At 39.0% G+C, this 72089-nt stretch overlaps 4 protein-coding genes across 5 annotated transcripts in view; 2 read left to right on the top strand and 2 right to left on the bottom strand.

Annotated features, from left to right (window-relative positions):
- LOC117305754 (sialin-like) overlaps nt 1–10377 on the bottom strand; it is a 22563-nt gene extending 12186 nt beyond the window's left edge. Inside the window, exons 1-6 of the mRNA XM_033790628.1 lie at nt 10257–10377; nt 8759–8963; nt 5581–5756; nt 4071–4304; nt 3307–3394; nt 1917–2012 (exon numbers count right to left, since the gene is read on the bottom strand). Of these exons, the coding sequence (XP_033646519.1) occupies nt 1917–2012; nt 3307–3394; nt 4071–4304; nt 5581–5756; nt 8759–8870 (706 nt within the window). The 5' untranslated portion in view covers nt 8871–8963; nt 10257–10377. The remainder of the gene's footprint in view (nt 1–1916; nt 2013–3306; nt 3395–4070; nt 4305–5580; nt 5757–8758; nt 8964–10256) is intronic.
- Nucleotides 10378–11996: 1619 nt separating this feature from the next.
- Nucleotides 11997–31592, top strand: LOC117305732. The gene is made up of 4 exons (XM_033790610.1): nt 11997–12057; nt 14677–14799; nt 19855–23418; nt 27871–31592. The coding sequence occupies exons 2-4, from the start codon at nt 14685–14687 to the stop codon at nt 31404–31406; spliced, it is 7215 nt and encodes a 2404-aa protein (XP_033646501.1). The 5' UTR covers nt 11997–12057; nt 14677–14684; the 3' UTR covers nt 31407–31592.
- A 2023-nt stretch (nt 31593–33615) lies between these two features.
- LOC117305731 lies at nt 33616–45278 on the bottom strand. The gene is made up of 8 exons (XM_033790609.1): nt 44628–45278; nt 43333–43961; nt 41757–42084; nt 40149–40321; nt 37738–38302; nt 36612–37237; nt 35519–35846; nt 33616–35253 (listed from the first exon to the last, which is right to left on the bottom strand). The coding sequence occupies exons 1-8, from the start codon at nt 44974–44976 to the stop codon at nt 35051–35053; spliced, it is 3201 nt and encodes a 1066-aa protein (XP_033646500.1). The 5' UTR covers nt 44977–45278; the 3' UTR covers nt 33616–35050.
- Nucleotides 45279–52956: 7678 nt separating this feature from the next.
- On the top strand, nt 52957–70628 carry LOC117305730 (protein FAM167A-like). Of its 2 annotated transcripts, none has more exons than XM_033790608.1 (3): nt 52957–52975; nt 61017–62364; nt 70254–70628. In XM_033790608.1, exons 2-3 carry the CDS (start codon nt 62026–62028, stop codon nt 70521–70523), a joined length of 609 nt encoding a protein of 202 aa, XP_033646499.1. In that variant the 5' UTR covers nt 52957–52975; nt 61017–62025; the 3' UTR covers nt 70524–70628. The 2 variants fall into 2 exon arrangements, with proteins under 2 accessions (XP_033646499.1, XP_033646498.1); XM_033790607.1 differs by lacking the exon at nt 52957–52975 and adding an exon at nt 55101–55186.
- Nucleotides 70629–72089: the final 1461 nt, after the last annotated feature.

Here is a 72089-nt window from a genome sequence, read left to right as displayed (position 1 = left end):
TGAGTCACAAATGCTTGAGTCACCGAGTACTTCACTTATGAGTATTAAACAGGTTTTGCAAGCCGCTCAAAAACGTGTTTGGTCTAATTGGTTTGACACTGCTCTAGAATTGCAAAGGTCATGGGTTCCAATCCCACCCGAGTAATATGCATGTGATTTTTTTCACAGAACTCAGGTATTGTACTGAGTTTACAGTGCTAACAGACATCCGAGTATTTGGGTAAAAACCAAAATTAATATTCTTTATCCCTGATGCAAATTTAACATCTTTTACAATTTTGTTTTTCATCATAGAGGAACTCGCGCCACTTTCATCTCGAGATGAGTTTTGAATAACATTGGGATGTAGCTGCTTGCGTGCGGATTGTCAAACAAGAAGGAAAAGTTGACTAAAGATTTGTAAGCGATACATTTTTTTAAAGGTAATGTGACACTCAGTATAACAGATAAACATGCAATCACGTCAAAGTGGCAAATCCTTATTTTCCTACACCGAGAGTTGCCTGCCTTTATGAGATATGGTTCAGCAAGCCAGAGTAACATGTCATTGCTGTGCAGATAAATAAGACCACCAGACTCAAGCTCTGGTGTTTTTGTTCAGTAGAGTCGGGGGTTCCAGAGTCGTGACACTTGTGTCCTTTAGCAAGTATTATTAGAGGAGTATTTTATCCGACTCTAGTAACGGTTGTGACTCAGAAATTGTCATTCGCTTGTCATTCATGTCACTGTTACAAATTGGCGGAACAACCTATACGTGGTCAAGTAACAAACACCCTCTTTTGTAAAAATTGGTTTCCAACTGTGTCAGTGAAGCAGCCCCCTCTCCCCCCCCCTTTCAGAAAGTGGATTGTTCTGATTCTTAGGGTGTTAAAAAGCGGTTAAAATAATAGAATGTTGCTGCTGACACTTAAATGGGACTAATACATGTACATTGTATCCAACTGAAACCCGCAGGGAGTTTGGGCTCACTGAACTGAATCAGCTGGTGACAAGTACACAGAAGGAGAGGTTTCAATAATAATTGTATTAATAATTATTAACCGCATTTGTATAGTGCATAACACTACTAAGCCCCCATGCGCTGGATACGTATAACGAAAACAACAGGAAAAGAAATACCAACATTTACAACTAATGATAAAAGGTGAATACATGTACAGTGGGTGAGTTTTAAGGCGATATTTGAATTGCCCAACCATGACTGCTTCCTTAACAGACTATGGCAGGCCATTCCAAAGTTCAGCTGCAGCTACTATTGCCCAACCGTGACTGCTTCCTTAACAGACTATGGCAGGCCATTCCAAAGTTCAGCTGCAGCTACTATTGCCCAACCGTGACTGCTTCCTTAACAGACTATGGCAGGCCATTCCAAAGTTCAGCTGCAGCTACTATTGCCCAACCGTGACTGCTTCCTTAACAGACTATGGCAGGCCATTCCAAAGTTCAGCTGCAGCTACTATTGCCCAACCGTGACTGCTTCCTTAACAGACTATGGCAGGCCATTCCAAAGTTCAGCTGCAGCTACTATTGCCCAACCGTGACTGCTTCCTTAACAGACTATGGCGGGTCATTACGAAGTTCAGCTGCAGCTACTTGAAATGGCCGAGCCCTGTAAGATTTTATGACTGGGGTGGAAGACACGAGAAGGGACGTCGATTTGGAACGTAATTTTCAAGAAGGAATATCTTTGTGAACTAGTTCCTGAAGATAAACTGGGGATGTGCCTTGTAAACAATGAAAAGTAAGAAGGAGAATTGTAAACCTAAATCTAGCTTGAACAGAGAGCAAGTGAAGATTCTGTAGGATGGGAGTTACATTTGTATGTATATGTGCAGTTTCTTGAAACTCTAACCCCAGTGACCCTCCCTAGACCCTCCGTTGACCCCGACGGCAACCTATAGATAAATGAGGCTTACCAAATACATAGAAGACTGAGGGCCATCCACCTAGGAAGTCAGAGTCCGATAGTAGTCCAGATACTGGCAGGGATATGACTGTTCCTATATGCATTCCTGAGGAATTACAAAATAATAAATAATAAATATAATAACTAGCTATTATTATAGAACGCACTTTATAATAACCGTAACAAAGCCTGTATACTTCTGTTTGTGCAAAAATGTTGAATTCAGAAAGAAAATCTTTGTTTGGGACGGATTTACTCGCTCCAAATGTGCAAAACTTGTGTAAGAAACCGGTTATAAAACATACTGTGCATGTGCACAACTTTGACTTCAATCACATCCCCTTGAGGACAGCATGCGTCCGCACCAAAAACTAGTTCTCTCATTCGTGTATTTTATTAATCGGTTATAATCATGTGATTCTCACAGTGTAATTTTATGTGATGAAAATGTTTATTTGTTATTGTTTTGTATTATTGATAAGAGATAGCGGGAATCAAAATCACCCACTTTACTTGGAAGAATATTATTTACTAACAGCGGGTAGTTCGGTGCCTCATTGCTCTCTCTCTCTCTCTCTCTCTCTCTCTCTCTCTCTCTCTCTCTCTCTCTCTCTCTCTCTCTCTCTCTCTCTCTCTCTCTCCCGATGAAGAAGGACAAAGCTCATTAAACTTGACAATTTATGTTGAATTGGTGATTCTTGGAGCCTGGTGTGAGCCTCGTCAAGACTATTAAACAATTCATATAGTATCCGGGATTGGGGTGTTTGTTTCTACTTGTACACTTATGAGAATGGATAAATAAAAGAGATCTACCCATTGATAATTGAGAATCCACTGGTGTCAAGGCAGCATCGTGTTGTTTGGTCTGACAATCCCTTACCCCTGAACCACTTCAGAATCCCACAGGGGCTTATCCCCCCCCCCCCCTGTACTGACGGTCGTCAGCGCCCGTTTCACTACACTTGCACTATCTATAACATATGTAGTATGGTTTCCTGTAACACCATGTAATGATGATCTCTACATGCGTTAGGGTAGTTCTAAAAAGAACCGTTGGTTTCCACTCAACGTTTCGATCAGTATGCTCTGATCCGTGATCGCCTTCAGGAGAAAGCTGGACTCTGATGCTGCCTCTGCTTCAAAGTAGTGTTGTTGATGTGGATTAGTTTAGTGATCAAGGTGATGCATGAAGGTGCGAAATAGAGCTCGGTGAGGCATGGGGAAAATAAACAATTAAATACTGATTGAAACGTCAAGTTGAAACAACAGCTTTTTTTTCTGAACCGCCCCAATTAGAGATTATCATTACAAGGTGTTACCCCAAACCAAACTATATCATATCTCCACCATTCAAAGTTTAAGATCCTACTTATACAGTCTGTAGTAGGTACGAATCTTACCTGAGTATGATATGGTAACTAGCTTGCTTCTTTCCAATGGTGGAGCCCAGTGACCCCACATAGAATGCATGGCTGGAAAGGTCACCCCCTAGAGAAAAAAACAACAACATTCATTTAAACATAACAATGTAATATCAAAGTCTTACACACCAAGGCAATAAACCCCTTCTCTTAGTGATAAGAGTCACCCAACTCCACAATCCATTGATTCAGATAAGTGTTACTGCAGGCCTGATACAGCAATCATCAAATGATTGTGATAGTGCAGTTAAAGTTAATAACTTTCCTTTAAGCTAATGACAGATTTTCTACCTTCCGCCTAGGTAGTAGTTAAAAAGGCAGGACAGTTCTTTTCCTAACTGAGAAGTCTCCCGAAAAGAAAATCTGCAGTAGTAGAATATAGAGCAAGACAGTTCTCCAAAAAACAAACTCTACCTGGCAAGTAAACACACACATGTTGTAACCAAAAAAACAAATATACAAGATTGAGATAATAATGGGTGCGTTTGATTAGCCCCATGTCGACCCCGCGGTGCTTACTCGGGTGAGCCCCTGACAAGAGCTAATTGACAGTCACTCACCCTCTCGTGGTGATGTCATGCACCTCGGCTAGCTCCAAGTGACCCGTTCCACAAGCAGGGCACTTGGGGCTGACCCGGGTGAGCACAATGACCTCAAAGCTATTCGAACATACTGGGTGCAGACCGGGGCTGACCCGGGGAAGCTAATCGAACGTACCCACTATCTTTTGACACACTACCTACCTCTCCGAGTCCTTCAAGTATCCGCACAGCAATCAGCCATGGGTACCCAGCTCTAGCAGCTAGTGGCGTAGCTAGAGTCAACACTGACGTACATAGAACACCCAGACCAAAGATTCTTTTGGCTCCGAACCGATCAGCGAGCCAACCACCGGGTAACTGAGTCAAGATATAACCATAGAAGAAAGAGCCCAGAATCTGTCCCTGGGTCGTCTCATCCCAGTTGAACTCCCCATCCTATTAGAGGAAGAAGAAACAACAATAGTTTGAGAAAAATGCTTTCAAAAGAATGTATCAATTTATCAAGAAAGGCCTATTTGACCAATTTCAAAATTGTGTTCTTTTCATTGAGCAGAAGTAGAATTTTGTACTCTTTATAAAAATAATACTAGGTTTTTATATAGCGCTTTATCACATCCCGGAAGGAATTAGGTTTTGAAGTGTAAGGCCTATTCCTTTAAAGCACCATGTAATGGTTTACAAGGTGCTGTGGCGCAATATGCAGCCAATCAAACCAGGAACACTGGTGGCGAACCCTTTCTTTTTGATAAGTGCACCTATTGAGAAGTACATAGGTTCAAGTTGCAAAGTTGGTAGCCCACATGGCAAGTTGAGAAGTGGTACTTAAAGGTACTAGCCAAATCTTGTTTTAATCAAACAACGTCCTTTATATTAATGTCATTTGTATGTGGAGCTAGTGCTTAAGCAGTGTGTTGAGGGTGAGCCAAACATCGATAGAAACTACATTTATTGAACCCTTTCACCATTGTCACTACCGATTCGCTGCACCTAACCATTTTGGGAGTTCAATTTAAATGTAAAAACTATGGTGTTTGTAATTGTCAAACAAGAGTGTTCTCACTTGGTGTTTCAAAAATCGCATAAAATAACATACATTAACATAAATTTGGGATTAATTGGTCATCAAAGTTGCAAGAAAATAATTAAAGAAAAAACAAAAAACAAATTTGTGTGCTTTCAAATGCCTGAGATAGGCTTCAGGCCAGAAGTCTTTCGCAGATTCAATATTTTAGTTACAAACCACCTCTTTCTCAAACTTTAGAGGAGTCCTTTCTTACAAAGTTTATAGGCCCCTACTATCAACAGCTCTCTGTTGCTCATTGCCAAGTACATGTTTTTATACTATGTGGTGACATGTCTTTTTCTTCAGCTGCGCCACGCATCTGGAACTGTCTATCACTAATCTTAGATCTTGTTTTTGTACCACAACATTCAAATCTCTTCACAAAACTAATCTTATGTCACAGGTTTTCAAGGACTAATTGTTGTGTCTGTTTTTCTTTGTTTTGTTTTGTTTTTGGTTTTTACTGCGCCCTAAACACCCAGCAGGGTAGATACGTGCACATTACACATGTTACAAGTCTAAATTGTTATTAATACTGAGGGATAATACAAAACTACGGCAATACATGTAGTAATACTGTAATACATGTTTATATTTTGAGTAATTACCAAAACGTGTTCAGTGCCTTTTAAAGGATCAAGAACTTACCTTCCTAGTCTGGTTTATGTTTTCAGATGAAGGACAAACTGAGCTGTGATTGGACAATGTAGTATTCACCATGGCAACCAGGGCGACACTCAAATTCACTCTCATTGCGTAGACATTTAGGAAACCAAGGAAGCTGAAGCAAGCAAGGGCGTAGCGGGCCGATATCAAACCGGGCACTGTGGGATAACACAAACAATTTCAAATATTAACATGACTACAATTAAAATTTACACAACATCAATATTTAAATGGTATTTTATGCACAATTGTACAAAATGTAGTTTGTCAATGACATCCTCATTTCGATGCAGGGAAGGCGAAAAGCTAGATGGTGACAATCACAGATCAAAGCTAGACGATGACTACGCGAGCAAGCTAGTTCGAAACGTTGAGACCAACTCAAGAACTGACTCCGCGGTAGTACAGTAATCTACAGTCGTTCTCCAAGCCTATTTCTACGCCATCCGCCTAGGTACATTTAATAGTTAATAAGCAGGACAGTTCTTTTCAGAACTGAGAAGTCTCCCGAACACCCGAACAATCTACTCTGCGGTAGTAGAATAAAGCAAGACAGTTCTCTAAGAACAAACTCTACCTGGCAAGTAGATACACATTTGTGTTACCGCAAACCGAATATATAATCACAGATCTATTGTTCGCTAGGATTTACTGAAATGCAAAATCAATTAACTGATGCCTCTATAGACCTTTCCATTGTTGATTAACATACAGAGCTGTTTGGCATGAAAAGCTGAATGTTAATTCATAAATACCTAAGACAGTTTCGCTATTCCTATTGGTGGAGAGCGAGTCACGTGGGTGTGTATAAACCTTTGTTTGTGACCAGTAAAAAGAGTTGAAACATGGGCGTGACACGCCAGTTTGCACCTGTGCTTATAACCCAGTTTCTTCATTCCTATTGGTCGAGAGCAACGGCCGGGACAGTTGTGCCACATCACGCGATACGCCTGTCGTGCACAGCATTCCCTTATAAGAAGTTGTTTACCCGAGGGCCTTACCATTTCATAGCTGGAGGGGTGTTGTGTTGAAAGAAATCATTTAAGAATTATAATTTTTGCATTTATTTTACCTTTTGACCAAGAAGTGTTGATGTTTTTTGACCAAAAAGATATTTATGAATGGGAATCAAAGTGTGTTGAATCAATCGGTTTTCAACTAGTGGTTTAAACCTGCCGAGGCCTGGTTCCTGATAATTTACCTCGACTTCGTATCGGTAAAATTATCAAGAACCAGGCCACGTTGGGATTAAACCACTAGTTGAAAAGCTCTTCACCACACATCGATTCCCTTAGTAAAACACTCAACATGTACAGATATTTGAAAAAAATTCAAACATATTCTGCAAACTTTCAGTTAAATAAAACATCCCTAATTTGTAGATCTTCAGCTGATTTTAATAAAGCTTTTTTGATCAACGGCAAATCTAAAATCCGTAGCAATATCGACTTCACTAAATCTTTGGGGCAAACTTACTCATCTGAAAAACTGAATTAGCGATGACAATCTTGCAATGACTCGGCCAAGAAGTTCGTCATAAACTCATGACAATTTTATCAATTTGTATTTAGATGTTATTGACGCTGTACAAGGTACATCTTGACAAAGTTTCTCGTGAATTAAAGAGTAAAACGGTTTGTTATTCTTTACAATCTTTTACTGCGATACTAAGTATATATTCTCACAGAGGCAGATGGCTAAGAACCCTTTTTAGAAACTGCTACTGACAAAGCTTACAAATTGCAAAAAAAAGGACTACATTGGGGTCAGTTATTTTAACCAGCATTTGGCCTAAAAGTAATGTATTGGTAGTGCATATTACATGTATGCACACATCGTTGTTTCAATAAAATATTATGTTCCATGGCTCAACCGCTTTGATGAATAGTTCAGGCACAATAAAAATTAATACATTTTGCAGGTTAGGCCTAATAATAGGCCTTTGAAAATTTTTTTTTTAATGAAACGCTGTTTCCGTTTGAAATCATTACAGATGGAAATTAATTATGTACATAATTTGTTTGCTGGCAGGTAAGCTAATAGTAAAGTAATGTGTAGGCCCTAATTTTTTTTTCTTTTAAATCATAAAATCATAACTCTTTAGGATTATTTCAGACAATTCATCATTTCTAATGAAAAGGCGTTGATGAATGGGAATAGTAGAGTAGTGACTCTTACTTAGCCGTTTAAACCTTGCAGGGTCTGGGCCGTGCAATTAAGGACCTAGCCATATCAATTGGCCATGACAAATCCATTCCTCTTGATTGTACTTAATAGTTATAATAAAAGTGGCTTCTTATATGTAAAGCGTGCGAATCCATCACTCAGTGACCCTAAAGTAATGGTTTACAAGGTGCTCCATTGCAATAATGCTGCCAATCAAACAAGAACACCAGAAAGAACCCTATCCTGGTTCTTTTAGATGTGTTACACACCACATAGGCCCAAAGGCTTTAACCCAGGTTCGTGCTTCCTGCGAATGCGAAGCGAATGTTGACGTCACAAATTCGCAACGAATAATTCACAGCAGTTCAACTCTGCTCAACTCACTTAAGAATATTTCACTGCGAAAGGAGAGTTGTTTCTGTGACGTCAAATTCACGCTGCATTTGCATTCGCAGGTAGTTCAATGTATGAATCGGGCATTCTCTCAACCGAGGGACAAAGCATCACGGGGTGTCGTGGCCAAGCGGATAAGAGCACCGAATTCAAGCTCTGGTGATTCTGTGTAGCAGAGTGTGCTTTCGAATCCCGGTTGTGACACTTTTGTGTCCCTGAGCAAGACATTTAACTATAATTGCTTCTCTCCATTAAGGGATGAATGGGACCTGTGAGGGCAGAGATGGTTCTTGTGATTGATTTAGCCGAGTGGAGTAGCGCATTTGTTGCACAAGGCTGTGTACTCCCCTGGGAGCTGAGATGGTTTAAAGAATGATTTTAGGCCCAGTGACCAGGGGTAATAATGTTGGAGCGCCATGAGCGTCACTGTGTGACGGACCTGAGCGCTAAAATTAATAAGAAGCCAATATTATTATTATTATTAAGTATTGCCTACGGACACAGGTGTCATGACTGGGACTCGAACCCACACTCTGCTGTTCATAAGCACCAGAGTTTGAATCCGGTGCTTTTAACTGCTACATCCTGACATGTCACATACCTTTAGGGGGAGTGCTGACTATGCAGTCTGACTTTAGAAGATGACTCGACTCTTTGTTATCCAACTCTTTATCACTTTCTTCTTCATCCATGATAGAAGCTTGGTTGATCATTTCTGGATCCGGCAAGGGCTTTGTTAATTAACTTAATGTAGTTCCTGATTGACTTCAAATGAGGTTTGTATTTTTGCAAGGACAACTTCTGATCTGAAACAATTAATACATGAAGAGAACTAAATTAACTCAGCATTCATTAATACCACAGACAGTTACTGTTATTGCTGGAGAGCGCGTCACATGTTTTTTTTTTAAACAGTTCATTATGACCAGCTGGAGCTGTTTATAATGATAAGATTATCACGTGGAACGCAATTCATAGCTATTAGTAACAGCGCGTATTCTACACACAACCCACGGCATCAAACAGATTCTTCACAAATCTTTTTGAAAAAACATATTTCAAATCTCGAATTTTCAATTGTTAAATGTCTATACTAGTATTTCATAAATACCTCAGACAGTTTCGCTATTCATATTGGTGGAGAGTGTGTCACGTGGGTGTGTATAAATCTTCATGTTTATGACCAGTAAAATGTGCTGAAAAATGGGCATGACACGCGAGCTTGCACCTGTGCTTATAAGACATTTTCTTCATTCCTATTGGTCGAGAGCAAAGGCTGGAACAGTTGTGCCACATCACGCGATACGCGCGACGTGCACAGCATCCCCCTAGAAGGAGTTGTTTACCCAGAGGACGGAGGGCCTAACCATTTCATAGCTAGAGGGGTGTTGTGTTGAAAGAAATCATTGATTATAGTTTTTGCATTTATTTTACTTTTTGACCAAAAGTGTTGACCGAAATGGTATTTATGAATGGGAATCAAAGTGTGTTGAATCGGTTTTCAACCAGTGGTTTAAACCCGCGGAGGCCTGGTTCTTGATAATTTACCTCAACTTCGTCTCTGTAAAATTATTAAGAACCAGACCTCATTGGGATTAAACGACTAGTTGAAAACCTCTTCAACACACATTGATTCCCTTATTTTTTTAAACGTTTTTTTAACAAAAGGGCATTTATGAATGGAAAAAAAAAGTAGGCCCTAGTGACTAGTTCTTAACTGTCCATTTAAAACTCTTGCAGGGTCGTGAGCCTTGGGGGGTCTTATATTTTGGGCCAGGGGAGCCTTATACTAGTTTCAAGAAATTTAATGACGTTTGTACCTTGTAATGTAATGTTAAATTGCCTAAAATAGCAAACTTTTTGCATTTACAAGTGCAGCTAACCTGTCAAGCCCTAGTCTAGTCTTCGCTTGGCAAGTCAAACCACAAACATTTCATCTAGGGACTGTTTACAATTACATATGTACAAAATGATCATGTTCATCGCGCACAGAGGAGGTAAAAGATTTGCCACGATATTATGAGGGACCTTGATTGATTTATAACATAGATATAGAAAACTTCGTACGCATAAAACTAGTAGTAGTACATGTACATTACCACTTGTTGTGTCAGTGTAACTCTGTCACTTTGTTGAATGTCAGTCTCTCTCAACAAGTCTCGAACTCAGCGTCAAAACCATAAAACTCATAAAAAGTGGTGTGTGGGTGTGCGCGGTGGTGTGCAGACCCCAAAAGATATGTTTTTACGTACATTGAGTGTGTACACAAGCAATACAAGAGGGGCTGGGTACCACTGTCTGACAGTAGACTGGACTGGTCCCGTTTCTAAACCGTGACCAAACGAGGGCGGTATACCGGTTGCCCGGATCCTCCATCCAGGGCCGAATTTCATAGAGCTGCTAAGCACAACAAATTTGCTTAGCATAACATTTCTGCCTTGATAAGTAGCACAACATTTCTGCCTTGATAAAAACAGGCTTATCACCCAAATGTCCACTTGTTGCATATTGCTTGTTACTGGTTTTCAGCTTTGTTTCGCTTTCCCGAAAATCACGTAAAATTTTTGTTGGTAATCCTTTTTTATCAATGAAGAAATTTCATGCTTAGCACATGTTGTGCTTACAGACATGGACATTATTGGTAAGTCTTTTCACTTGGTGTATCACAACATTTGCATAAAATAACAAACCTGTAAAAATTTGAGCTCAATTGGTCATCGAAGTTGCGAGATAATAATGAAAGAAAAAACACCCCTGTAACATGAAGTTGTGTGCTTTTAGATGCTTGATTTCGAGACCTCAAATTCTAAACTTGAGGCATCGCAATCCAAATCGTGGAAAATTACTCCTTTCTCAAAAACTACGTCACTCACTTCTCACAATGTTTTATACCATCAACCTCTCCCCATTACTCATTACCGAGTAAGGTTTTGCTAGTAACTATTTTGAGTAACTACCAATCACTGCCTTTAACAGCCGGCCCTAAGAAATTGGGCACAGGGCACACCGTACCAAATTAAACCATACAAGAATTTCATTTGAATACTAACGTTTTAGATCGCGCTAATAACATAACAATATCAGAGCCTGAAAAGTCTGTGATCAACTTTTGAGGAGACTGGGTAAATTGAGGCTTGAAAGTTTTTCCTCCTTAGCTTGTGTTGGGAAGTGGTGCGCAAAATTTGCTTTGACAAACAAAATCTGCTCTGACAGCTGCAGTCTTTGTGCCCCTTGATGGTGGTAGCACCTTTCCATACTCTGGGGTGTCTAATGAAGTAGTCGGCTTGAGACATTATTACACCTCACCGCTTGTTTTCTGTTCGAGATGTAGCTCTTGAACTGTTTTAGTTCATGAGATGCATAATAAAAATTGGTTAATAATTTGAGTATATAAATTGATACTAATTTTTCAAAAACTACATTACTTTAGAGGAATCAGTTTCTCACAATGTTTTATACCATCAACAGCTGGCTCTCCATTGCTCGTTACCAAGTTAGTTGCTATGCAAACAATTATTTTGAGTAGTTACCAATAGTGTCCAGGCCTTTAAAGAAAATACCACCATTTTGCACTGTCTGCAAGAATCGGCCTTTCACATTGTGAAACAGGCGATGACCCGTTTCAACTTTACAATAAAAAAAGGGACTTGACGTCGAGCAATGGGTGAAATTGTGGGTATATCCATGATAGGCTATCAATCAACTTGGTACATGCCAAAACACCTTTTCATTAGATTCCTTTGTCATATTATTCTTCATTACTATACAAAACCAGATTAAAAAGGTCTGTCCTACATAAGGGGCCATGTTTGGAAGGTGTCGTCATAACAGACTTCAGACTTCACTTGGAAACGCGGCATGTTCAAGCTCTAACTGTACGGTGCAAAGTCGTCATATCAGGTAACATTGCATGAACGTATTCCACTGTTCACCTACTTGATAAATACATTAAAGAAACCTCGTGGATTTCACAAATAGTTAAAGACAATGGACACTTAATTGGTAATTGCCAAATACCAGTCTTCTTACTTGGTGTATCTCAACATAAAGTAACAAACCTGTGAACATTTTAGCGCAATTTATCGTCAAAGTTGCGAGATAATAGTGAAAGAAAAAACACCTTGTCACACGTAGTTGTGAGCTTTCAGATGCTTGATTTTGAGACCTCAATTCCAAATCTGAGGTCTCGAAATCAAATTCGCGGAAAATTACTTCTTTCTCGAAAACTACGTCACTTCAGAGGGAGCCGTTTCCCACAATGTTTCATTATACTATCAACCTCTCCCCATTACTCGTTACCAAGTAAGGTTTTATGCTAATAATTATTTTGAGTAATTACCAATAGTGTCACTGCCTTTAAAGCCATTATACACTTTCGGTACAAATGTTTTTTTTTAAGTTCACAGATTTACAAATAATTTAAAGAGTTTACAGAAGGTAATGGTGAAAGACTTCTCTTGAAAATGACATGAAATGCTTTACTTTTTGAGAAAACATTAAAACAGTATCAATTCTCGATAGCGAGAATAACGGATTTATTTTAAACACATGTCATGACACGGCGAAACGTGGGGAAACAAGGGTGGGTCATCCCTTTATTTTCTCCCGACTCCGACGACTGATTGAGCCTTAATTTTCACAGGTTTGTTATTTCATATAAAAGTTGTGGTACACGAAGTGTGGGCCTTAGACAATACTGTTTACCGAAAGTGTCCATTGGCTTTAATACTAGTCTTATCTCGAACTATATATAGGACGAGTGACTCGTCCCAACTACTCGTCCTAACTTACGACTAGCCTTAAGTTTGTAATATCTCATAGAGCGTCCTAGAATTAGTCCTAACAGTTTATGAGATCGACCCCTGGACCCGTTTGGTATTTTGTCAAAGACCAGTATTCTCACTCGGTGTATATCCAAGCATATGCATACAATTTCTTTTTTTAATCTGTGAAAATTTGGGCTTATAGTTTGTCATCGAAGTTGCAAGAAAATAGTGACAGGAAAGCACCCTTGCTGCGCATACTTTTACGACTTCAAGACTGGTTTATTAAGATCTATTGAATTTGCTGCCAGCAATTCCTACCACACACTAAGTATAAAGCATAATTTGGATGATTCATGCAATCACGTGGGTTAGGTAAAAAAGTATTCCACATGAGAAAATCAATTGCAACGAATAACAATTACCACTAAACAAAGGGATGTGCATATGCCTATATTTAAAAAAATAAACCAAAACATGTCGCAGAAAAGACCGTTAGCCGTATGCGTCTTTAGTCGTAAAATAGTATGAAATAAAACATGTTTGTTGACTCATTACGTGGATTATGTGAAATGAGTTCAGAGGAGTTTGTATTGTAGTATAAGTTGAATGATGAGATGTTGGGTTCACCGACATGATGTACACTCTAAAACACCAGGGGTGGACTTCAAAAAGAATTAGTCTTCCTCGAGTTTGGACGAGTTAACCGTCCTAACTTAGGACTAGCCTTATATTATACACATAATGAATGTTTATGAGTGCAATGGTGCGAATATGTTCATGAGTTGAAAGATGGAATGTTCTATTTAACGAGGCGGAGCCGAGTTGAATGGAACATTCCAGCTTTCAACGAATGAACATTTCGCACCATTGCACGAATGAAAAACATTCATTATTTGTTTTATATAACATCCAAGTAGATCTTTGTAATTTTGATTAAAAGATACAACTTTCAAAACAAACAAGACGTAGGCCTACAATTTTTAATTGTAGAAGCCGAATGTTAAGTAATTATACTACCTTGCAGTAACACTGCTGCGTTACCAAAGACACGCGCACGGAGTGATATGTGTTTACTCAGCCTTTTCGTTCCATCCGAAAAGTACTATTGCATCCGAAAAGTACTATTGCACGCTGGCAGCGTGCAATGGTACTTTTCGGATGGAACGAAAAAGCACGGTGAGTGACTCAGCGTGCAATGGCACTTTTATTTGCTATCACGTGACGGACAATCCTCCAATCAAATGGCAAGGATCTGCTCGGGTGTTATATAAAAGTTGTTAATATCTCCTATAGGACTAGTCCTAAGTTAAGACGAGTTCTAAGTCAAATCGACCCCGGGGTCAGCATTGATGCGGATCATGGGTCCCGGGGCTTGACCCAGTTCTGGTTTAGGCTGATCCGGTAATTGTTTTCGGATTTGATCTGTGGATAATGCGCCAGTTTTGACCCATGTAATATCTTAGCCATTATGACACAGATTCAGGATCACGTTAACCCATAAATGGGTCAAACCCATGTGGAATCCGGAGCCGGGTCAATATTCTGACTCTGGAGTTTTGAGAGTATGATACGTTTGTCCACTTAGTAACACAAGCAGTAAGCTGCCCTTTCATATCACACAAAGTGCATGGAACATTTTCAGTACACACTTAAGACTTGCCAAAATGCTTAGAGTTATTGGTTGTGGTAAAATGAAGTTATTTTTTCTTGTAGGCCCTATACTGATGTTTTGTATGTTTATATTTCTGTTCAGTTAACAAAATGGAGAGTGTTGTGAGTCGTTGTGTCTGGTTGGTCACCATACTTGCACTCTTACACGGCCAAGCTCAAGGTCAACTCACACCTATTGCGCCAGGTTGCAGTGGGATATCTAGAGGTACACACTTCATCGTTGGCTTTACTGATAACTTCCAAGACACGGACTTATCAAGCAGAGAGCTATTCTGTATGATTGTTGAGTCTAGACTACACCTGGTAGGCCTACCTGTTTAAGTAGTGTAGGCCTACATAATATGGTGGATTGAGCGGTAATAGTGAATAAAGAGACATTTGTTTCTGTCCTTGTTCTTTACACCCAGCTGAAAAGAGAGGGGTGGATTGTTTTATCAATGGAGGGGACACATATTTTGTTGTCCTTTGTTTCTGAATCTTACTATCGTCTTCTTGTGTGAAATTTGTCCATGTGTACAAACACGAACAATGCGTTAAACTGCCAACAAACAAACAAACTGGATTGTTTTCAATTGTTAGCCTACATCAGTTAGATTGGTTCGTAAACTGTGGAGAATACTTTCTAAAACGAGGGAGATTTGTAATCGAAAAATTAGTTACTTTAAAATCCTTTAAAATAATTTTTTTGTTTTGGACTGGTAAGATAATTTCAAGCCATGAAGTATCATTGTTGAGTCTAGACTACACCTGGTAGGCCTACCTGTTTAAGTAGTGTATATAGGTCTACATTATAAGAGAAAATAATCAACGGTTTGTGCTTTTAACAACAGAGAAATTATGTTCAAATAATAAATAACTCTTTATTATAAAAAAACACTAACTCAAATACTTTCAAAATGACATTGAAAGCACCTGTTGGTCCCTCTGAAAGTGCAATTTGATTGCAGATCTATCCAGTACACCCAAAAGCTTGTTACGGATACCTGACCTGCACCCGGGTATCGCCCTGTATGGTATCCTGACAACATCAATATGGAACCACAGCAGAACCTGACTATTTTTCACGTGAGAAGTCCGTCGTCTGCTAGGTTTTCTGTATTGTTTTAAATTTGATTTTTCAGGGTGAAGGACTAACAATTAGCCTTGGTATCCATAATTTTCGGATTCAGCACCCCCAAATTAGTTAAATCAGGTATGTTACCAACTTTTACTAAAAAATGCCGCTCGAAGTTTTTTTTTTTTTAAATCTGGTCTAGACTACATTGTGAAATCGCGTGCGATGAGCCGTTAACTTTACAATAGAAAGGGACTTCACCTTGACGTTGAGCAATGGGTGAAAATGTGGGTATTTCCATGAAGAGTTATCAAAGAACTCGGTATACGTGCCAAAACACCTTTTCATGAGATTCCTTTGTCATATACGTCATACTTCTATTAAAAACCTTAATATATCACCATACTGATAAGACCTGAAATACATGTTTGCAAGGTGTCGTCATAACTCCCTTTAGACTTCACTTGGAAACATTGCATGTTCAAGCTCCAACGATACGGTGCAAAGTCGTCATAATATCAGGTGACACAACTTAGTTGATCTGCACCCGATTTCACGAAACTTTACGCAACTGCGTAAAGGCCGGTTTATAGTCGGTCGCGCGATGGTCGTGCGATGGAAATCTTGACGCGCGATCCTAAGACTGAGGCCTAAAAACCGTGTCTTTTTATGATCGCGCGTCAAGATTTCTGACGCCCGACCGACTATAACTCGGCCTTAAGTCCACTTGCGCAGCGTTTATGGCGTGGGGTTGCGCAAGTGGACTTATGCAGCTCGTTGAGTAAAGTTTCGTGAAATCGGCTGCAGGTTATTTCACTGTTCACAACCTACTTGAAAAATACATTAGAGTAACTGGGCCGAATTTCACAAAGAATTAAGACTAGTCTTATCTCGAGCTAGGACGAGTGACTCATCCTAACTTAGGACATAACCTTAAGTTTTGTTTAAATATCTCCTAGGACTAGTCCTAAGTTAAGACTATTCCTAACTCTTTGTGAAATCGACCCCTGGACCCGTTTGGTATTTTGTCAAAGACCATTATTCTCACTTGGTGAATATCAAAACATATGCATGAAGTAACAAATCTGTGAACATTTGGGCTTATAGTTTGTCATCGAAGTTGCAAGAAAATGTGACAGAAAAGCACCCTTGTTGCACACACATTTATGACTTCAAGACTAGTTTATTAAGATATTAAGTTCCTACACCGTAGAAGTGCTACCCAATTTGGATCAGCGTCTGTAAAGCATTTTAAAATGAGAAGATTAAGCTCAAATTCCCTTGTGAATCCATGCAGTTTGTAATAAAATTTAAGTTCAAGTAAACAAATTACTCGGTCAAGTTTTAATGATTTGGGCTTGAACAAAGCAAAATGGAGGAGTGGGACTTGAACCTCCGTACCGGCTCTCTACCAACTGAGCTATCTAGGCTTAAGTTGGTGGTCTACATATAAGTCAATATCTTTGTTTGGGTGCCAGTCACAGTCAGAATTTTTGCCTGACAATTTTTCAATATATGTGCATGGTGTTTTTTTATATTCTAAAATTGCAACTTTAAATTTAAAGTTTAAAGTTTATTTGACTCAGAATTCACACATTAAAAATTATCACAACTGAATGAAAAATATTGTAACTGACTGTTGATATTGTAATAATTTAATAAGAAAATACTGTTTGTACATGAATGAATAATAATAAAACAATAAAAAGCGATTGGTAACCTTTAATTTTAGAGAGTGGGGGTGGGGGTGATCTGTTAACATGTGTACAGCAGCAGCTTTAAGCTTTCTCTAATTTGCCCTTTACAGTAAAAAAACAAACATGAAAAGTGTTTGAAAATTGAGCAAAAGTAATGTTTAAACCAAGTATCATAACCCTGCATTGATTATTACATGAGAAATCACGACCGCAATGTAGCGGTCGTTGTTGACTGCGTTTGCCTATACTGCTGTACAAATGGCTGTCATATTGAAACTTTTGATCGCAACTCGCGAGCGGGGCATGTTCGCGCATGCGTATTTCTCGAATCCCCCAGAACATTAAACATTTTATTCAAAGGTATGCAACAAGGTATGCGTTTTGGTTCACGACATTGCAAAACAAATCGTATACGTGTGCGCATATATTCGCGATTTGGTTCACGACATTGCATACGTGTGCGCACATATTCTCGATTTGTTTCACGACATTGCATACGTATGCGCACACATTTGCGATGTGCGATATCCCTTCAGGGCCACCATACCTGAGACTTTGATGGCTGCTTTGATGAATTCTTAAACTGATTGATCATATTGGTCAAACTAATCGAATTTGACGCATCATAAAACGAAATCGAATGACCCTTTTCAGTAGCATTCGATTTCGCGCAAAAATTAATAGCGTGATGAATTGGCTGCCCATTTGCCGAAATGTTCTCATAAAAAAAAAGCTAATTATATAACACCCAAGCCGATCCTTGCCATTTGATTGGAGGATTGTCCGTCACGTGATAGCAAATAAAAGTACCATTGCACGCTGAGTCACTCACCGTGCTTTTTCGTTCCATCCGAAAAGTACCATTGCACGCTGCCAGCGTGCAATGGTACTTTTCGGATGGAACGAAAAAGCTGAGTAAAAACATCACTGCGTGCGCGTCTTTGTATGCAGCAGTGTTACTGCAAGGAATAACATTAGTAAAATTACTAATACTAGCATTCGGATTATACAATAAAAAATTATAGGCCTACGCTTTGTTTGTTTTGAAAGTTGTGTCTTTCAATCAAAATGACAAAGATCTACTTGGATGTTATATAAAACAAATAATGAATGTTTTTCATTCGTGCAATGGTGCGAATATGTTCATTCGTTGAAAGCTGGAATGTTCCATTCAACTCGGCTCCGCCTCGTTGAATAGAACATTCCATCTTTCAACTCATGAACATATTCGCACCATTGCACTCATAAACATTCATTATGTGTATACTATTTTGCACAAAAGTCAATCAGAGGTATGAATCCTGTGAGAGGTTCCAATAAAAAGCAAGTTCCTACCACTGACAACGCATCTTTGGATGGTTCATGCAAAGGCAATCAGCCGTATGAGTCTTTTGACGGAAAATTATGAAAAATACCATAAACATGATGTATGGCAATAAAACATGTTGTTCATTCATGCACGTGGATTATGTGAAATGATTCCAGACGAGTTTGTATTGTAGTATAAGGATAGATTACTTAGGCTATAAATGAAGAGATATGTTGGACTTCAAAAAGAATTAGTCTTGTCTCGAGTAACTTGGGACTAGCCTTAAGTTGTTAATATCTCCTATAGGACCAGTCCTAAGTTATATTAGGACTAGTTCTAAGTAAAGTCATTGTAAAATCGCACCCGGGGTCAGCGTTGATCCGGATCATGGGTCCCGGGGCTCGACCCAGTTGTGGTTCAGGCTGATCCGATAACTGTGTTTGGATTTGAACTACAGATACTGCGCCAGTTTGATCCAGATGGGTCAAACCCACGTGAAACCACGAACCGGGTCAAAACTGGCACCGGGGTTTTGAGAGTGTGACACGTTTTCCACTTATCGTAACACAAGCAGTACGCTGCTATTTTATAATACACAAAAATAAGCATGGATATTTCAGAGCACACTTGGGAAAATGCTTAAAGACACTGGACACTTTGGGAAATAGTCAAAGACCAGACTTCTCACTTTGTGTATCTCAACATATGCATAAAAATAACAAACCTATGAAAACTTGAACTCATTTGGTCGTCAAAGTTGCTAGATAATAATGAAATACAAAAACACCCTTGTCACACGAAGTTTTGTGCTTTCAGATGCTTGATTTCGAGACCTCAAAAATCTAATTATGAGGTTTCGAAATCAAATTTGTGGAAAATTACTTCTCTCTCGAAAACTACGTTATACTTTCACAAAATAATTATTAGCATAAAATCTTACTTGGTAACGAGTAATGGTGAGCTGTTCATAGTTCTACAACATTGGGAGAAACTGCTCTCTATGACAGAGGGAGCAGTTTCTCCCAATGTTGTAGAGCTACCAACGTCTCCCCATTACTCGTTACCAAGTAAGATTTTATGCTAATAATTATTTTGAGTAATTACCAATAGTGTCCACTGCTTTAAAGAATCGGTTGTGGCAAAATGAAGTTATTTTTTTCCTGTATACTAATGCTTTATATCTTTATATTTTCTGTTCAGTTTACAAAATGGAGAGTGTGGTGAGTCGTTGTGTCTGGTTGGTCACCATACTTGCACTCTTACACGGCCAAGCTCAAGGTCAACTCACACCTATTGCGCCAGGTTGCAGTGGGATATCTAGAGGTACACACTTCATCGTTGGCTTTACTGATAACTTCCAAGACACGGACTTATCAAGCAGAGAGCTATTCATTTTAGTGGTTGCATTCAATAATCAGCAAACCACAAGTGTGACCATAAGCAGTAAACATCCAGTTGGTGGCAAGCCCTTCACAGAAACCTTTGATGTAGATCAAAGTGGATTTAAACAAGTGCGGGTGCCTGTAGAACTGACAATGGCTGACACTGAAAGAAGCTTCAAAACCATCGATATATCTGCGACAAACGAGGTCTCTGCATACGGTTTAATGTATCAGGACTTTACAACGGACGCCTTCCTCGGTATTCCAACGAACAATCTTGGTATGCAGTACGTAGTGGTAACGCCAACAGGTGACCGTCCTGGCCATTTTGCCATCATTGGAACTGACACAGACTCCACCAACGTTCAAGTGACAATGCAAGGAACTGCAACATTTGAAGGAAGGTCATACAGCCGAGGTGACATTCTGAGTTTTACGTTAAGTTACCAAGAAGCCGTGCAGATACAAAGTGCGGATGACTTAACCGGGAGCATCATTCAAGCTGACAAACCAGTTGCAGTGTTCAGTGGCAGCGAATGTGAAAACAACCCTGGCTCTTATTGCGATACGCTAACGGAGCAGCTGGTACCCGTTAAGAGTTGGGGGCAGGAGCACATTTACACCGCATCCCGATCTACAGACACCAACCAATACTACATTGTTTCCTACTTTCCAGGAACTAATGTTTCAATCCCGGGTCTTGGGACTCTAACATTAAATGCAGGAGACTCATGGGAAGGAATTCTACCTGGCTCTGGTTTAGTTACCTCAACCAGGCCGATTCTGATGATGCAGCAACTAGCGACAATTAACGGCGTTCCTGTCGATCCTTCCCTGATACAGGTACCGGCTGTAGAGCAGTTTGGGTCTAGGTTTGGGTTTACGACGCCTCCTTATTCTGGAGGTAATGAAGAGGGTTTCTTTAATTTCATCACCATTGTCGTGAAAAGAGATGCACGTCAAACTGTCTACCTGAACGACGCCCCAATCAGCGTTACTGACGGCATCCTACCCATAGATGAGCACGATGTTCCTGAATCTGACTACATCTCAATTACTATCCAAGTACCTAGAGGGGAAGGCGTTTATTACGTAGACAGTCAGTCGTCACCAGTGTCTGTTATTGTATATGGTTTCGAGTATGCTGAGACATACGGTTACGCTGCAGGTTTGTCCCTGAATAGTAACAAGCAGCATCTGAGTTTCACACCATACTTCCTGAGGGAGCTTGGTAGAGAAAGGTTCAGTATCACTGTACCTTGCGTCCAAGGAAGTAACGATGTTAGTAATGATCGAAAGTGCAAATTCTCTACAGGTGTTGGAGATGTTGTGGTTGATGGTGTTCGAACCGGCAGCTATACTCTTGAATGCATTACCCCTGCCTTCTACAAGAATGGTCTGACAGCAGTCTATGTATCCCTAGATGGTGGTAGCACCTTCCCATACTCTGGTGTCGTTTATATTCCATCAGAAGAAGACCTTCCACCACTCGTTACTGTCCAGCAGATGAACCAAGAAGCCAGTAGCCGTGTCGTTGATCTCAACTCAGCTGACCCAATCTTAATTTCCTGGGATCGCACATTAGTCGGGGATGACGTTTCCCAAGTAACGGTGATGGTTCGAGTTTCAAGTTACAACACTGATGGGTTTCCAGTTCTAATGGAAGGAGTTGCTGTGAAAAGTAATGTTGTCAACAATGGCACTCTTCATATTCCTGGCCTGGACTTGAAAACAGTAATCAATCCCACAAGTGACGAACCTTCTCTTGTAGCGTTTTATGTCACTCAATACAAACAGCGGCGTCGAAGGGACAACGTTTACGCTCTAAGAATCTATTCTGGGTTAATGCACGTAATCAAATCAGTTGCAAATATCCCATGTTCAGTTTTCAGTCGTCAGTTGGATGATGTTGCTTCTGGCTTAGATCCATGCCCCTGTACTTCAAATCAAGCAAATGTGAATTCGCTAAACTTTGTGGAAGCAAACTTCTTCAATTCCTTTTTCCACCCCGGGGCGAAGAACTGCTTTAGGTCGACCACATCCTCGTCAACAGGTTCAGGTCAGCAGTGTTGCTATGGTGATAATGGAGACATCCTGGTCGGCTCCCCTGGAGGAGGAACAGCCGATAGATTCGCACCTGGGGATCATTTCTGGCTCCATCAATGGTATGACGTCTTGCCATGGCTCGGATGCTGCAAACTGTCCGACAACTGTGAGGCGTATTACGACAAACGACCATCAGATGATTGCTCTGAGTACGTCCCTCCTCGACCTGCTGGAGGTACCGGAGACCCTCATATCACGAGTCTCGACGGGAAGAGGTTCACCTTCAACGGAGCTGGAGAGTTCCTGATGGCTTCATCGGTTCTTCATAACCTGACCTTCCAAGCCCGTATGGAAGTCTACCGAGATACCAAAGCATCAGTGTATACTGCAGTCGTCATTCAGACCAACGATTCCGCGAAGGTGCAGGTGCAGAGGTCCAACATGAACCAGACCATGATCCTTGTAGATGGTGAAACGATACTCAAGGATTCCAGCCCAATTCCAGTTCAATACCACACGGGCCTTCGAATCAGCTTCAATCGAGACTTATCAGAGATCAAAATCGCTTTGAAATCTGGTGTTGCTGTCATCGTTTACGTCAAACCAGAAGTGATGTCTTTTATTGCTCAACTGGACACAAAGTTCAAAGGTCAAGTTAATGGGCTGATGGGTAATATGAATGAAGACCCGGATGACGATTTACAATATCTGAATGGCTCTTCATTAAACACTAATGCATCGCTGTATGAGATTCATGAATTAGGGTTGGAGTGGTTAGTTGCCGAGGAAGACTCCATTTTCACCTACATTTCCCCTTACGACTACAAAACGTACCTATTCCCTAAATTCTCCCCAAATCTCGTCACTCCTGATCCAAATCTAATCAGTCAAGAAATCAAGGACCTCTGTGGGGAGTCATTTGAATGCATTTTCGACGCCATGACGACTGGTAGCCTGTCGTTTGCCAACGAAACCCTCCTGGTAACCGGTATCTTAGAGACTATACAGTTGATGTCCTCCATTAAAATTGTCACTTGTGGATTTCCGGGGAAAGTAGAGAATGGGAAAATAAATGGGTCAGTTTACTTGGAGAATTCCACCCTAAGGGTCAGCTGTGACGGAGGGTTTTACCAACAGGGGTCTGCCTCACTCTGGTGTCAGGGTGATGGTCAATGGTCTTCCGATCTGCCTGTGTGTGTTGCAGAACCAATCAAGGTCGCAGTTGTTTTACTCATTGCTCTCGCTAGTTGTACTGCTACCGTCATGGCTGTTTTGTTGATATGGGCCATTCTTCACGTAAAAAAAACATGTAAGCCTACCCAGGTCGAATGCGAACGTTGAATCAACGTTTACATTTGGTTAGCAGGGTTGATTTTTGGTTACTATTGCTTATTGGTAATATACTAACGTTGCTCAAACGTTAATTTAGTGTTAGAAAGGTTAATGTTATATTACGGTGAAATAAAAACGTTGAATCAACGTTTGTAATCAGTGTGTGTTCGTTTGTGGTTATAAAATAACATTCATAAATACATAAATAAATATAAAAAAAATTGAAAAAAACAAAAACAATTCAAACCTCGAATTTTCAATTGTTTAAGTGTCAATAACTTTATTTGTTTAACGTTTTTTAACAAAAGAGCATTTGTGAATGGGAATAAAAGAGTAGTGACTCGTTCAGGGTCGTTGCCTTGCAGGGTCGTTGCCGTGCGATAACCGTCTGTTATAAAATGCATATGGTTAGAAAGGTGTTTTTAAAGTAGAATACAATGATACACACAAATTTGCCTTGAAATTGTGTGGTTTTCTTTTTACTCTGCGAACTAACACGGTCGGCCATTTATGGGAGTAAAAACTTTGACTCCGATAAATGGCCGACCGTGTTAGTCAACGAGGTAAAAGGAAAACCGTACAATTTCGAGGCATCTTTGTGTGGATCATTGTATTCTACTTTTAAAACATCTTTCTAACCATATGCATTTTATAACGAACGGTTACAAATGCTTTTTATAGACCAACTCGTCCGATCCAAGGCAACGTGTTCCTTTAGGACGTGGTGATTCAGCCGTAACTGTTGCCGACATTCGGACACGGCTTGCTGTTCAGACACAGTCATTGTGCACATGACCTCACTGGAATAGTCGCCCTCTCATGGGGATAAAATACAAATCATTGGCTCAGCAATGTGTCGTTGTTTTATCTCTTATACATCAAGGCGTCGACATCTACAAACTAAGTCTGTTTTATTGGTCTACATGAGTAAACGCTGTCAAGTATGCGTTATATAAGGTTAAGATCACACGTGTTGAAGTTGGGGGAAGGCTAAATATCCAATTCAAGGGTTATGATCGAAAAATACAAAAAGCTACATGAACACACTAAAACATTATTCATCATTTTGAAACCTTTTAAATAGGCCTAATAATATGAAAAAAAGGTTAGCCTTGTTTTTTGTTGTTAATGGACAGGTGATAACTTCTTGGTTTTGTTATACTAATTCAAACCCGACCAGACCCTGTGACCGCAATGTGCCTTAAATTGTAATAATGTATGTTTATAATTTCAGAATGTGACTTATCACTATCAGTTAGCACTAAGAAAACCATGGCATGGTTGATTTTATTACATTTAAGGTTGTTATACATTTATGGTTGATTTTATTACAGTCATGTTTGTTATTGAGAACAGTCATCACTCAATCTATTGAAAAATTAAGCGTAACTCTAAATGGAAATATTATGACCATGGTATATTGTAGGCTTTGTATTTGAAATTGCTTGTATTTTTGTATGTGCTGTAAATAAGCAGTTTTAATGAAAATCATTACGATTAGACTTTTTGGCTGTTTTTAATGAGTAAGTTTTTAAGTACGTGAATACGATAAAATAACTCAAACGAATGCTATTCTCTATAATGAAGTTAAATTCATCTTTTTTTAAATTCTGTTTATACCAAACTAAAGAAAATTAGTATATTAGAAAAAATGTAAAATAATACATTGAATCAAAATTAACACGGAAAAGGATGTTTTTTTTTATATTGCCAATCACGTCCGAATGAACACGACCCATGTAGCGCTTTACCGTATAAGGGGTGAAGATTTTAAGCTTCTCTTGACTATAACAAAATGTATTCCTTTTCTTTCTTTGAAATAATTATCAAAACGATTTCCCGTTTGGAGTTTATCGGTCAATGAGCGTTTTAATTTGTTCATTATGTCATGCAAAATTTGTAATCATATTTGTGACCCACTCTGTGAAAATGAGTCAGATGTAGGCAATTTCAGGAATTGAGTTATATGCATGGCTGGAAAGAACCCATCAGCAGCAGTAATTTGGTATGTGTCTAAGCTTTGGGTGTATCGCGTTGCCGAGTTACTCCCGTTTGAAATTAGCCACTGCACCATTTTTTGTGAAAAACGATTTACAAGTAAAAAACTACCATTGTGTGCAAAAGGATACAAATTAGACATAAGTATGATCACAAAATTGTGTTCTCGAATAGTTTTATACCACCAACAGCTCTCCACGGCTCGTTACCAAGTTAGTTTTTATGCTACCAATTGTTTTGAGTAATTACCAATGTGTCCAGTGCCTTTAAGAAAAGATAAACACTATGCACCATTTTTTTCTTCAAAATTTGCCTAGCCTTGCACATTGTGAAATCGCGTGCGATGAGCCGTTAACTTTACAATAGAAAGGGACTTCACCTTGACGTTGAGCAATGGGTGAAAATGTGGGTGTTTACATGAAGAGTTATCAAAGAACTCGGTACGCGTCAAAACCCCTTTTCATGAGATTTGAATACTTCTATTAAAAACCTAAACATATCACCAGATTGAAAAGGCCTGAAATACAACGGGGGCATGTTTGGAAGGTGTCGTCATAACTCACTGTATACTTCACTTGGAAACATTGCATGTTTAAGCTCCAACGATGCGGTGCAAAGTCGTCATAATATCAGGTAACATTACTTAATAGATCTGCAGCCGATTTCACGAAACTTTACGCAACTGCGTAAGTCCACTTGCGCAGCGTTTATGGCGTGGGGTTGCGCAAGTGGACTTATGTAGGTAGTTGCGTAAAGTTTCGTGAAATCGGCTGCAGGTTATTTCACTGTTTACAACCTACTTGAAAAATACATTAAGAGTAACTGGGCCGGATTTCACAAAGAATTAAGACTAGTCTTATCTGGAGCTAGGACGAGTGACTCATCCTAACTTAGGACATAACCTTTAGGTTTTTTTGTATATCTCCTAGGACTAGTCCTAAGTTAAGACTAATCCTAACTCTTTGTGAAATCGACCCCTGGACCCGTTTGGTATTTTGTCAAAGACCATTATTCTCACTTGGCGATATTCAAACGTATGCATAAAATAACAAAATGTGAAAATTTGGGCTTACAGTTTGTCATCGAAGTTGCAAGAAAATGTGACAGAAATGCACCCTTGTTGCACACACATTTTATGACTTCAAGACTAGTTTATTAAGATATATTCAATTCGCCGCCAGCAGCAGAATTACCCGAACAGTACTGGGCAAGTACGGGTCAGATTTCTCTGCAAATAGATTTCTCTTCACTTTAGTTCAGACCAGGCTTATTTCCTTTGTTTACGTTTACAGTAGACTTTACATGGGGCCCTATGATGGTTTTTCCTCTGTATTTTTTTGGTATTGCTCTATATTGGGAAGTGGGGATGTGGGGGGGGGGGGGTCTTTATCAACTAACTGACCTTTTATTTGGGGGATCTATTGGTTAATTGACCAAGACCTAAACCTAATTTTTAATTGTGTTTGAAAAGGGGTGTTTCTTATAGTTTTTTATTTTATATGATTGTTTATGTTTATGATGTTTTTTTCTACACAACTCATCAGGCGGTTGTTTTTAAGGTTGCACATAAACTATTCAAAAAATGGCTGCCCCAAAATTAAATTGAATGACTAAAAACACACGCCTCAAGCAAGAAGCTCCTGAGACTTTGAATGCTGCTTTGATGAATTATTAAACTGGTCATTTTGTTAAAACTAATCGAATTTGACGCATCATATAACTAAATCGAATTACCATTTTCAGTAGCATTCGATTTCGCGCGAAAATGAATAGCGTGATGAATTGGCTGCCCATTTGCCGAAATGTTTTCATTAAAATAAAGCAAACTACTTTGCACACAAGTCAATCAGAGGTATGAATCCTGTGAGAGGTTCCAATAACAAGCAAGTTCCTACCACTGACAACGCATGTTTGGATGGTTCATGCAAAGGCAATCAGCCGTATGAGTCTTTTGACGGAAAATTATGAAAAATACCATATATTTTATAGCGTCTGAACTTAGGACTAGCCTTACGTTTTTAATATAGGGCTAGTCCTAAGTTAGTACTAGTTCTAAGTGAATTCGACCCCGGGTCAGCTTTGATCCGGATCATGGGTCCCGGGGCTCGACCCAGTTCTTGTTCAGGCTGATCCGGTAACTGGTTTAAGATTTGAACTATAGATACTGGGCCAGTTTGACCCACATCTGAGCCATTATGACACAGATTCAGGGTCACGTTGATCTATGTATGGGTCAAACCCACGTGAAACCAAGAACCGGGTCAAACCTAACACCGGAGTTTTGAGTGTCAACGTTTGTTTCACTTAGTAACACAAGCAGTACGCTGCTATGTCATAACACACAAAATGCATGGATCATTTTAGTACACACTTAAAACTTGAAAAAATGCAATTGTGGCAAAATGAAGTTATTTTTTCCTGTATACTGATGCTTTATATCTTTACACTTTCTATTCAGTTTACAAAATGAAGAGCGTGGTGAGTCGTTGTGTCTGGTTGGTCACCATACTTGCACTCTTACACGGCCAAGCTCAAGGTCAACTCACACCTATTGCGCCAGGTTGCAGTGGGATATCTACAGGTACACACTTCATCGTTGGCTTTACTGATAACGCCCAAGCAAAATACACAAGCAGAAAGCTGTTTATTTTTGTGGTTCCCTCCAACAATCAGCAAACCACACGTGTAACCATAAGCAGTAAACATCAAGTTGGTGGCAGGCCCTTCACAAAAACCTTTGATGTAGATAAAAAGGGATTTAAGCAAGTGAGAGTGCCAGTGGAACTGACAATGACTGGCACTGAAAGAAGCTTCAAATCCATCGATATATCTGCGACAAACGAGGTCTCTGCATACGGTTTAATGTATCACGATCATTCAACGGACGCCTTTCTAGGTATTCCAACGAACAGTCTTGGTATGCAGTACGTTGTGGTAACGCCAACAGGTACCCGTCCTGGCCATTTTGCCATCATTGGAACTGACACAGACTCCACCAACGTTCAAGTGACAATGCAAGGAACTGCAACATTTGAAGGAAGGTCATACAGCCGAGGTGACATGCTGAGTTTTACGTTAAGTTACCAAGAAGCCGTGCAGATCCAAAGTGCGGATGACTTAACCGGGAGCATCATTCAAGCTGACAAACCAGTTGCAGTGTTCAGTGGCAGCGAATGTGAAAGAAACCTTGACATGCAACCTGCATGTGATACTCTAACGGAGCAGCTGGTACCCGTTAAGAGTTGGGGGCAGGAGCACATTTACACCGCATCCCGATCTACAGACACCAACCAATACTACATTGTTTCCTACTTTCCAGGAACTAATGTTTCAATCCCGGGTCTTGGGACTCTAACATTAAATGCAGGAGACTCATGGGAAGGAATTCTACCTGGCTCTGGTTTAGTTACCTCAACCAGGCCGATTCTGATGATGCAGCAACTAGCGACAATTAACGGCGTTCCTGTCGATCCTTCCCTGATACAGGTACCGGCTGTAGAGCAGTTTGGGTCTAGGTTTGGGTTTACGACGCCTCCTTATTCTGGAGGTAATGAAGAGGGTTTCTTTAATTTCATCACCATTGTCGTGAAAAGAGATGCACGTCAAACTGTCTACCTGAACGACGCCCCAATCAGCGTTACTGACGGCATCCTATCCATAGATGAGCACGATGTTCCTGAATCTGACTACATCTCAATTACTATCCAAGTACCTAGAGGGGAAGGCGTTTATTACGTAGACAGTCAGTCGTCACCAGTGTCTGTTATTGTATATGGTTACGAGTATGCTGAGACATACGGTTACGCTGCAGGTTTGTCCCTGAATAGTAACAAGCAGCATCTGAGTTTCACACCATTCTTCCTGAGGGAGCTTGGTGGAGAAAGGTTCAGTATCACTGTACCATGCACCCCAGAAATTAATGATGTTAATGTTGATCGAAAGTGCAAATTCTCTACAGGTGTTGGAGATGTTGTGGTTGATGGTGTTCGAACCGGCAGCTATACTCTAGAATGCATTACCCCTACCTTCTACAAGAATGGTCTGACAGCAGTCTATGTGTCCCTAGATGGTGGTAGCACCTTCCCATACTCTGGTGTCGTCTATATTCCATCAGAAGAAGACCTTCCACCACTCGTAACTGTCCAGCAGATGACCCAAGAAGCCGGTAGCCGTGTCATTGATCTCAACTCAGCTGACCCGATCTTAATTTCCTGGGATCGCACATTAGTCGGGGATGACGTTTCCCAAGTAACGGTGATGGTTCGAGTTTCAAGTTACAACACTAATGGGTTTCCAGTTCTAATAGAAGGAGTTGCTGTGAAAAGTAATGTTGTCAATGATGGCACTCTTTATATTCTTGGCCAGGACTTGAAAACAGTTTTCAAGTCCACAAGTGACGGACCTTCTCTGGTAGCGTTTTATGTCACTCAATACAAACAGCGGCGTCGAAGGGACAATGTTTACGCTCTAAGAATCTATTCTGGGTTAATGCTCGTTATCAATTCAGTTTTGAATATCCCATGTTCAGTTTTCAGTCGTCAGTTGGATAATGTTGCTTCTGGCTTAGATCCATGCCCCTGTACTTCAAATCAAGCAAATGTGAATTCTGTAGGCTTTGTGAAAGCAAACTTCTTCAATTCTTTTTTCCACCCCGGGGCGAAAAATTGCTTTAGGTCGACCACATCCTCGTCAATAGGTTCAGGTCAGCAGTGTTGCTATGATGATAACGGAGACATCCTGGTTGGCTCCCCTGGAGGAGGAACAGCCGATAGATACGCACCTGGAGATCATTTCTGGTTCCATCAATGGTATGACGTCTTGCCATGGCTCGGATGCTGCAAACTGTCCGACAACTGTGAGGCGTATTACGACAAACGACCATCAGATGACTGCTCTGAGTACGTCCCTCCTCGACCTGCTGGAGGTACAGGAGACCCTCATATCACGAGTCTCGACGGGAAGAGGTTCACCTTCAACGGAGCTGGAGAGTTCCTGATGGCTTCATCGACTCTTCATAACCTGACATTCCAAGCCCGTATGGAGGTCTACCGAGATACCAACGCGTCAGTGTATACTGCAGTCGTCATTCAGACCAACGATTCCGCGAAGGTGCAGGTGCAGAGGTCCAACATGAACCAGACCATGATCCTTGTAGATGGTGAGATGATACTCCTGGCTTCCAGCCCGATTCCAGTTCAATACCACAAGGGGCTTCGAATCAGCTTCAATCGAGACTTCTCAGAGATCAAAATCGCTTTGAAATCTGGTGTTGCTCTCATCGTTTACGTCAAACCAGAAGTGATGTCTTTTATTGCTCAACTGGACACAAAGTTCAAAGGTCAAGTTAATGGGCTGATGGGTAACATGAATGAAAACCCGGATGACGATTTACAATATCTGAATAGCTCTTCATTAAACACTAATGCATCGATGTATGAGGTTCACGAATTAGGGTTGGAATGGTTACTTGCCGAGGAAGACTCCATTTTTAAATACATTTCCCCTTACGACTACAAAACGTACCTATTCCCTGAATTCTCCCCAAATCTCGTCACTCCTGATCCAAATCTCATCAGTCAAGAAATCAAGGACCTCTGTGGGGAGTCATTTGAATGCATTTTCGACGCCATGACGACTGGTAGCCTGTCGTTTGCCAACGAAACCCTCCTGGTAACCGGTATCTTGGAGACTATACAGATATACTCCATTAAAATTGTCAGTTGTGGATTTCCGGGGAAAGTAGAGAATGGGAAAATAAATGGGTCAGTTTACTTGGAGAATTCCACCCTTAGGGTCAGCTGTGACGGAGGGTTTTACCAACAGGGGTCTGCCTCACTCTGGTGTCAGGGTGATGGTCAATGGTCTTCCGCTCTGCCCTTGTGTGTTGAAGAGTCAAAACAGATCAATGTCGTTGTTGTTTTACTCATTGCTCTCGCTGGTTTTACTGTTACCGTATTGATGATATGGGCTCTTTGTCCAATCAAGGAAAAATAATAATCCTGCTTAGCCTAATTAAGGGCACGGGACCTCATTGTTAGCATAAACTGATTGGTAATGAGCAATGGTGAGCTGTTGAATTAAACGTAGTATTCGAGATTTGTCCTCAATAAAATAATTGCATCTGAAAACACACACAGTTGTGCATAAAAGGGGCTTTTTCTTTCATTATTTTCTGGCAACCTTGATGACCAATTGAACCCAAATTTCCACAGGTTTGCTTGCATTATGTTGGGAAACACCAAGTGAGAATACTGGTCTTCAACAATGAGGGCGTATTCGAATTTAGGGTCTACAGCTACGGCTGCGTTGCTAAGGAAAGGACGCTGTGATCTACCGTATAAGGGGTGAAGATTTTAAGCTTCTCTTGACTAGAACAAAATGTATTCCTTTTTTTAACTGTTTGATGAGAAATAATTATCAAAACGATTTCCTGTTTAGAGTTTATCGCTCAATGAACGTTTAATTTTGTTCAATTGATTTCATGCAAAATGTGTAATCATCTTTTCACTATTTACTTGTGACCCTGATGGCCGATCGATCTCAAAGTTCTACAGGTTTGTCAGTTTATGTATATGGCGGATAACATAAGGGGCTTAAAGCCAAAAGCTGTTTTGTTAGCAAAATCACTTAAGTAATGTTCCTTTAAATGTTTTCAGCTTAAGATTATGTAAACGGGATTAATGGAAAGTTAAAAACCATACAACAAAAACAAACAAGTGCAAATTTGTTTATTGTAAGCCTAAATATTTGATGCATTTTTTAAGAGGTTTGCTTTGTATTTGTAGAGTCTTATTTTATTTGTACGCTGCATGACGTACTTTGTTTAATCTATTGAGCAAGCATATGATTTTTATCAAAGATTGTAAGCTGTAGGCAGAACGTGCACGGGACGCCATTTTAGTAGGCAGATCTTTCAATGAAACAAATAGATCAATGCACTGTCAACAAAACATTTGGTAACTGAAATGGCTTAAAACATGAAATCAATTAAAACATTGGAAACATTGGATTGTTTGTAAAATTACACACAAGCATAGGCCGGCTTTTGAGCTGGAAGTAGCAAGTTATGTATGCTTAGCAGAAATTTGTCAAGCAATTTTCTGCATAAGCAGCATTAATTGGGCCCAGATGAGAGACTTCATCAGTTTTCAGTTTTGAAACTTAAACAAAAAGTCACCTTCGATACATGGCCGCATACTACGTTGTGTTTTATTTGGACCGATAATGGCGTAGGGCCTACGTGAATAATGTGTAAGTTTCGCGCATTGAAAACGATAAAACCACTCAAACGAAGACTATATTTCTCTATGAAATAAAATTCATATTTTCTATTCGGTTTATGCCAAAATCTTGAAAATAAGTATGTTATAAATACAATTTCAATTTGTTTAATAATACATTGAATCCAAATTAACACCTGGGAAGAGGATGTTTATTCGTTAGAAAGCCCAATCGCAATCACGTCCGAATGAAAGCGATCATTGCATATGTTTAAAGGGAAGGTACACGTTTGGTAATTACTCAAAACAAATATTAACTTAAAAATCTTACTTGGTAACGAGCATTGGGGAGCCGTTGATAGTATAAAACATTGTGGGAAACGACTCCCTCTGATTTTAGAAAGGGGTAATTTCTCACTAAAATAATAAAAGACTTATTGCTAGAAATCTTTTATTTCTATCTGAAAGCTCACAAATTCGTCCAACAAGGGTGTTTTCTCTTTCATCATTTTCTCGCAACTTCGATGACCGATTGAGCCCAATTTTTCACAGGCTTGTTATTTTATGCGTATGATGGGATACACCAAGTGAGAACACTGGTCTTTGACAATTACCAAACGTCTACAGTGCCTTTAATAATATATACTCGGTTCTTATATGGCCCTAGGGGCGTATATTTAAGCCACTCTTGACTACAGTGTATAGAACAAAATGTATTTATTGTCTTAACTGTTTTTAAATGTGGCTACTGTTCACTAGCTTTACAGAATTGGTATAAGAAAACTCGTTTAAGATCACAGATTTACACGGTCTGGTGATGATGATAGTGGAACCCGTCCCTTGAAATATTTATGTCTGAAATTTCATATTTGATGAAAAATAAATAAAACTACATTCCCGTTTGGAGTTTATAGCCCAGTGAGCGTTTTAATATATATTTTTTTAATCGATGTCATGCAAAATGTGTGATCAGTTTTAAACTATTTTCTTGTGACCCTATTTTCTTGTCAAACTTCAACAGGTTTGTCAGTTTATGTATATGGTGGATTACATAAATTGCTAACACTGTCAGAACTGTTTTTGCAAAACCAATTCTGTAATGTTCCTTCAAATGTTTTCAGCTTAAGCTGATGACAACGAAAATAGTATAAAGTTAAAAAGCATACAGCGCAAACAAACAATAATTTAATTTTCTGATATGTATGCATAGCTGTTGTATTTTTTTAAAGGTTTGCTTTGTATTTGTAAAGTCTTATTTTATTTGCATGATGCACGACGTACTTTAATTCACCGTGTTTAATTCAACATGAGCAAGCCTATGATCTTTATCAAAGATCGTAAGTTGCAAGCTGTATGTGCATGGGACGCCATTTTAGTAAGCAGATATTTCAATGCAACAATATATCAATTCAGTCAATGAGCATTTGCTTTCAATGCTAAAACAAAAACTTTGCCCACTGAAATGGCGCCTGTTCCGTAATTAACGTTCTAATGACAAGGTAGAGCTCCGCAGTGCTTTGGAATAATGGTCATACAAAATAAATGAATTAAAACATTGGAAATTGTGATTGTTTGTAAAATTACACAAAAACATAGGCCAGCTTTTGAGCAGGAAGTAGCGAAACTTTAGGCGTGCCACGGATACGGACATCATGACAAGTACAATGTATCCCTCTAATTAAATGCTTTGCAGAAATTAATGTGTCAAGCAATTTTCTGCATAATCAGCATACTTTGGGCACAGGTGAGAGACTATACGTAAGTTTTCAGTTTTGAAACTTCGAAAATAAGAAGTCACTTCCCATTCAATACATGGCCGCATGGTTGTGTTACATTTGGACCGAAAATGGCGTCACACTCACTCAACACACAGCTTTGCCCACTATCCGGTGCGCCATTTGTAGGTGGAATTGAGCCATTTGGAAACGTCGGGAAATAGCACAAAAAGAGTCATTGGTAGCCTAAACACACGACGTATTAATTCTAGGCTAAAATAAATTACGCCGGATACCAGCCATGAGACTAGTCAATCCCGTTCCAAAATCACGTTTGACCTCGCATTCATTTCATGTGGAGATTTTTAGTCAAATCCTACGTACATGTATACATGTGTACATATGCACACACGTGTCCATATGTACACATATGTATAAACAGCTAACAATGTGTATACAAACTCACATGTACAAACAAAATTACATGCATATTATGTTCACAGTTACACATAAACATTACGCACGCTGCATGCAGACGACTAAAACTGCAATTGATGACAAACATCAACTCGGACCAATCAAAACACTACGGGAAGCTTTATATACGTCACTGCACATTCATCCAATAAAACCATTGTATCCAATGAATCCGTCCACTGGGTCTGTATAAAACCAACACCTGTCTTTAAGACAGGGGACCAGTCTAGGAACCTATAGGTTTTTGACTGAGTCTACTTTGAGCACGAATAGTGTAGCTCGTTGGCGCCAATGTAAGACCAAGTTCACCGCGGAGGTCGGGTTGACCAGCTTGCGAAGGCCAGGATAAAGTAAACTTCTGCAAAATATTAGTGAAGAAGATGAATATCTGCATACTTGATAGCTTTTTCCCAAGGCAGATTCGACGACCTGCAGAAGTAAGAAGAAAAAATGAGACAAAAGGGAATTAAATAAATACAGGATACTATAAACACCATTTGAAATTATGCAGCCCAATAAGCAACTGCCCATGGGCTGAATGAAGTTGATTCAAAAGAGGGCACTATTACACGAAACTTATACACAAATCGCCGATTTGGGGAGAGGGCAGTGTACAATGCAACACCGGCCTAATTTCTATTGCGTAAAAGGGGACATTTAAACAGAAGCACCAACAAAAATTCAAATTACGAACCTGCTCCGAAAGGTATGAATGCCTCAGGCACAACCACACGCTTCCCATTATCTGCTAGAAATCGAGTAGGGTCAAAAGATCCTGGGTTTACCCATAACATGGGGTCGTGTAACACCGCCCACAGATTCACCCATATCTGGGTACCTTTTGGGATATGGGTGCCTTGAATGTTAACATCTTGGTTTGTACATCGTGGTGGTACGAACGGTGAAGCTACCCTGTAACGTTGAATCTCCATTATAGTGGCCATTGTGAACGGCATTGAGCGCTGATCGTCCATGGATGGGGTTTTACTCCCAACTATGATGTCATCAATCTCTTGCTGCACCTGTATCATAAAAAAAAAAAAAAATAAACAACTGGTTCAGTGTATAACGTCATGTTTAATGGTCTACCGGTATGAGAGCAACTTAAGGTTTGCTTCATAACAGGCAGCCAACCCGTCAGGGATTTCCAAAATGATCTTAGATCTTGCACCCGACTTGAACAGTCTTTTAAGTGCGTCACAGGAGGGGGTTTTGTGTATATAGCTGGGCCGAGAGCTGCATAAAAGCACAAAATAAGCTATAAGTACAACAACATTATGATTACCAGATGGTTACCAATTTACCATGTGGCTTGTGCAGTCTGGTATCCTGCGTATAAATGTATACTGCTCAGCAGAAATTTGTTCTTAAGCAATATTTTGTGCTTAAGCAGCTCTTTGAAATTGGGCCCATAAAAAGCTTAGACATTATTCAGAGAGTTGCGACATGGAGAGGCCAGTTCTCTTTGGCCACGTCTTTAATAATGGACGCCATGTTCGGTCGAAATGCAGCGCAACCCAAACAAGCAGACTAGTCTGACACCCTGTGTTCGCCTATGTTTTGGGACACAAATGGCTCTCTAAATATAGGGTTTCTAATACAGCCAACACCACGCACTGACTTTGTAGCAATTGCTGTTTGAAGTCATGTTTCAGATAAAGACAAAATTGCATCAGTAGCTTCACCAAAAATATATATATATATAAACGAACAAAAATGTTTTACTTTTCAGAAAAATGTCATATAATGGCAGTGTACTAAACATATTAAACTAAGAAGCTACCCACCTTGGCTTGGATGTTGGGGGACTGTGTTATCAATAGCAACGCCCAGCGTAAAGTGTTTATAGTCGTATCTGTCCCAGCACCGAAAAAGTCAAATAATGACCTTGCTATTAATTCATCAGCGAACACTAACTCGGTGCCTTCCTGCTCCTTCTGTGCCTCAATCAACATGGCGTCTATGACGTCACGGGTGACTCCTGACTTAAACGTTGCTTTATGTTCTTTAACAATATCTAGATTAAAATCCAGAATCTCTGCCATTGCTTTACGGAATCCATTAATGCCTGGGAGTGATGAGATGATCGGAATGGTTCTTAGGAATGTTTCAACGAAGGAGCAATGTAGAACCTTGTCGATGTTGGTCAATATTTTTTTGAAGTTCTGATTATCATAGCTGAAACGTCGACCGTAACTCATAGAGCAAATAATGTTGGATGCAGCTATTGATATCAAACTGGATGGATCGAAGGGTTGTCCGTTCAATTTTTCAATTTCTTGACAAATAAAACCAACTTCTTTGTTGATGTCTTGTTGCAGATTACCCTGGTTACCGGTAAGATCGTGTAAGGCTTTCAACACAACGCAGCGTCTTGCTTTCCATGCAGTGCCATTCTCAAAGACTAAACTTCCTGCGAAACAAACAATATTAGTATCACATAAAAACTAACTCTTTTGTAGAATATCAGCATGATATAAAGTCATTTTATCTTTTAAATGTTTATACCAGTACAGGTTTGGAGCCCAGATAGAAACCAGTACATCATTTTGTTTCATTAGGTACCCAGTACTAGTCTATGGTGAAATTAAAATGCTAACTTCAAATTGGACTACAAATAGGCAAACTAAATAGGTATGTTGGTATGACATCTGCTCTAGATTTGCAGGGTGGGTTGGAATACCACCCGAGTAATATGCCTGTGATTTTGTTCACAGAACTCGGGGAAGTTCTGATTATACAGTGACTACACACATCGGAGTAAGGGTAAAACAAAATAATAAACATTGTAGCTACCATCCCAACGACCGTTACATGAGCATTCGTGATTACCACTACTTATAGTTTTTAAAACCAAGTAAACCTTATTTAGCTATCATACGGATGTTACATCAGCATTCGGGATTTCATTACCTTTAATTTTGACGGTTCTTTCAATCGGTTTGAATGATGCTCGATCAGAGAAAACATCAGCGTGTTTCACGAGTGCATCTTTAATCACATGCAAGTCATTCAACACAATCAGAGGATCAGATCCTATGTACAGTGTGAACATCTTGCCGAACCTGCTGCACAGCTTAGTCACTTCAATATGAGATGCCGTGGTGAATAACTGAAAGCTTCCAATGAATGGCATATGCCATGGTCCCGGAGGTAGTGTAGACGTACGGCCAGGTTGATTTATAAATGACGAGACTAGTAGATAAGTGGTTATAAATACCAGTGCATATGGTAGAAGTTCACCATATTGCAAAATACCAGTGAAAGTACTTACTGGTAAAGAGAAGTTGAGATACATATCTGTACTTAATACGAGATTGCTGTATTCCCTGATAAAGTCAACGCGTTTGTGGAAAGTACTGTTTTTCTCTGATAAAAAGGTTAGCCGGGGTGTCTGTGTGTGTGTGTGAAAGAACACAGTTCGTAGACCTCTGTCGATGTCCCCAGCACAAGGGGATTTGATGTATGGACCAATGCACTATTTGAATTGATGGGAGCAAAACAAGGTCCTCCCAGAGGTACTTTGGTGTCCTATGTATTTATACTACAGTCACGATCAATGCTGGTTTGACGTACACAACGGCACACGGACCGTACACAAACCTCCCATTGAATGAACACGGACTTCGACTGAGGCATCTTAAAATCAACCTTTTTGGTTGAATTATAGCTATATATACATACAGCACATACAACCATCGCAGATGCCAACATGCCAAGCAAACATACACAAGTTTCTGATGAGGGGTCAAATGCGTGTTCAGACAAATAAAATTGTATCCTTTTTTTGCAAAAGAGCACTCTCCCCTAATAAGTGACGATATTATAATTATTATAATTATAATTAGAACTATTTATTCAGCCAACTGAAAAAAAATTAAAACCGAAAACATCGGAAATTGTAGTGCACCTCGAGCTCTCCAGATTTGTTGTAGTAGATTACAACTGTTGTCCCAATGCGTTAATTAGGCCTGCATTATGTGAACTCAAGTTGTAGTTATGTCGCTTAGTTATTATTTTGTACAAAGTTCACAGGATCAAACTTTCGCAATTGGCACTAATTTATATCAAAGACTTGTGTTGGGAAATATTTGTTATTTCTTTTTACATGTACTTTTCTAATTATGTATTCATTTATTTATGAATACTTTTTGTATATAAATGTATATATTATATATCAAATAATAAACCACAAGGGAAACTGACTGGGTAAATTTTTAAATGATTTAGGATTTATATATTTTTAATTTACTATTTATTTATTTATTTATTTATTTGCTTGTCTAATTTCTGGAGTTTGATTTTGGTTTTGTTATTTTTAGTTATGCTTGTGTATGCAGATTATTTATATTTATTTTAATTATTATTATTTTCCCAAAGAGAGTATTTAATATTATTATGTTTGCCTCCCTATGTGACTGGATTAACAGGCTTTCGAGCTACAGTGTTTAATTATACTTTTGTTGATCCTGGCCACCACATTAGGGTTGTTTTGTAATTTCCTTTGCCCTTACTGTTTTTCTTGCTTTGTTTTTACTTGTGTATTTATATTATTTATTTTACATACTGTCTGCTTGTTTTGTAATTGTTTAATATCCAAATAAAGAATAAGAATAAGAATAAGTAACAAATGAACTCGAAAGATTATTACAACCTGCTGCAGTAAATCAATTTTAGCAAACCCAGTTACTTGTTTCCTAATATTCTGAGAATTATCCCCTGCACCTTATCAAGAAATATAAACTGTTTCATTTTGTGAAATTAGAGGCGTAAAAAAACATCGACAATAGTTCAGGAATGCTTTATACTGGTTTATACACGTTTATAATTGCAAACAAAGGTGAATTTCTTCCCGAGCTTAAACTAAAACAGGGAATCTAAAAGCTGCTAAAATATAACTGCGATGGCTGATAACTATAAAACAAGTAACAAATTTTCAAAAAAAAAACATGTGTTAATAATAAAAAGTTCAGTCAGATTCTGTGGATGGATGAAAATGCAACCTGCCTCCACACAAATATTCTTGTCTATCTAATGTTGTGAGAAGTGCTCCCACTGAAGTTACGTATGGCTTTGAGAAAGAGGTAATTTCCCACTCACAATTGTTAAAAGACTTCAGCTGAAGTATTTCATTATGCACCTGAAAGCACACAAACTTGTGCAACAAAGGTGTTTTTTCTTTCATTATTTTCTTGCAACTTCGTTGACCAATAATTGAGCTCAAATTGTCACAGTTTTATTATTTAATGCATATGCTGAGATGCATAAAGTAAGAATACCGGCCTTTGACAAATTAATGACTAGAATATTGTCTAGTGCCTTTAACGCTTTGTAACTCGTGTCTTATATGGCTGAGGTGCATATGTCATACCGAGTATACCCGGACGATCTTCGGGGTCATCTCCAACACGTGAGAAGGTAAATCTTTGCATGAAGTTTGTGAAGAAGATGAAGAGTTCCATCCTGGCAAGTTGCTCCCCAATGCAACTACGTCTCCCTAATAATGAGAACAAGAACTGAGTTACATGAGATTATGAGGTGTGGCAACCTGCTTCCAAGTGCAACACGTTTCCCCATTCACAAGGAAAACAAGAACTGAGATACATGAGATTATGAGGTATGGCAAGTTGCTCCCCATTGCAAAATACGTTTCCCCATTCATAAGGAAACAAGAACTGAGTTATATGAGATTGCATGAGATAATACGGCAAGTTGCTCCCCAATGCAACTACGTCTCCCTATTCATAAGGAAAACAAGAACTGAGTTATATGAGATTATATGAGATATGGCAAGTTGCTCCCCAATGCAACTACGTCTCCCTATTCATAAGGAAACAAAAACTGAGTTATATGGGATTCTATGAGATATGGCAAGTTGCTCCCCAATGCAACTACGTCTCCCTATTCATAAGAAACACGAGAACTGAGTTATATGAGATTATGAGGTATGGCAAGTTGCTCCCAAGTGCAAATACGTCTCCCCATTCATAAGGAAAACAAGAACTGAGCTACATGAGATTATGAGGTATGGCAAAATGCTCCCCAGCGCAAAATACGTCTCCCATTCATAAGCAAACAAGAACTGAGTTATATGAGATTATATGAGATATGGCAAGTTGCTCCCCAATGCAACTACGTCTCCCTATTCATAAGGAAAACAAGAACTGAGTTATATGATATTATATGAGATATGGTAAGTTGCTCCCCAATGCAACTACGTCTCCCTATTCATAAGGAAAACAAGAACTGAGTTATATGAGATTATATGAGATATGGCAAGTTGCTCCCCAATGCAACTATGTCTCCCTATTCATAATGAGAACAAGAACTGAGTTATATGAGATTTGAGGCATCGTATGCATAGTGAGGTGTCAGTAAATTGGTTTGCAACGTTGATAATAATCTTTTGCAAAAATTGTCTTGATTGCCTTCTACTACCGCAGAGTAGATTCTAAAGGAACTGTCCTGCTTTTGAACTACTACCTGTGGCCAACTCATAAATCATGTAAGCAGCCGTTATGTGCTTACAGATGTCCCTTAATAGCAACATTTCTTCCTCATAAAGCTATCACAACACTACAGTAAGCAGGGTAAATGCTGGCTAACCCGCCGTTAGCACAAGAGTGATGTAACAATGCAAATCCATGATGAGCGTGCATGCGCGTCGAGAATATTTCTGCTAACTTGGGAGTCATGGTGAAATACGTTAATGCTTACGCACATTTTTCTGCCTACAGAAGCACAAAAATGTGCTTACCGGCAAACTGCTTTAAGAAACTCGGCCCTGGGCGGAAGGTATTTTTTAAAATTTTATATTTAACATTTAGCATTGGTTGCTTTGGCTCGCAGTTGTAATAGTTTATTAGTTCATGTATAGTTACTGACCTGCTTTGATCAATACCACACCCATCTTTAAAACAAGAAACTATTACCTATTCCAAATGGTATGAAGGCGTCTGGCACAATTACACGTGAGCCATCTTCAGATAGAAACCGCGTTGGGTCGAAACACTCTGGATTGGTCCAGTGCGCTGGATCATGAAGTACAGTCCACAGATTCACCCAAACCTGTGTCCCCTTAGGAATATGGAAACCACGGAATTTGATATCACTGTATAGCACCCTCGGTGGGAGGTAGGGCGCCACCGTTCGGTAGCGCTGTATCTCCATGAGTGTTGCCTCTGTGTATGGCATGGATGGACGATCGGACAGCGACGGTACGCGAGCCTGACCGATGACGTCATCGACTTCTTGCTGTACCTGTAATGTAAGGAGTTCAGAATTGCTGAAAATGATTTAATTCGCATAAATACATGACGAGCAAACTGACAATGGGCAAATTGATAACAACTAGACGACCCGGGCGGAACATTGTCACTGACATGTTTTTTTTTTTTTTTTTTTTTTTTTCAAGCAACAAGCTGATGCTTCTTGGAGACCTCCATCGTCACCCAGAATCCTGTTATACTTTCCATATATATGTTTTCCTTATTCATTATACTACAATGTAAGTCATATGTCTTTGCGTTGGGTGTGGTAAAAATATAAGAAATGAATGAATGAATGAAGCAAGCTTCACGAAAACATTTTGTATTATTACTGACAAAACTCTACAAAAGGTAGACGAATCCACGAGAGCTTTAGTAAGTAATGGAATATTCTGTCGGATGGACCCTAAACTTCCATAGTCTTCACTTTCTGAAGAACTGTCGAAATACATAGGAAGAAACTATGAATAAATAGTAAACTTGCTGGTACTTTATGATACATCTCTTTTGTAGGAGTGTTTGCTTTGAAAAGAGCCAGTGTGGTCTCCGCGTTTTGAACAGTATTCTCTGCTCTTTTCACAGCCAACACTCACACAAAAGAGATTCACACATGGTTGTACCCGCAAGTCTACTAATACTAGTTATTCATATTTTCTTCTTATTTATCCACACCATGCGAAGCTTCAAACATATATACTTGTAAAAATAAAGTTGATCTGATATTTCATTGAAATATTCAATGTTCAGTTGCACTGAACAATCGAGAAACTCATCATAGGTCAAACGAGGTACAGGATTGAGCAATAGGTAAATCATTACTAGAAACTCATAGAGGTTAATGATTAAAGACACTGGACACTATTGGTAATTGTCAAAGACTAGCCTTCACAGTTGGTGCATCTCAACATATGCATACAATAACAAACCTGTGAAAATTTCAGCTCAATCAGTCGTCGAAGTTGCGTAATAATAATGAAAGAAAAAACACCCTTGTCACACGAAGTTGTGTGCTTTCAGATGCTTGATTTCGAGACCTCAAATTCTAAATCTGCTATCGATATCAAATTCGTGGAAAATTACTTCCTTCTCGAAAACTACATTACTTCAGAGGGAGCCGTTTCTCACAATTTGTTTTTACTATCAACCTCTACCCATTCCTCGTTACCAAGAAATGTTTTATGCTAATAATTATTTTGAGTTAATACCAATCGTGTCCACTGCCTTTAAAGATGTACATTACCTTAGCTTGTACATGCGGGAACTCCATCATCAAAATAATAAGCCACAGCATAGTATTAGTGGTCGTATCTGTCCCCGCTGCAAACATATCATGAATCGCTCGCCAGATCAGATCATCCCGAAACACCTCCTTCAAATCATCCTCCTTGTGCTTCCCGCCCTCAAGTATAAAGGCATCAATGACGTCACGGATGTTGTCGGGGTCGAAGGTCACACGGTGTGCTTCCACCATCTTCTTGCTGAAATCAGCCAGGTTCTCCAAGGCCGTGTTTAATCTCTTGAAGTGATTGAAGTATGACATAAGTGGGAATCCCCAAACGACAAGACTCATAACTGAAGCTCTAAAGATGACTTCCATATTGGCTAAGAGATGTTTGAATGCAGGGTCGTTGTAGTCATAACGCTGCCCATAGCTGATACTACATATGATATTAGATACAGCATTGTTAATCAGATGTAATGGATCAACATTTTTCCCTTCGTGGTCGCCCAAAGCATCACATAGATACCTTGCTTCCTCATTGATAGATGATTCCAGACTACGTTTGCCCATGCCGAAGTTACGCAGTGACATGAGAGCAACACGGCGGCGTGCAGACCACTGCCGTCCGCTGGAAAACAGTATACTACCTGTTTGGATCAAAATAAAATGCACAAAAATATGTCTTCAAAAGATGTTAAATTTGCATCAGGGATAAGGAAAATTCATTTTGGTTTTACCCAAACACGCTATGAGTATTGGTGTATTAAAGCACCGAATACTCCTTTCCCGAGTTTGTAAAAAAACAAAATCACAGGCATATTACTCGGGTTGGATACGAACCCACGATATTATAATGCATGCAAGGTTTTTTTCACAATTATTTATTTATTTATTATTGAGCAGTTCACATTTACTGATCCATTGTCATATAAATAGTGACAGGCCTAAGATACAAAAAGTAAAGTTTTAAATAACTATGGTTTTAAGTGAAAAAAAAAAGATCAATATCCAAACCCGAACATTCAGTAGTATTGATATCATGGCTATTCGTTTGAGTTTTTATTAAACACATGACTAGCCTTGAAAGCAGATTTCCAGTTCGAAAAACTGTGAAGATCAATACCATCATGCATTTAAAAAGGGATGTATCATAACATTATAGGCTAAGATTTGTTCCTTTGACATAACACAAATTGTTGTCTTTTTACACGAGGTACATTAAACAAATGTAAACCCTTGCTACAATATTATTAAGGGACCCTTGCTATAAAAACTCACTATAAAACAACTATCAACCAAGAATATTTGAATACCTTCTAGTTTAAGTATCTTGCTGGCACTTTGGAGATCCATTCTGTCATTGAAATACTCCCCTTGTTTCCCCAAAGCTTCCTTGATGACGTGCAGATCACTAAGAACAACAAGAGGCATCAACCCAGCGTGTAGGGTATACATCCCTCCGTACTTATACCCAGTTTCAGTCAGGTCTAAATGCATAGAGGAGCTGAACAGCTGTGGGCTTCCAATGAGTGGGATGTACCAAGGAGAAGGTGGTAGACCACGGTGGAGAGACCGCCAACGTAAGAACCAAACAGCAATAAGAAATGTAGAGGCGAATACCAGCAAAAGCCGGATATTTAAATAGGTGCTGAGGGACTCCATTATGCTTTCTTCAGAAGACCATCAGAGTATACTTCGTCTAGTTGAAACCAACGGTTCTTTTCAGAACTATACCCTAACGCATGTAGAGATCATCATTACATGATTACCGCAAACTTACTATCGAACTTCCACCACGGAAAGTTCAATTACCTATGTACTTCACTCCATTATGAGTGCAGTGAGATGTAATTTGTACATTTGTTGATTTCGTCAACTTGCTGAACGCAATTCAAGGCGTAGACAGTTTTGTTTCATTACCAGCGCTGTTTCTGATTGTCAAATGAGCACATTGCTATGACACGGGCTGCTGACCTTAACTACGCCAGGTACGAAGGCCATGTTTGAACGTTGAGTTTGTTGATTTGGTTCCCTAAAATGTTTTATCCGTGCGAAACTCCTACAGTAGGTTCTTTCACGTCTAGACTATGATGGTGATTTTGTTTACAGTAATAGTTAAACTGGTCCCCAGTCCTTTATCCTAAAGGTTTTGGGGTCAGGTATTGGTTCTACCTTCATGGTTGACAGAGTCACTAATATCATTGGATACAATATTCATGTGTTACACAGTACATTTACACACACATAATGATGTTTTATTTGTAGCCGTGATGTACACACAATTTGACTGCGAAATGAATGCGAGATCAACGATACATCCGTACCACGTGACCGTCAGGATCTTGACGCAGGCTCAAAGGCAATCTCTGAAGTAATTCAAAACACACGAAGTGTGACGTCAAGTTAATGTTCAGGCTGAATTTTTTTTGTAGTATTGAATTGCCATCCTCAAAAATGTTTCTGATTTTATTTCACAAGGATCCCCATTTTTGAATCGATTTGGAAGATAAAAAAAATACGACAGTGACAATTTTAATGTACAAAAAAAACCAAAATTGCGTTCAGCCTATCCGTTATAGTCAGTACGGTACTGCCTGAACTAGCGCCCTCTCGTGGATAATGTTGGGGAGGGGGGTGTGGTTGACCAAGATAATAGGGACAAAGTACACTTTGCAACTCTGATACAGACACAATAACTACTGCCTTAGACTTGAAAGCAAGTCTATAGACTTATATGACATGCACAGTAATAGAAAAATCGCAATTATTATCACCTTCTTCTTCTTCCTTCGTGTCAGCTACACTTTTCTCATCCCCTTCGGGCATGTTCTTAAGCTGATGGGTGAAGATCTCTACATCAGATCATCATCAGGGAAGTAAAACTGGCCCACTATCGGGCATGACAGAAGGTGGTCCTTGGTCTGAGGTAAATAAACAGGACAAACAGTTATGTTTTCGTAGTTATTGTGCACACAGTCAACCACAACAAGTTTATGAAGATTGAAAGTAAAAATTGCTGTTTTATTTCATTCATATAAATTCATTCACTGCTGATTGAATCTTAACCTGGTAAATACACAATAAAACGCCTTTTTTTTTACATAATAATAGAAGTGTGTCGTCATGAGAAGGACTATACCTTCATGTAATAGGAGGCTTTATGGCAACAAATAACTTGACAACTTAAATGTCACATCAGCTAATGTTTACTATACTAAATCGATTGAACAGTTATCTTGAGCTGAAATGATGATCAATGACATGATAACATATTGAAGCCCTCATTTGTGCTTTAAGTATCAAATGGCAAGTGAAAAGTTCGTTTGACATGGAGGATAGAAACTTCAAACTAACTAGGATTTACCAATAGTACTTTTTTCTTTGCAAGTGTTTTCGTCCATTGTGCCCCAAAGAGTAACCAGTTCGTTTCCACCAAAAATGGTTACAGATTGAAAAGAGTTTTTCAGAACCCAAAATTGTTATAAAATGTCCAAAAAAACAAAATGGGCTGTACCCATGACAACGGGTAATATTTTGAATTGAACATGCAATTTTGATTACTAGATCCCCAAGGCCCTTCCACCCACAAAATTATAAACAAAGTCATTTTTATACCTTGAGCACAAAAAAACAAAAATTTGTCAAATATTTACTTGAACTGACTCTTAAGATTTTGAAACTTAATTTATGTCTAGAAATGTCATAGTATAAAGTGTAATGACCTCGTATAGGAAATCCACAACGCCAGTACACAGTAACACACACACGCCCTCTGCTGTTTAGAAATGATCAGCCGTAATTCAATGGGGGGGGGGAGGGTCACGACTTTGTTTCTGGCTGATCGGGTGTACGTCGGTGGTGAAACCCCAAATCGCACACAATTCAGACAATCTGAAAGGGTGTTTTTATTATCCCTCTTAAAGAAACAAACTAAGGATGGCACATCAAATTATTATACAATTTAGTAATTACTCTTACATAGTGCTGGGAAGGAAATGGACCACCACTGGCTTTGTTTTTGGCTTTATTTATTGACATAACGTCTACATGTACCAATAGGAAGACGTTGATGGATGACTTCTACACGACAGGGTCGGCTCCAAACGTCAAACATTTATTTATACAATACAATTACTTTATAACCAAAACCTTTTCAGTGTTTGGAGAAGTGCACACCAAGGACAATATTAAATCAGAATATGCGTCTTATCGCAGTTTCAGTCTTAAATACAGTGCTTTGCATGGTGTGGATAAATAGGAAGAAACTGAACATAAATTAATTGTAATCTTGCGGATACAACCGTGTGTATACAACCATGTATATTGCTCTGCAAAGAGCCGATGTAGTCTCGACGTTTCTAACAGTATACTCTGCTCGTCTTCAGAACTTTCCGTCTTGACAATAAATTGTTCATTGTGCTATGCGCTACTGTGGTTTTACATTGTTCTTGTTATAAGGAGAAGTATAAGATGAAGAGATGCAGTGATGTGAGGTACGTATTATTTATGTTATTTTGAAGTTAAACACTCTACTGCGTTAATGTTGTTATAACAAACGTGCTTCCCGAAGCCATGTCGACGTTTAAAGTGTAGATTCGTAACAAATCTACAGTTAGGTGTAGATTCGTAACAAATCTACACTAAGTATACATTCGTAACAAATCTATAGTTAAGAGTAGATTCGCAACGAATCTATAGTTCTGTGTAGATTCGTAAAAAATAATCTACACTTTCATCAATAGCGTGACGTCACAGAATTAGTTTTAATTGAAAATAACGCAAAGCCACAGTTTGGCTACACAGCTACGACTGTTTCCAAGGGTGTTGTTATTGGACCTCCTATACTAGTGGAAATCTAGCCGAAGTCACGTAGCTGTAGGCACCAATTCGGAAAAGGCCTTAGGAAAACTCTAACCGGTGTATAACTGCGACCTCGCTCAACCTCATACTGATTCATAGGAGTTCGCTGTAATTACATTGGTACCCATTGATGAGGTCAAAAGAGGTCATGTCTCCAGTTACTCTTTAGAGAGGAGTATTCTAAACGTATGCATTAGCAACAAGTTGTGGCTGGTATCGTGGAAACTTAACATTTGGGTTACTTTCCAAAATGTATTTTCTAGAATTGTGGTGAAGTTTTTACATTAAAGCCATTGGACACTTTCGGTACAGAAAAAAAAAAGTTCACAGATTTACAAATAATTTACAGGGTTTACAGAAGGTAATGGTGAAAGACTTCTCTTGAAATATTATTCCATGAAATGCTTTACTTTTTGAGAAAACATTAAAACAATATCAATTCTCGATAGGGAGGATTACGGATTTATTTTAAACACATGTCATGACACGGCGAAACGTGCGGAAACCAAGGGTGGGTTTTTCCGTTATTTCCTCCCGACTCCGATGACCGATTGAGCCTAAATTTTCACAGGTTTGTTATTTTATATATAAGTTGTGATACATGAAGTGTGGGACTTGGACAATACTGTTTACCGAAAGTGTTCAATGGCTTTAACGCAATCAGATTGGAAGAACAGTTATTGAGATGTGGGGTTGAACGAAGACAAATTGGGCTTTGAACCGAACGATCTTAGGCATAACGTGCCAGCGCCCCAAAACTGAGCTATGTTGCCCTGTATTGGCGGTCTCCCTATTTTGTAATACATTTTATTTAATTGATGGAAATTTGCATGGGGATGAAGAATATTAGTATTGGTTTTACCCAATATAGGCCTACACCGGTGTGTAAGCACTGTATAGTTCTCTCTAAATGAAACCCAGGCATATTACTCGGGTGGGACTCGAACCCAACCTTTGCAATTCTAGACAGTGTCTTACCAACTAGACCTTTATTGTCTAACAGCTTTTTTTTTTAAGGGTCTATGTAACTTTTGTAGGACAAAAAACACAATGTCCACAGATTTACACTAAACTTACACAGTTTGAAGATAATGATAGTAGACAGCTTCCCTGAAAATATTACGTGCTGAGGTGCTGTAGTTTTTGGGAAATGAGTAAAACAATGTCATAAAAATAATTTTCGTCTCATGGGACGAAAATTATTTTAATCATTTACAAACGTAAACACATCAACAAAAGTAAGTCCCCCCCCCTAAACAATTTGTCATAACATCGTAAGGCAAAACATTTTACCAATACAACAAATTAAGAAATAATTCTATGACATGTTTCCTATATGGTGTATGAAAATGAAAGATGTCCATGAATTCATGGCTGAATGAGCTCAAATGGAAGACAAAAACTGCCATTCTCAAAAGTCACAAAGATTGCGTTGTTCACCGATCGCGATGAGACGAGAAGTTGCCTAAGTCACATTGACGGTCGGAGACGGGTGTTGAGATGGGTGTCGAGTTGGAGAGCAACATGCAGAGTGCTGTCTTCAACCAGTTACAGCCTATGGTGGTGGGAGTGTCATGGTGTGGGGTTCAGGTTCAGGGTAGCTACTGCTTTGCTGGCTGGTGAAGGCATCGAGCGAATGGTGTGGCCGGTAAGTTCCCCCAACCTCAACACCATCCCTGTGGGACCAGCTGAAGCGATCTGCATATTCCCACATCAACGCCAACAGCAACCTGGCTCACCTGTCCAATCTTCTGCAAGTTCAGAGGAATGCCATCCCACAGCGGCACCATGTCACCAGACTGACCAACACCATGACGGTGCCAGGCGGTCATTGGCAGGCGTGGTGGATACAGGCGTTACTGACCTGTATATTTGATAAACCTTTGTGACTTTTGAGAAGAGCAATTTTTTCTTCCATTTGAGCTCATTCAGCCATGAATTCATGGACATCTTTCATTTTCACACAACAATTAGGAAACATGTCATAGAATTATTTCTTAATTAGTTGCATTGGTAAAATGTTTTACCTTACGATGTTATGGCGAATTGTTTAGGGGGGGGGGACTTACTTTTGTTGATGTGTTTATTTTCATGACACTGTTTTACTCATTTCTCAAAAACTACAGCACCTCGGTAAGTAATATTTGAAGGGAAGCTTTCCACTATCATTATCTTCAAACCCTGTAAGTTTAATGTTAATCTATGGACATTTTGAAAAAGTACCTAAATCCTTTAACGGAATACAAAATCTACAGGATCATGTATCAATGTAAGCTAGAGGACCAGTATTTTTATGAAAATAAATGTTTACTTATTTTGATAAATAATATGTACAATTCTTCTTCCTACTTATCAATGCCTCTGTACACAACAACGTCCCAAAACCACTGAAGCAAACTAGCATCATGTCACAATGTATTAACATGTAATGGTGCACTTTTGTTAGGAGCCAACAAACCAACTCTTAACACAACAGGAAGAATAAAGGATTTCGAGAAAATCTCTCCAAAGTGCTCCCCGGACAAGGCAAACAAGATGTGTAGCCAGGCCGACATAACAATGACGTCACCAGTTTAACTTTGAGAGTTATTTTTGTTTTTTAACGTCTGCATGTTGGATGGGCCCTTGATCCCTAGTTATCTAACATACCACCATCAATCGGGCATGTTTGTACACATGGTGTAGACTTTTCAAGCTATTCAATCAATTTTTTTTCTGAATTTTCCTAAGGGCCAACAAAATCGGCAATGAGAAAGAATATTATGCTCGATCATTCTGCCTTTAAAATACTTCAAAGAAACACCTGTTAATTCACTGAAGAGATGCTCGTTTTTTAAACTCATTATACACCATAAATCAATACTACAAAACATACCATTATCATTTACCAGAATCACAATATCACAACAACAGTCATCAATGTGGGACATTCATTATCTAGTATGTGCCATACGTCCACTACAGTGACAGAGAGTCCTCTCAGTAGAATTCAGTCCAATGATTGTACAAAGTTAAGAGGCATTCAAGGCAACTCGAGTGATGAAAGATACCATAAAAACGAGTTGACATTTCAGATAATGGCTTTAGGAGCTATGTACTCTATAGGTGTTTCTTTTTTCTTCTCCGTGTCATAAAGTGGTTGGTGATACACGTCCGTGAAGCATCGGTTGGGTTGGGTTCAGTTTGTAATGATGTAGGTAAAGATGATCATGAGTCCGAATCTGATTATAGTCGGTAAAGCATCCTTATCGAACCATCCCACCAACTTTTTGTGGCGAAGACAGTGAAGATCTTTCAGTTTTAGACGTCAGAGGTAAACCCATTAGGAAAACCAACGCAGGGAAAAAAAACCCGAATCCACATGCAAGGCTTCGGTCCACCTCGAACCTGTGTCCACAGAAAGGCACATGGGCAGAACCACCGAGCACAAACTGTGTCTTTCCTAAAGAACTCAAGTCATGATTGTATTCACAGCAAATATCAGCCGTTAAAGGTGAGTACACAGTACACAGGACCATGGTGGTATTTCGGGAAGATTTAAAGGCAGTGGACACTATTGGTAATTGTCAAAGACTAGTCTTCACAGTTGGTGTATCTCAACATAATGCATAAAATAACAAACCTGTGAAAATTTTAGCTCAATCGGTCGTCGAAGTTGCGAGATAGTAAATGAAAGAAAAAACACCCTTGTCATGCGAAGTTGTGTGCTCTTATGCTTGATTTCGAGACCTCAAATTCTCTACTTCTTTCTCGTAAACTACGTCACTTCAGAGGGAGCTGTTTCTCACAATGTTTTATACTATCAACCTCTCCCCATTACTCGTAATCAAGAAAGGTTTTTTGATGAAAATTATTTTGAGTAGTTACCAATAGTGTCCACTGCCTTTAACAAAGAACACACGGTCTGAATAAGCTAATGACCATGGCTAAAAGAAGATGTTTGAAAAGAGAAAGTTATTGGAGTATTGTTTTAAACCACAGGACACGAACCAAATAATAAAAACTATTCCACAGTAAATAAAATGTTTACAAATTATCCTGAAATGTATGTTATCATCCACATTTTGTCCTAAAAGCTATGACAGTGTGAACCAAATGCATATTAAAAAGCTGAAAGAGTTCCCCATTGCATTTTTTCACGGATGACCAATCAAGAGGGGAATACCGGGTGATCGATAGGCAGGAAAGCCGGTGTCCAAGTAAAATCTGTCGCCTGAATTTCTGTCCCTGTTATGGGCAACTATAACGTTGGTTGAAGGAGAATGTTTCAAAAGAGGGCGCTATCAGAAGTAGTTTTTACACAGTTGACAGAATCTCCGGGGTACAGAATCTCCCGCCATACCGGTTTTATTTGCGGTGAGTTACATGGGCTTCAAGATCCGTGCATCTGTCTCACAAGGAACCAAGAGGCATCCTAGTTAGACTTTATTCAAGTCCCGATCTGGTGCGAGAGGTTCCTAGAAAACCCGCCGTCAAAATGAAGCTATTGCGGCATTGGTTGGGGGAGTTTTCTGATGGTGGGCGATGGGACTGAAAATCAAAGGACTCTCACGGGATTGAGACTTGAGTCAAGTCTACATCCCAGTAGGCAAAAGTACATCTTGATTAACACTCGGTAACATCGCGGTCAGTTATCCGCAACTGTATAATTCAGACTAATTCTACGGATATTATTTAATAAACCACAGCCAAAATGTCGCTTCGTCTGCTGTGGTGCTGCAGGACACGTGTATGGTTAGTGTGTTTATTCTCATCTAAAGTGTGCTAAGTGGATTATGCATATGACCCTCGTGACATGGAGGTATTTTTACGTTATTAACAAATTAAAGATGTAGCTGAATTACTAGTCTTATTATTGCATGCATGAGACTACTGTATCTTAAAGGCACTGGACACTATTAGTAATTAATCAAAATAATTGTTAACATTCAAACTTGGTAACGGGCAATGAAGAGCTGTTGATAGAATAAAACATTGTGAAAAACGGCTCCTTCATTATGCTCTTGCAAATTCGATGACCAATAGAGTAAAAATCTTAACAGATTTGTTATTTTAAGCACTTGTTGGGATCATCGAATACACCAAGTGGGAATACGAGTCTTTGACATTTACCAAAGATGTCCAGCGTCAGACTCCAAAGTAAAAACTTTGCACGGTGGACCCTCATCACATTGAAAAGGAGCAGTGAAAAACACCTGTCTCTTTCAATCGTCACTTGGAAGAGGGAACGTTTTGTCTACAAGAATTTAATCACAACTATCACAATGCTCATTCTTCTCTCCCAACGATGTTTTTGTTGTTTTAATAGTTGTCGTTCACTGCTTTCTTTTTTTCCAAGAAGTTGATTTAAATTCATTATTTGCTTCAAGGTGAAAGCACTTCAGTCGGAATCGTTTCTTGCGGCATGTTGTTATTTGTGTAATCTGTTTTTTTTAGAAATCGGATAATAACCAAATGGTTGTGTTGCGGTTGTTTCTGATAGTCCTTGCTTTAAGCATGGAGGAAGAAATGGAATAGAAGTAGATCTTTAAAGGCACTGCACACCTTTGATAAATGTCAAAGACCAGTGTTCTCACTTGGTGTATCCCAACATATGCACACAGTACCAGATCTGCGACAATTTTGACTCAATTGGTCACGAAGTTGCAAGAGAACAATGAAAAAGAGAACATAATTTGTTGCACAAAGTTGTGTGCTTTAAGATTCTTAATACTAAGAGGCTTCAGGCCTTGAGACTTCTGTTTGTTTATTTCCTCAAAACCTCCAAAATTGCAGAAGATAAAAAAGATTTATAAAATTACATCAAGTTTACAGTTAATTTTTATAAAATTACAATAAATTTAATATTTGAGCGAGAAATTACCCCTTTCTCACAAACTACGTTACTTCAGATGGATCCGTTTCTCACAATGTTTAATACTATCAACAGCTCTCCATTGCTATAACTACCAAGTAAGTTTTTATGCAAACAATAATTTTGAATAATTAACAATAGTGGCCAGTGCCTTTAAGGAAGCAAGGAGTGATCAATCTGCTATAACCCTGATGTGAACAGTCTCAGTTACCTCCTCCGGGATATCTTTTTGTCATATTTTTTTGGAAGAAGGTTCCTTCGTCAAACACTTTACTCCTTAAGTCAGTAATCTTGTAAAAACCTTCCATTCACAGCGTGTTGCTCATTGTCCCCATTACAACCTGTCATCCTTCCTTAAAGTAATTTACCCCTGCCTTGTTGTTACTATAAGGCTTAACTCTTTATCTAGTTTCTTTGTATGGATCTGTCGGGTGGGTGATGGCGATTTTAACAAATTGATAACAATCTGTGATTAAGGTGTGTTCAGGATATGTTGGATCTTGGGTATATCCTTGCTTATTATACCTCAGGGAGGTATGTCGAATTCAATCAAGCGTTTATAGCATGGAAGGTGGGTTGTCTGGAATATTAAGTGACTCTTTTGATTCGTGGAGTAAATAAGGCTTTAGATGGCGTCCTTTAGATAAACTCTTCTCAAACAGTTTCACTTCGTTTCGCCTGCCAACTTTAATTCTCCCATTCAGCTTTTGCATATAGGAATCCTCCATAATACAGCTCACAAGCTACTACAGTCCAGAGAGAACAAACTGTTCAGTATGATCGCTTTCCCAATCAATATTCCTACATTATGCAGCATAACCCAAATGAAGAGAACATTATATATTCACAGCGGTAAACCTTTTGACAGTTGTACATATGAGATTAAAACTATAGAAATGAAAGTACTTTGTCCCAGGAAGGAAGTGCATCCACAGACAAAATGTAAAATTTATCATCTTTAAGTGTTATACTTCATGCATAATTTATGAGACTATAGGGTTTTCTGAAAGAGTTGCTGCACGCACGGCAGACGTCAGAGAATGTTGTGCGTGCGTTGTCCGAGCACTGTGCGCAATGGTTGTGAACATTTCTACCTAGTGATTTTGATTGGGGTTTACTTGCCGAGTTGTGGAATTACAGTGGGTCAGCAAGAGTGAGGTAAGGTGTTGTATTCTTTAAAATTCTGGTAAGTTCAAAGCAAAACAGTTAGCAAGAGTTTTGATGAATCCGTGTCATCGGACGGTTTGTATATCTTGATTGACTTTAGATCAATAACGCGCAATTGGAAAGCATGGTGCCATATTTGTATTTGAAAACAATCATTGAAAAGTGTTCCAAATATGTTTCAATAACCATAATTTGAACCTTTGATTTAGTAGGCGCTTTACAATTTATTTATTTATGATTGATTGATTGATATTTAAGTGAATCATTTGAACGACAAGCGTTTGACGAAACAATACATATAAGGCCCGGTTTCTATAAGGGGGTTTTAGTGTGGGTTGGCGGGCTGCCCGAACGTGGGGCTTTTACTTCCATATTATAAGTATAATAAAAGTCTTCAGTTTAAGACATTCTTGGTATCGTATTTTGATACGTTCCCTTGAAACACACGAAACCACTGAAGAGGCAGCCCAACGAAAACGAAAACAAGGGGAGTGACTTTTGCTGTAAATCTTTAAGGGAAGGTACACGTTTGGTAATTACTCAAAACAACTTAAAACTGACTTGGTAACGAGCATTGGAGAGCTGTTGATAGTATAAAACATTGTAAGCAACGGGTCCCTCTGAAAGTGTATAGGTTTTGAGAAAGAGGTAATTACTCACTAAAATAATAAAAGACTTCTGGCCAGAAGTATTTTATTCATACCTTAAAGCACACAAATTTGTCCAACAAGGGTGTTTTTTTCTCTCATCATTTTCGCGCAACTTCGATGACCAATTTAGCTCAAATTTTCACAGGCTTGTTATTTTATGCTTATGTTGGGGTACACCAAGTGAGAAGACTGGTCTTTGGAAATAACCAAAAGTATTCTGTGCCTTTAAGACGTGTTCAGTTTATAAGGATAGTGAGTTTACATGAGAGTATACTCTTCTAAACAAGTGCGTTTCCCTCAAGGCTGCAATTTTCACAAAAACGTCATCCGTAACGTCATCACTCGATCATTATAACATCGTTTGTGGGAGCTCCGTTTTGTACCCAATAGCCACTTTGTTGCAATAACAAAACAACATACCACACATGATGTCAAAGTGTTTCCACATTGATAAACGTTTTTGGTTTGATAATTCAAACAAGTGTAAAATAATATCAAAACCTTCCGATTGAATAATAAACACGTGTACTATCATACAAGCTGAAATATAATTAACATTGACATTATTGATTCCGCTCAAGTCTGTAAAAGATTTTTGGTGTATATTATTCAGATCTATAAATATGTCATTGATTCGATGACATTTGCACGCAATGCTGAGCACACTGTCTTAGCAAACTCTTGCATGACTGATTTAAAGGTCAGTTCATTGAAGGACTACGCAATTCCACCATCGACGGTCAAGGGTGGTTTCATTGCCCCAGTATAAAGCTAGTCACTTTTAATTATTGGTGTGAATTTTAATAACTACATCGGTTGACACCTTTAATCAAATCTGTACCAAACTGGGCGTGGCTTTACCTCCTATACATTAAAGGCAGTGGACACTATTGGTAGTTACTCAAAATAATTATTAGCATAAAACCTTACTTGGTAGCGAGTAATGGGAAGAGGTTGGTAGTATAAAACATTGTGAGGAACAACTCCTGCCAAAGTGACGTAGTTTTTGAGAAAGAAGTAATTTTCACCGAATGTGATTTCGAGACCTCAGATTTAGAATTTGAGGTCTCGAAATCAAGCATTTGAAAGCACACAACTTCATGTGACAAGGACGTTTTTTCTTTCATTATTATCTCGCAACTTCGACAACCGATTAAGCTCAAATTTTCACAAGTTTGTTATGTTTTGCATATGAATTGAGATACACCAACTGTGAAGGATAGTCTTTGACAATTAGCAATAGTGTCCAGTGTCTTTAAACAGCTTGTGCAATAATGATTGATTCACTCACAATACCCTCTTTATTGATGCTTATATTTGTTCCAAAACCAAAGTGGTCTCGTGGCATTTTCCCTTTTACTCGTCTCTCTATATCTAGTAGGCCCTATCATCGCTATAGAAGGTTTCACCAAAATGTGTGTCTAATTGTTGGTCTTTGCACCTTGTATTTCAAAAGTGCATTTTACTATTGCGTGCCAATTTTGTTTTCATTGGCGTATTTAAAAATATATATATATTTCAAAACGTAAAGCATAAATGACATTATGTGTCCTTCGGATGGGACGTAAAGCCGTTGGTCTCGTGTGTTGTATAACGCACGGGAAAAAAAAACAGTGCACATATCGAAAAACAGAACGGTTTTGCCCCCCCCCCCCCCCCCGGTGTTCCTGGTTTGATTGACAGCATATTGCGGAACAGCACCGTGCAAACTATTACATGTACACGGTGCTATAATGTACAATGAGCAGGTCCGTCCCACATACCTTGCAGTAAAATACTGAATGTACGCTTAGAAACAACCGTATTAAGCGCGTGATACATGTTGTCTATTGTTATCACTAACATCCGAAAGGCGAGTGACATTTTGCATTCGTACTGTACGTGTTTGTGTGACTTGGTTTCCATGGTTTCAGTCACTTTAAAAGCGCATTAAAACACGACAACCAATTGTCCCCGCGGGGCATTGTCATTGTCCGATTCCCTAGCTCTATGCTTCCCCATTAGCTAACGATCATTTCAACGTCACCATTGTAATTTTGACGTCTCTCTTTATTTGGGGAAATTATTTCAATAGCTTAGCTGTCACAAAATGTCGACAGGTTCAGATTTTAGCTGTGGCAATAAACTCCCACTGAACCCTTCAAGGGTGTTGACTTCATATTTGTCGACAGTGGGACAGGTGTGGATTAGACTCAATTATATTTAGGAAACAGAGCCAACGGATAACATGGATTGTGTACAAGATTTATCTCATGTCATTCCCCAGTTCCTTGTGTTCTTACAGCTGATGAGTTGACTGGTTATTTCCACATGTTCTTTTCTCACTCGGACATGCAGGCTCGGAGGCCATGGTCTCTGTTGCCCTGGTCTTTGTCATGGTGCCTTAAAAGTTTCACTTATACTTAGTTATAAACTTTAAGATTTCCCAATTGAAATGCCCGTTGCAAAATGAATGAATGGCCTTACCAACTCAAAGTTTTAAACCTTTAGCAATGGTCATCTTTGTTATAAAACATTAATGTGCACAACTTGACTGTAAACAAAGGGCAGCAGGATTCATATTCAAGCCTAGGTTTTTACTTACATGGGAGAGGGGTGATGGGTTGATTGTTACAACTCGTCTGTGGTCTCTAAATAAATATCTTACTCTGATAATAAATATCTGAATCCATAAATCAGTTCATTATGTTCAATGACGAAAACAAAAATAAATCCAAGCCCACAAACATCATACAAATTAATCTGTATGGTTCTGAATTTTGTTGTATGATTACAGCTTTAGAATAAAGTACTTTCCTATTAAAGCTGTGCTTACAAACCCTTTATTCAAAGTCTTGTTTGCAAAGTGGACCGAGCCTTAGGCCGTCTTCTCATTTCTAAAGAACACAAACCACCAGAGGGTCAAGTGTGTGTGCATGCTTACCAATTAAAGAATCCCCTTTAATCACCAGTAATTTCTGTAACAATATTAGACGGAAAACCAACGGTCCGTTAATTGTGCGATGCCAGCACGATATCATTAGTATGCGAGTAACTGTCGCTTGCTACCGGACTTAATGGTCTACCACAACCATGGCATACATGGCATCCATGGCATCCGTGACTTCAAATTCCACCATCCACCTTCCAGCTATTTGTTCAATTACTAGTTTGCTTGCAGTAATATTGGTCAGTTGTAGTACACGCCTGGGGGCATTATCTCCAGAAGGATCTTGCTATCAAAATGGGAAATCATTTCCAGTTTGGAAATCTCTGGTTATATTTTCAGACGGTTTACATGTCATGTAAACCGTTGAGTACATGGCTTCCTTCTAATTTCATTAACACGAATCTGTTATTTCGTGTATGCTGACATAATCAATATAGAAATGCAGAAATAATCTGAACATTTAAGTGTAAATGCAAAGAATGGTCATTGGCCTGACGTTTCGACCTAGCAGAGGTTTCAACGAGAAGGCTATTTACAACATAACACACATGGACAGGTATTAAGTGTAAGAAACAGTCTGGTAGAAATACATGAATAAAGAGAGGACAGAGAGAGAGAGAGTCAGAAAGCACGCAGCAAAAAGCAAGGGGGTTAACAATGAATGGGCAAAGGGGTGGGGTGGGGGTTTGGAGAGAAAAAGCTTGTCTGCCCATATTGGAGATGGAAACACAAAGGGCAAGAGAAAGATAAAAAGGGGAAAAAAAACTAGTTAGTGAATGAGGCAAGCTAAATGTTACGTTTTATCCTTGCTTGTATCACTCTAAAAACTACTTGGTCAGAATTGACCCGGATTCAAGGTGTCAGGGGGCCTGACGTACGCTTGGGTAAGGTTGACCAGGAAACTGGTCAAACAATAGAATAAGGACCAAGGTTTTGCGTAAAGCTTGACCCATTTCTGTGTCAAGCCATTTCTGTGTCAAGCTGAAACACAGTTCGGAGCGTGCAGACTGAACACCAGTTACAATGCAAACTTTTAATGTAATTTTGGCTGATAACCTACTTATGTTAAAGACACTGGACACTATTGGTAATTGTCAAAGACCAGTATTCTACTTTGGTGTATCTCAACATATGCATAAAATAACAAACCTGTGAAAATTTTAGCTCAATCGGTAGTCGAAGTTGCGAGATAATAATGAAAGAAAAAACACCCTTGTCACACGAAGACGTGTGCTTTCAGATGCTCGATTTCGATACCTCAAATTCTAAATTTGAGGTCTCGAAATCAAAATCTATGTGACTTCAGAGGGAGCCAATTCTCACAGTGTTTTATACTATCAACAGCTCCCCATTACTCGCTACCAAATAAGATTTTATGCTAATCATTATTTTGAGTAATTACCAATAGTGTCCACTGCCTTTAAGCCACACGTTTAAGTGCTTGAAGTTTGTGTGCTTACATGCTTTATGCAATTGGGCCCTGGGACGAGAAAAAAAACCCACTCGTTTATGATACTCGGACTGGTTCTTTCTGTGGTATTGGTTAAAATATAAAGTTAGCCTCGGACTATGGAATGTTTTAATCATGGTACTTCTCTCTTGCAGTTGTATATGAGTAAATGAATCGATATGAACAAACTATAATATGTAAGATCTGTACATTTTCTCATGGACAACGTTCCCGTAAGCGTTATCTTTATCACCATGGTGATATCTTCATCAAAGTAACCATACTGTGAGTGCCATAAAAAATAACACAAGTGGAAATAGTACAGAACAGTTACCATATTTTGAATCGTAATAACACAATTCAATTTTTCAAATTACAACAAGCAAACAGATACAGCGTCACTGGATGGTATAACACCAACAATTTGTATCCTATAGACATCACTGGTGATGTGTTCAGTCACCTTCAGGGCACGTTTACCAACAAGCACTTTCAATTCAAACTTTTACAAGCATGATTTATTTTTGCCATTGTACATCACGTTCAATCCATTTCATTTCTCACGATACCGATATGTTTACATGGTGTATTTTACAAACCGTGAAATATACGTACATTGTCATTACCTCAGTTCACATAAGGAGCTGCAACAACACGATTTGTTTGGTAGCAGCATGACCTATTTTCCAACCCCCCTGCAAGTATAAGAACTCCTTTCAAACAAAATAGTCTTTGACAAACAAGTTGTTACTGTTGTGAGCACCTGGTTTTTTTTTCTTTTCTGATCTACAGAACACCAGCGGATCTATTGTGGAGAAGTAAATGACGTAGGTGCGTTCCTTGGACTAAATTTCACTTCCTCCCCAAAAAGTTGTCAACTGACCTCTTGCTCGACACAATACGTCTACGTTCCACCATGATTCTACATTCCAAAGTATTGAAACTAGCTGGATGATATTAGCTGCGGGACAAAATTTCACACTTCGTATGTTTGCTTTACAAACAAGTAGTTGTGAACTTCGGGCCAGTCGTAAAACTGAATGTCCATTATGGTTTGGTAGGTAAGAGCTGTGTGTGGTTAACACACTGTTACGGTTCGTGTACCTTGTTTATAAACCCATGCCGGTCTGGAAGTTTGACATTTGATGGAACTACAAACTGTGAAGAGCACGATCATATTTATTTTTTTCTCTCGCGATTTCGTAATGCTACACCTTGGAATAAATGATGACTTGTGAAATTAATTTGCACAGAGGAGACCGCACCACCACAAGAACAAAGTCTGCGGATAATGCGCATTCCAATCCATCGATGTGTAAGACGATCTTTGCGCAGAGTATAAATCGTGATGGTTTAGCGTCGAAGTCTTCATTGCCAGCTACCAACACGTATTCTAAGAGTCTTGAAGGTGAACTTTAATCAATCAAATTGATAAAATACTGACATCGTAAGATACTTTGTGATAACCAGCAGGTATTGAAAGATACTCTGTGAATCTGATCTTGCATAACACCAAGCAAAGCGGAACTCTCTAATGACACGGGCTGCGTCCGCTTCCTGTGTTACTACAGTATATCCATGTGCAGAGAACTACACTGCTTTTATTATCACCTATGTTTGTTTCTACCTCTGATGCAAGCTTCTGGTTTCATACTACAGTAAACATTCAAAAGCATTTTACTTATCGTTTTTTTGACATTGGATACAATTGTGATAGAGTCGTTGTACTTTTTGGTAAGTGCGGCTGGAGGACAGTACACGAGTGTAAAACTTGGGGGAGACAGACGGCGTGCGGGACACAATGGGCTCGTCTGAGTTCATTCTACATGCCCTGAAGAGTGCTGGACCAAAGTTTAGAGAATCTTTTGAACTACAGACCATTCCTGAAGATGAAGTATGTCTGACAGAGTTAGAGAAACTCAAGAGTGTGGCAGCCAGATTGAATTTAGCCTCTACTCGGCCATCCATCGTGGAATGGCGAGCTAACTTAGACAAGCCACCATTTGCGTTCGTCAACAAGAGACCGAAGTTGTCGCTTACTCGAAATGGTGAGGATGAAGGGCTGGAATACTTGGAGAGAACAGATGAAGAAAGACGAGAACATCTGCAACGATCCATTAATTGGGTCAAAGACGAACTGGTAAGTTTGTGGAATTTGATAGGAGTAAAGTAATTATCAGGTACATTGTTGTGGTCGTATTGGTTACAGTGGTTTCAGTTCCTACTGGTGTCTAGCCTTTATTAAATAATTTTGTATCACAACATTTCAAGTTGAGAAAAATGACTAATACTTGGGTTTACATAATATCTAATATTTTTTAAATATTTAATGTGTAAACCCAATTAAGTGTAGCGTTTCTATACTGTCGGTCGATTTTGTATGAAAGAGTAACAGTCCCATAATGTAAAACAAGTTCAAGTCAAAGACCCTATATAAATGCACCCGAAACCACAGTCGAGGTGCACCCTTATAGTACCTTTAAGATTGGTGAAGTTGTTATTTTTGTTGTCGTTGCTGTAGTTGATGTTGGTGTTGTTTTTGTTGTTGTCGTCGTCGCTGAAGTTGTTGTAGTTGATGTCGGTGTTGTTGTCGTTGTTGTTGTTGTTGTTGTTGTTGTTGTTGTTGTTGTTGTTGTTGTTGTTGTTGTTGTTGTTGTTGTTGTTGTTGTTGTTGTTGTTGTTGTTGCTTTTGTTAATGCTACTGCTATTGATTAGCAGAAACAGGTTACCAGCCAAAAATTAATCTACTAAGCCCAACTATTATGTTGGTATATAAAGACATCTTAACAAAAGACATAACATTGCAAATAATAGGCCCTATTACATACTCATAATTTATACTCACCATTCTCATTTTGGAGGTCTCATCGGTGGATAATGGAGCATTGTCAATTCCAATCAGCCAGATTAGCATTTCCACAAGTCTATTTCCAAATACTGGCCTCCAAAACACATAATCTGAAAAAGACCTTCTGATTAATGGTGGTATTTTTGCAAAAAATGAGACAAATCAGGGCCCATTATAAAAATATGCTAAGCATTAGAACTAAATTATTTTTACCAGAGTAAGCTTACCAACCCAAATACAGTGTCACATGTAACATTTGCTACCAATATCCTGATTATCTCTGCTTTAGAAGCAGGATATCGTCAAGCAATATTTTCTGTCTAAGCAGCTCAATGAAATTGAAATTTGAGTGCAGAAATTAAATTACTGTTTACATATATAGGAACTTATTATGAGCTTGTAGGCCTATCTTTGAATACTTCAATTCAGCCAGTCCCTTAACAAGGCATTAGGCTATTGTAAAATCTATTTAATTTAAACATCAAAGGTTTCATAAAAATTACCCAGGGGTTGATACAAAATACATTTGTTTCATTTGAGTTCACTTCATTGGTATTAAGCTGAGTTTATACAATAGGCATTTACTTCACATAGTCACAGAAAAGCATAACACAGTGTGAAGGGGGCAAAACAAATTACCATTACTGGCACTTCTTCTTCTTGTGTCCATGCTGCTCAAATGCTATCCCTCCAGTAGTTGGCACACTGAAGGGCAACTGAATTACACAGAGCCACTGTTGCCCCGATCTTTGCCTTGGTACCCCTTGAAAGTCTCCCATATACTTTATAAACAGATTTTAATTGAAGTGCCTATTTCTAAATGAAAATGGCCTTACCTGGCCCTATCAAAGATGAAATTGCAGGCCTGTGTTTACTAGGGCTGACTATTGAATATGAATACTTCTTCCCTACTGACCACATTATTCCCAAAATGTGGCTACACAAACTTGACCCCTGATTAGTTTGAGTCAAGCACAATAGCAAATGTCATACTTTACAATTAAATATTACTTTGTCCTGGCTAAACAAAATAATGGGATCAGGTTGGCTCATTTGGTGTCTTTTTACCTCTCTGGACCCCGGTTCTAGTCTCACCTCAGACCAGAGCCTTGCATGTGAATTGGGTTTGCAGTCCCTACCTGATGTGTGGGTTTTCCCCCATTGGGGTTTTCCTCACCTATCTAAAACTGAAAATTTCTTCTCATTTCCTATTCATCCTGTGGATGTGTACAAACATTTAATTAATAAAATAAAATAATGATACAATGCTTAGCATAGCCCCTAGGCCTAGGGCACATCATGGAGTTGGCGGGAGGGCTGTATGTGTGTTAGATGAGTGTTTAAAGACACCTCCTCTTAAAGTTGCAAGCAGCTTCTATTTTGAAAGTATGACTAAATTGTGTCAAGGTGTGTTTGCTATGACGTTACATTAATCCAATGACACAACAACCTTAGTGTGACCATAACACAGTTACTCAAAATACTTTACTCTATGCTATAATGATATGGCGACATGAAAAATAAGACGTAATGTTACTTACATGAAGCATGTCTTGCATCGCTCTTCTGCGTGCTTTTGTAAAGGGCGCCATCAGTATCAGTTGGTTTCTTTGGTTGCCGGTCACCATACGCACAGCACACACATTTTTTTATTTCAATATTAAATACTGGAAAACTTTGAACCAGCGGGTCTTTCCTTTAGACACTATTTTGGGCTTTGGCTCACACACACAATTTGGGGTTTTCTAATTAATTATGGGGCCTTTGAAAGTAGTACACTGCAGTCACAGTGACTGGTGTGGTTGTGAGCTAGACAGAGTACACTTGTTTTGTATCATCAGTCAAATTTGACTTGACTCAAGAGTTACAGATTTACACTACACAGTCATCGTCATGACCAGCCCCAATAAATAGCAATTTTCAACAATTATTCGTCATTAAAAATAAACAGGCTACAGCATACTGCAAGGTCAATGTGCTCTTTTCCATAATAAGCCTTTACAATGTCACCAACAAATCAGTTTGCAAAATTTGAGAGCTACAAATTTTGAGCATTATTTTGTAACGTGTAACGAGAAAAGAGTCGAGTTGTCTAACTAACGGTACTGAATAATGTAAACATACACACGTGTTCAGCGTGTGCAACTTTTGACACTTTGACAAGAAACGTAGACGAGCAAAGGGTGCATTTTTCACGAAACGTTCGAGGAATATATCACAGCAGACACAACTTATAGTTAATTTCATGTGGTATGAAGTTTGGACGAGGTGTAGGCAAAAGAAACATAAATTTTCACTTACATTCAGCGAACTTGATAGATTTTCTGAGCAGACGACTTTTCCCGGACACATTTTCACAAGATTTTGTTTCGCTGATCTCAGCGTTGCACTCTAAACAAACACGCAGTGACGCGCGTAGTACCAGCGATTACGCATCCTCTTTCCCGGGAACCCATTTCTGACCAATTAAACATGTACATGGGGACGATAGCATCAAAACACTCTTCGAACGATTATGGTAATCAATTCAACGTCATGTGATGCGTCTAGACCAATGAAGTTTGACGATTTCTATATAATTATGTATAATAAAAAGTACAGGAAATTCGACGATTTGCAAGACTCGGCTGAAAAGACATCTTTTCAGACAATCAAGAGATCTTTGAAAGCACCCTTGATCGATATAATAGTTGAAGCGTTTTCAAGAGCCCAATTTTTAAGCAGCTCTACAGTTATTTATTAACAATAAAACACTTCATTATCAACACTAGTGATATGAAACTCTACACAAGTCATTGATTTGCACAAGTGGTGTTCGAAATAATCCCCTTCCGGTTTTCCGGAGGAAAATGTCACTTGATCCATGATACGTAATTTCCTTCCATGTAAAGGAATTTTGTTTATCAACACAGCTCCTGGTTTGGTGGAGGCCTGCCTACTGTGGTGTAGAGATACTCCCGTTTGAAATGATGTTATTACCTAGAACCGTATGATCTGCCAGCTCACCGTTTCATTATACGGAAAAGCTTAGTCATGGCTTAGCATCATGTTTCTGTGGTAAGCAAATTGCTGTACTGAACAGCTTTTTTGGAAGCGATCCGTGCTACAGGATTACCTGCACAGGGGCAAGTGACAAAACATTTCGCTTTCTTGGGGGTAGAGACGACCATGGGGGGCGGGGGGGAGGGGAGCACAAAACATCGTTTTCAAATGGGGAGGGGTGGGGCGGGCTATTGCTCAATCGGACCGTGCGTTATTTTGAGCATGGTTTTATCCATCTCATTTCTTTGGAGTATTGGCAGGGAATTGTTCTGAGTCACCACCCCCCCCCCCCCCCCCAGTTAGTGGTGACGGTACTGACATGGGAACATATTATAAAGTTAAATTTGTCTACAATTATTATACCCAGCCCGTACGCGCGCGCCACGGGGTGGGGGGGGGGATATACTATTTTTCTTTTTGTTCCCGAGATTCCAAGAACACAATCGGTTTTGTGTGTCAACTTGTGAGTTGGGAGGGGTGGGGGCTGGGGTGCAAATGCCATCATAACCGAGCACCAAATGTCCTTTACTACATGGACGGGTAACTATATAAAGCTGTAATCATTGACTGCTTTCCCCAAACCGCAAAAATTCAATTATTTCAAGACCTTAGATTGTTTAAGCAGCCACAGACGTCATAATGATCAGTATTAAATCTTGATGAATGCTCTAGTTTAGTGTAGCGCGATGCATGGGTTATGCATGGCAAGTCGTATGGAACAGCAAGAAGCTTATCAGAGCAATGCTGACAAGCAGTCTCGTACGTATTCAAAAGATTAAGTGGGGATGCATTTTGGAAAGGAAGGGAGGAATTGTTTTAATCAGAGAAGAAAAAGCTAAAGCTCACACAAATACATAATGATAGGAATTCAATGAAAGAATTAGTCTTCTAGAACACAATTTTGACCTAGAAATTGACGCAACAGTCGACCACAAAGAAACACAATCCGGTTTAGTTAAAATAAATTACCCTACTTTTGAAGTACTTATTATCAAATGCCACATAATTACCTCATAGAGTCGTTATTAAATGAATAATGACTGGGTGCATGCAGAGGACCCCCATTGCGGGCAATATTTTCATTAATCTAATTTCAGAATATTAACAGAGAATTTGTTTTTGTTTTTATTCTATACAGCTGGACTCAAGTGGGTCAACAATGATTACTTATCAATTTTAATATTATTTACTGAGTTGTCAATGGCCACGTTGAATGGTAGTTAAAAATTGTTTCATCTGTTTGTATACAAAAGTCAAACTGATATGAAAAGAAGTTTTCATTGTCTGAACTGGTAGCTATGGGAGTTGTGCAAATATAGCGGTGGTATTCTAAGGGTGCAATACACTAAATAGGCCAAAAGTCATGTGCAAAGCTATCAATTTATCAATTTTAGCCTTTGAGCCTTTGTTTTGCATTTATTATGTCCTTTTTGTGGGTAAGAAGCAGTTTGCAACAGCTGAATCTATTTTCTTATTTGTATCCTCTTTGTTGCATTATCCCTTTGGTGATACTCCCTGGTTTCTTGTTACATTTTGTCTTGCTGGTTACAGTTTGTTTGTTACAGGTTCATGTTTGTTTTGTGTTGTCATTACGCCTTCGAAAAAAACTCTGCTAGGATCGAAACGTCAGGCAGTTAACTTGTTGTTGTAAACCCACACTTTCGAATAACAGCGTTTTGGGGTCATGCAATATAGATTATGTTATATAATAAGAATCTATCACAACCTGCCTGGGGTTCTGTTTTACAACTTTTAAGAACAATTCTGGCTTTAAAGTTGGTCTTATTTTGCCTCAAAATCGGCAACATGTCGGTTTGGAGAAAAGCACACTCTGGGGTGATTAGCAAAAATTATAAACGGCTGATCAGCCAACAATTGAAAAGAAATCTAATGTTTAGTGGTCTGAGAATATAATTGATATGTTTTCAAGAACCTGAGGGACTTAAAAAATACTTTTGTTTGAGTGTTTTTGAATAATATTTAGCATTTTAGCATTGGTTGTTGTTGTATTTAGTGTGGTTCTCCCTATATATGCACTCTGCCGCCATGTCTGCCTTTTAATACATTGAATACCATTGGTAACTGTCAAACACCATACCAGTATCTTCACAACAAAATGCACAAAATAACAAATTTGTGAAAATTTGGACTCAATTGATCATTGTAGTTGCAAGAGAATAATGAAAGAAAAATACCTTTGTTGCACTACCTAATCTGATTTCAGATGCATAAAAATAGACTTCAACTGAGGTAATTTATTATTTGAGTGAGAAATTATCTCTTTCTCAAAAACTGCATCATTTCAAAGGGAGCCGTTTCCCACAATGTTTTATACTATCAACAGCTCTCCCATCGCTCGTTACCATGTAAATTTGTATGCTAAGAATTATTTCAAGTAATTACCAATAGTGTCCAGTGCCTTTAAAAGAGAGCTTTAATAACCCAACAAGGGGAGATATGAGGTGTTGGTGATGATGAAGTCCTAGTGTTGAGGCACTGTGGTGTTTGCAATGCCTTGATGGGTGAAACAGCTGATACAATATAAAGCCTTGTAGAGTGTTATCCATGCCCTGATTGCATCACTTGCTTCACATGACAGACAAGTTCGACACCATTATAATCCCTTTCACATGACAGCAATTTAGCAGGGGTCCCTTGCTTTAGTATGAGCGTGGTTGTGAAAAGCGCTGTTCACACAACAGCATTTTAACTGGGGTCCCTTGCCAAATGTTAGCATGGTTGTAAATATATGAACATGTAGCAATGACTCTTTTTTGCAAGATAACTTTTTTGTTGTCCTTTCACATGAGTACATTTTGTAATGTTACAACCCTTGCTAAATTACTCTTGTGAGAAGGGGCTAAACTCTACATATTGTACTTCGTATGAAAGGAAAACAATGTTTGGACTGTCTCAAATTTGCTAGAACACACATTGTTTTTCCTTTCACACGAGCTGCATTGTGTAAATTAATAAGCAAACATGCGAAAAAAGCAAAGGACCCTTGCTAAATTGCTATCGTCTGAAAAGGGCTAAAGAGAAAGTTTGATCAACATCAGCCATATCGAGTTACGGGAACAAAACTGGTGTACAGAGGACATCAGTCAATAACCTTTCACTAAAATACAGGTGTTGGTTTTAAAAACAACTTCCTACTTTACGGTTTATACTTTTCCTTACTCAAATTTCATTTTCGGTTGGCCATTTCCCTCTAAATCCTGCCTAAATAAGATATTACTTCTTATCGTGTACAAACTTTAACATTGTATTGCATTGTTAGCATTGTATAGCATACATAAACTCTGAAAGGTTCACTGAAGCCGCACAACCAACACAAATTCTGTGTGTATGGGGTAGCACACTCAGTCCCTTCAAAAAGAAAATACCCAAACTCCAACTTGCGGCTAAGATCTAACATGGGGTGTATTGGATGTCAATGTGTTTAATTTCTATGGGGCATGGAAGTTAATGGTGACTGTATAGATCAAAGACTCACCCAAGCCAATTCTGCTGGTAATAGTGTTATCCAGCTATGTTCCATTAGGAATCTTAAAAAAAGTTGTGATTGTTGACCATACTGTTAATGAGTAAACACAATTTGTTTACCATGGTACAGTCGCTGACTGCGCAATAGCTCAGAGTAAAGTTAAAGGGCAAGGGCACAAAGGCATTTTCTCCTTGGTAAAGGGCAACCAATTGGGAAATTGTAAAGTTCTACTGGAGCAATTCAAGGGCACCAAGGCAATGACCAGGGGCAGAGAGGCTATCGGCTTTGTTGCCTTTGTGACGTATAAGGCCCGACAGAAATAGCCAGGCCTTGAATTTCGCAAGGGGCACCTATATGAGGAAAATGTAAATTTCACAGGAACCTTGCACAGGGCACCACAGCAAAAGCACCGAGCACCATGGCAATTGCATGCTGTGGGTGCTGTGGGTTATTTCGAGGGGCAATTCGTGGGCTTAGTCAGGTTACGGGCGGTGTGTCGCAGCGGGCGCTATTGGTAAGTTGAATGAGCGGGTCAGCCGTGGCGCTGTGCGTGAAAGGTAAACGAGAAACGTCTTGCACCAAGACTATTTCAAGGCCACAGTATATGAGATGTAACTATTGATACTTTGTTTCTCTTCCACTTCTACAACAGGCAGAGATGAAATCCCAAGATCATGTCTTAGCCATGAAACTAATGCGCCTGCGTAGTGAGATCCAGCAATTACGTCTACAGACGAGTATCAGCGAGCACAAGGAGTTGATTGAGAATGCTGCATACAGCGTGGAGGAAGAGTACGAACAAAAGAGTGGATTATGTGAACTCCCAATGAATGGGGGACTTTTCCCAGGACTTGATAACCCACTCAAAGATTTTGGAGTGACGAGAATGAACTTAAATGCACGGAGGTTTTCCTTGAGATAAAACATGTGTTACTTCATTATCTTTTTCTATAAAGGCACTGCACACTAGTGGTAATTACTAAAAATAATTGTTAGCATATAACCTTACTTGGTAACGAGCAATGGAGAGCTGTTGATAGTACAACACTTTGTGAGAAACATAGTTTTTGAGAAAGAGGTATCACTAAAAAAATAAAAGACTTCAGCTGAAGCCTTTTATTAGGGCACTGAAAGCACACAAAGTAATGCAACAAGGGTGTTTTTTCTTTCATTATTCTATTGCAAATTCAATGACCAATATTGAGCCCAAATTGTCACAGGTTTGTTATTTTAAGCATGTTTAAATCTGTGAACTTTTCATTTTTTTCTGTTCCGAAAGTGTCCAATGGCTTTAAGTGCTAAGATTGCTTTCAGATGTCTGAGAAAGGCTTTGAGCCTAAAGCCTTTCTCAGTTTCAAATCTGTTGGTGGAAAATATCCCCTTTCTCTAAAAGTAAAAACTACATGACTTCAAAAAGAGACATTTCTAGCAATGTTGTATAATATCATCAGCCCTCCAGTGCCCTATTACCAACTACGTTTATATGGTAATTAATTTTTGGAGTAATTACCATAGATGTAAACCCTTCGTTGCTACGTAAGCAATAGGTTAAACGACAATACAAATCACTGTAGCATCTTAACAATCGTAGCACTTTGCTAACTTTGAGTAACTTGCTAATCTTAAATAAAATACAGATGTTTTTGCATACAAATGAATCTGTTATTACTGCTACACCAAATTGGCAACAAAAACAACATATTTTTAGAGGAGGATTGAGAATTTCAATAATATTTATTTGTTATCAATTAATATCCTTGTATTTATAACACCAAATGGCTATATATAACTTATCAAGTTGTTTTTATGTCAAAATTGTATTTATGTGAAACCTTATCGAAAATATTGTAACTAAACTCCCATAAATAGAAAACAAATTAAAGGAGTGTAAAACTGGTTAGTTGTTCAGCTTTTAGTATGTTTCATGTTGATGACATACCAACATGTAATGTTAATAAAATTTAATACTTTCTGATGGAAATCAAGAATCCTTAATTATATTTCCCCTGCATTTGTTGTTGTTGTTGTTGTTGTTGTTGTTGTTGTTGTTGTTGTCGTTGTTGTTGCTGTTGCTGTTGCTGTTGTTGTTTTTGTTGTTGTTGTGGTGGTGGTGGTGGTGGTAGACTTGTGGACAAGACGTTAAAGGAACACGTTGCCTTGGATCGGACGAGTTGGTCTATAAAAAGCGTTTGTAACCGTTTGTTATAAAATGCATATGGATAGAAAGATCTTTTAAAAGTAGAATACAATGATCCACACAAATTTGCCTCGAAATTGCGTGGTTTTCCTTTTACTTTGCGAACTAACACGGTCGGCCATTTATGGGAGTCAAAAATTTGACTCCCATAAATGGCCGACCGTGTTGGTCGACGAGGTAAAAGGAAAACCGTGCAATTTCGAGGCATGTTTGTGTGGATCATTGTATTCTACTTTTACAACATCTTTCTAATCATATGTATTTTATACCAAACGGTTACAAACGCTTTTC

The sequence above is a fragment of the Asterias rubens genome, unplaced genomic scaffold, assembly GCF_902459465.1.
Source record: "Asterias rubens unplaced genomic scaffold, eAstRub1.3, whole genome shotgun sequence".
Classification (NCBI taxonomy): Eukaryota; Metazoa; Echinodermata; class Asteroidea; order Forcipulatida; family Asteriidae; genus Asterias; species Asterias rubens.
Note: the sequence above shows the minus strand (reverse complement) of the source record. Positions and strands in the feature narration are given on the sequence as shown.

Coding starts and splice junctions, on each gene's coding strand:
- LOC117305731 (XM_033790609.1), bottom strand. CDS start 44,976: ATGGAGTCCCTCAGCACCTATTTAAATATCCGGCTTTTGCTGGTATTC. Junction 37,238..37,737: donor AAGAACCGTCAAAATTAAAG/GTAATGAAATCC, acceptor TTTGTTTCGCAG/GAAGTTTAGTCTTTGAGAAT. Junction 35,847..36,611: donor CCCCCAACATCCAAGCCAAG/GTGGGTAGCTTC, acceptor TTTATGATACAG/GTGCAGCAAGAGATTGATGA.
- LOC117305732 (XM_033790610.1), top strand. CDS start 14,685: ATGGAGAGTGTTGTGAGTCGTTGTGTCTGGTTGGTCACCATACTTGCA. Junction 14,800..19,854: donor TTGCAGTGGGATATCTAGAG/GTACACACTTCA, acceptor TTTTCTGTTCAG/TTTACAAAATGGAGAGTGTG. Junction 23,419..27,870: donor TACCCAGGTCGAATGCGAAC/GTTGAATCAACG, acceptor CTTTCTATTCAG/TTTACAAAATGAAGAGCGTG.
- LOC117305730 (XM_033790608.1), top strand. CDS start 62,026: ATGGGCTCGTCTGAGTTCATTCTACATGCCCTGAAGAGTGCTGGACCA. Junction 62,365..70,253: donor ATTGGGTCAAAGACGAACTG/GTAAGTTTGTGG, acceptor CTTCTACAACAG/GCAGAGATGAAATCCCAAGA.